The sequence below is a fragment of the Thalassophryne amazonica genome, chromosome 13, assembly GCF_902500255.1.
Source record: "Thalassophryne amazonica chromosome 13, fThaAma1.1, whole genome shotgun sequence".
NCBI classification, from domain to species: Eukaryota; Metazoa; Chordata; class Actinopteri; order Batrachoidiformes; family Batrachoididae; genus Thalassophryne; species Thalassophryne amazonica.
Window position 1 is genome coordinate 23,623,174 of NC_047115.1, and position 72,089 is coordinate 23,695,262.

At 43.1% G+C, this 72,089-nt stretch overlaps 1 protein-coding gene across 1 annotated transcript; it reads right to left on the bottom strand.

Moving 5' to 3' along the window:
• Window positions 1-35,995: 35,995 nt before the first annotated feature.
• Window positions 35,996-37,764, bottom strand: LOC117523990 (glutamate receptor ionotropic, delta-1-like). The gene is made up of 2 exons (XM_034185694.1): window positions 37,468-37,764; window positions 35,996-36,216 (listed from the first exon to the last, which is right to left on the bottom strand). The coding sequence occupies exons 1-2, from the start codon at window positions 37,544-37,546 to the stop codon at window positions 36,011-36,013; spliced, it is 285 nt and encodes a 94-aa protein (XP_034041585.1). The 5' UTR covers window positions 37,547-37,764; the 3' UTR covers window positions 35,996-36,010.
• Window positions 37,765-72,089: the final 34,325 nt, after the last annotated feature.

The following is a 72,089-nucleotide window of genomic DNA, read 5'->3' on the forward strand; positions in this document are numbered from 1 at the left end:
ACATAATGGTTCATATGTAGTCGTGTACAGTTCCCACATGTTGTGAAAGCAAGCAGTGGACTGCGATTTAAGGTGTGAGGTCATTACCACGTGGCAGTGTTTACATGTGCTGTTGCAGAAATTAAATGTTTGCTGGACTTTTGGCTGAGTAATGAAAATAATCAAAACTAGACTTTACAAACAAAAATTCTGAAGTTTCTGGAATAATTCAAGAGTATTTAAATGTGTACGGGCTCAAAGGAAATGTCACATGATGAGGTAAGGTCATGTCCTCGGGGACAGAGTAAAAGTCCAATGTGAAAGCTGGGGCTGCAGCATACCCAGGCACTCTACAAAGCTCTCTTGCCTACTGTGAAAACACAAATAGTTTATCCAGGGCATTCACAAACTCAGGTACTCCTATTCCTCACTCAGTTTATCGAGACCTGCAATCTGAGTATCCACTAACTACGAAGATCAGCTCATCATCCATGAAGTCGAGGTCAGGAAACCTTCCCTCATCAATGAGGCACCTAATCTGCTGGACTCTGTAGCCCTACCCAGCTAATCCATGCAGTCACTGGACAGAACAAGAGCCAGAACCCATTCTTGACAAGTTCCAAAATGTACACTACCTTGAAAGAAGTCTGGGACTCTGTCCACCACCTATGTACAGGCCAGCTATGATATCCAGCAACTTATTGGTGCTCCTGCAATTACTCAGGATGTCCCAGATATCAGATTAGTAAACAGAGTCTTGCATTTGTGAAACAGAGCAGTGCTGATATTTATGTTTGCCTTTAATAAGCACCAGTACTTGCAGGGCTAGGATGCATTAGATGACTGACAATGTTCAAGGTTACCAGAAAGTGTTTTTTAAGCGGGTATAACAGGTTTTTCCTTTTAAACAATGACAATCTATGTGTTACTCCACTATGAAGCGTGGCTGCCGAATCATCATCTAAATTTGCTCTATGCACAGTCTCTTCAATCACTGCTACGGATTCTCTTAAGTCCTTCAGAGTGGTCACAGGTGTCTTTATGACTTCCTTCACTGATCTTCATGCTCAGTCCTTCAGTTTTTGAGGACAGCCTGTTTGAGACACACTTACCCTCCTTTCCTAGTGATTGGTATAACCCTTTAAACTGTACTGCACTTCTAACTAATTTTCATTTATTCTCTATACCTGCTTATTCCAATTAAGGGTCACAGGGATTTGGAGCCTATCCCAGGGGTCAATGGTGAGAGGCAAGGTTACACCCTGGACAGGTCACCAGTCTATCGCAGGGCCACATGTGCATGTCTACATGTGGATGTGGGAGGAAGCCAGAGCACCTGGATGAAACCCACACAAATATGGGGAGAACATGCAAACGCCACACCGAATGGACCATGTGGGAAGCAATCCCACATCCTTTTTGCTGTGAGGAAACAATGCTAACCACGAAGTCACCATGCTCCACTTCATTTTAAAAGCTCATTTTTGACTGTTTAGAATTCCAATATCCTGCAGCCATTCTGCTCGGCGCACACCTGATCCCATCAGAGGTTGAACAGAATATGCTTAATATATGGCTGGGAGACCGCTTCAGATCATCAGGGGCTATACATACCTTCCTCCATATTAGCGGGGCAGAAATGTGAAACAATTGTGCGCTATGATAACACCACCAGATTTTGCACAGACAATGTTTGATCACTCACACATTCATCTTCAACTGCTTAGTCCAATTAGGGGTCGTGGGGGTTGGAGCCTATCCCAGCAGTCATAGAACATGAGGCAGGGATATACAGTAGTGTTCAGAATAATAGTAGTGCTATGTGACTCAAAAGAGTAATCCAGGTTTTGAGTATATTTCTTATTGTTACATGGACAACAAGGTACCAGTAGATACAGTAGATTCTCACAAATCCAACAAGACCAAGCATTCATGATATGCACACTCTTAAGGCTATGAAATTGGGCTATTAGTAAATAAGTAGAAAAGGGGGTGTTCACAATAATAGTAGCATCTGCTGTTGACGCTACAACCTCAAAACTATTATGTTCAAACTGCTTTTTTAGCAATCCCGTGAATCACTAAACTAGTATTTAGTTGTATAACCACAGTTTTTCATGATTTCTTCACATCTGCGAGGCATTAATTTTGTTGGTTTAGAACCAAGATTTTGCTCACTTACTAGTGTGCTTGGGGTCATTGTCTTGTTGAAACACCCATTTCAAGGGCATGTCCTGTTCAGCATAAGGCAACATGACCTCTTCAAGTATTTTGACATATGCAAACTGATCCATGATACGTGGTATGCGTATATAGGCCCAACACCATAGTAGGAGAAACATGCTTATATCATGATGCTTGCACCACCATGCTTCACTGTCTTCACTGTAAACTGTGGCTTGAATTCAGAGTTTGGGGTCATCTCACAAACTGTCTGCGGCCCTTGGACCCAAAAAGAACAATTTTGCTCTCATCAGTCCACAAAATATTCCTCCATTTCTCTTTAGGCCAGTTGATTTGTTCTTTGGCAAATTGTAACCTCTTCTGCACATGTCTTTTTTTTTTTAAACAGAGAGACTTTGCGGGGGATTCTTGCAAATAAATTAACTTCACACAGGCATCTTCTAACTGTCACAGCACTTACAGGTAACTCCAGACTGTCTTTGATCATCCTGGAGCTGATCAATGGGTGAGCCTAATTTTTTGCACCTGCGTATAAGTTTTCCCCTCTCCAATCAACTTTTTAATCAAACTACACTGTTCTTCTGAACAATGTCTTGTCCCAAAGCATGTTCAACAGGTGCTGGCATCATCATTAAATAGGGGACACCTGATTCACACCTGTTTGTTCCACAAAACTGACAAACTCACTGACTGAATGCCACAGTACTATTATTGTGAACACCCCCTTTTCTACTTTTTTTTTTTTTTTACTAATAGCCCAATTTCATAGCCTTAAGAGTGTACATATCATGAATGCTTGGTCTTGTTGGATTTGTGAGAATCTACTGAATCTACTGGTACCTTGTTTCCCATGTAACAATAAGAAATATACTCAAAACCTGGATTAATCTTTTTAGTCACATAGCACTACTATTATTCTGAACACTACTGTATATCGCATACCAGGTATCATGGATCAGTTTGCATATGTCAAAATACTTGAAGAGGTCATGTTACCTTATGCTGAAGAGGACATGCCCTTGAAATGGGTGTTTCAACAAGACAATGACCCCAAGCACACTAGTAAATGAGCAAAATCTTGGTTCCAAACCAACAAAATCAATGCCTCGCAGATGTGAAGAAATCATGAAAAACCTGTGGTTATACAACTAAATACTAGTTTAGTGATTCACAGGATTGCTAAAAAAGCAGTTTGAACATAATAGCTTTGAGTGTGTAGCATCAACAGCAGGTGCTACTATTATTGTGAACACCCCCTTTTCTAAGTTTTTTTACTAATAGGCCAATTTCATAGCCTTAAGAGTGTGCATATTATGACTGCTTGGTCTTGTTGGATTTGTGAGAATAAACTGAATCTACTGGTACCTTGTTTCCCATGTAACAATAAGAAATATACTTAAAACCTGGATTAATCTTTTTAGTCACATAGCACTACTATTATTCTGAACACTACTGTACAATAAAAAAAAAATTACATATTATGCCAAGGTCAATTTTTTCCCATTATTTTTCATTAATGTAATTATCCTGCAAGTCAGTGATAGCAGAGTATTGTCTACGCTGGTGTGTGTGTGTGTGTGTGTGTGTGTGTGTGTGTGTGTGTGTGTGTGTGTGTGTGTGTGTGTGTGTGTGTGTGTGTGTGTGTGTGTGTGTGTGTGTGTGTGTGTGTGTGTGTGTGTGTGTGTAAAAGATAACTTAAAAACAGCTGGATGGATTCTCATCAAACTTGGTTTCAACAATACAGATAGATATCAAAGTGATCAGATTTTGGAGTAGTTCTGTCAAAGGTCAAGGAAACATGACCCAAAAATCGCTCTTGTTGTATCGCTAAACAGCCCAAAAGTCTTGATGGATCAAACTTGGTGGGAATAATACTTTGATATGTGGAGGTGATTTGATTTTGGAGTACTATGGTTGACGGTCAAGGAAAACACAGTCCAAAAATACATTTTTTGGATATTTCAACAAGCCAAATCCCAATGGCTGATCAAAATCACATACTAATGAGCGAAACATTTGTGACTGACTGATATGAATGCGGCAGCACGGTGGCTTAGTGGTTAGCACTGTGGCCTTTCTGTGTGGAGACTGCTTGTTCTCCCCGGCTTCCTCCCACATCCAAAGACATGCAGGTTAGGTGGACTGGAAACTTTAAATTGTCTGTAGGTGTGCATGCCTTTATCTGTCTGTATGTGGCCCTGTGACAGACTGGCGTCCTGTCCAGGGTGTACCCCGCCTCACATCCTATGTCTGCTGTCGGCTCCAGCACCTTGTGACTCTTAATTGGAGCAAGCAGCTGAAAATGAGTGAGTGAGTGAGTGATCTGAATGCCTTCATAATTACGTTACATAAAAGTGATATGATGAAGTCATATATAGTCAAAACACCATTACAGACATAGTATACTTAGTTGTACAATGATAGTGTGTCGAGGGCACACGGTACGTCCAGTCCAGTCTCCTAAAGACGGGATGCTTTTGAAGTATATTAAAGTAAACCAAGCAACATTTGCTTATGTGTTTTAATGTTCTTATTTATACACACAATAGGAGTTAAGCACAATACAAATAAAGCCATCTTATTTACAGAATATTTGCCTCATGTAGTGTCTCCACCAAATGTTGAGTTAACTGAAGATCGTGCACTAAATGACTAAAAAAAACAAAAAACAAAACAAACCTCTTCAAATTAAACAAATGATGTTCAGTTTGTCTTGTCACACTGAACCTCCCGGATTGTTACGCTGAGTGCAAATAAAAATGTCTAACACTTCAAATGTGCCTGGTAATTGTGCAGCATTATTAACAAAACTCTGATGGAAGCTTAATAATAATGAGCCATTTCACATGGCTGTGAAATGGCTCCAGTTACTCTTCGAGGTTTAAAAAGCAGCGGACCACATACAACGGGTGGCATGTGCACCGGTCACCTGATTCTGATTTAATAACGGACCATCTGCACCACCAGCTCATTTTCATTATTTCCACTGAGCTCTAATAAGTTGTGACATGCAGCTAAAATAATAATAATAAAAAAAGTTTAAAAAAAAAAAAATCAAAGGTCTGCCATGGTCCAAATATACACGGGCCAAACTGTCCATGTGTCATGGTCATAGCTCGAGCTGTGACTCTGCTGGAAGCTGATTTCTATGGTTATTCCTGACTGTAATAAAGCTGGCATCTCTGTGGATCAAGTCTCTCCTGAGTGATGACTGTTACTAGATTTGAAGTTAAATAACACTGGAATTAAAAGGGTCAACATGCAAAAGAAAACATTTCTAATCATATCAAAAATGTCATATGAATGTGAGAGGTTTGTCAAGATGGTTAAAGGCTTGTAATTAGCAAAATCTAAAAGGGCACTCAGTGGAGCGCAAACCTCCAACATGACCCTCCATGAAGCTTTGGCAAAATGAGGCATCATGAAGCATTTGGCAGTTTTTCTGAACCCACTAGGTGGCAGTTACTATTCAAAAATGAACTCAAAGCACAATGCACGTCACTTTCCTTTGAAATATTTTTGAAATGAACACTTTCATCTCTTGTGCTCACAAAATGCTTCACGAGATCTCGTTTTGCCAACACTGCCTCCACTTTATATTAATCCCCCAAGCCAACTTTTCATCCTTTTTTTGATCAAATATTTTATTAAATTATATTATCTTTAAGGCAGAAAGAAAAAACATTGTAATAAGTCAAATCTATTACAATAGCCAATGGTAAATACGTATGTATCATCAATTATCAAAATATATACATATATAAAAGAAAACAAAACAACACCCCCCCCCCCCCCCCCAAAAAAAAAAAAATCAAAAATTATCTTGCAATAAACACACACCCCATACCACCCCACCCAGCCCAGGACCGTTGAGTGATCTACTTGTATACTTGCTCTTTCAATTGCTCAATTGCTAACAACCATAAAGCAATCTTAGACTCCATCACACCAATCACACGGGCAGTGGACACCTCTAGGTAGATGACATCAAGGAATGTGATAAACCAATTGGTCAGAGATAGTTTATCTGGGCATTTCCATCTTGAGGCAACCAGTTTTTTAGCCGCTGTAAGCCCAGCCAGAATAAGTTTCTTTTAATGCAGAGAGGCAGACATTTTGGATAAGTAATGTAACAGTAAAACAGGTATAGACAGAGGAACATTCAAACCGAATATATCAGATAACTGGCGGGAGACCTTCTTCCAGAAAGACGCTACAGGCGGACACTCCCACAACATATGAATAAATGTACCAGGCACACCAAGGTACAGCAAGAATCTGGTAAAAGACCCATCATGTGCAAAATTGAAATGAATTTGTTGGTGATCTGGATTATGTAAGGAGAGCTGTATATAACACCAAACCAAATCCCAGTAAAACTCAGGGTGAAGTTCTGGGATATCCCTTCTCCACACAGAGTCCAGTGAAAGATTGGTATAAGAGGACTCAAGTAATCGACAATAGAACTGAGTGACAAAACCCCTTGACGTATTATTATCATAAAAAAAAATTATGAAATGGGTGTCGCTGTAACGGTCTATCCCAAGGTACCCCATAAGCTTTCAATGCTGTCCGGAGTTGAAGATAAAAGAAAAAAGAGGTACCAGGGAGCTCATACCAGCTTGAAAGATCCTGAAAAGGCTGCAGACCAGTAGTGTTAAAAATATCACCTAAGGTATGAATGCCTCTCTTTTCCCACTGAGGAAAAAAGATAAAGCGATAAAGCGAGCAGCAGCCCCGCAGCGGGGGAGCGGAGTTTTCTTTCTCTTTTTATTTTACGTACGTGCGCAAGCGAATCGTCCATGGAGATTATTGTACTTATTACCTACACAGATGTATAATAAAACAAATGGTGACTGGTTTCTAAACACAATTACGACAGAGTTTTTTGGGGAAGAGCGAGCTGCAGCCCCACAGCAAGCACCGGAGTTTCTTCTTTTTTTTTAATTGTTTACATGTGTGCGCGTGAACGGGGCAGGAGGTCCTCAAACTGGGTCCTGCAGAGGTGGAAGGACCGCTGAAAGCAGCCGTCATCCAGACGCAGCTCCTGCAGCAAATAATGATACTCCCCGAATTGGGAACATCTCATGACATTTGTCAGCTTTCCACAACAACTCGCTCCGTGTGATCAAGGTCCATCATGTCAGAGCACAAACAAGTATGAAGTCAAAGGAATTGCCTGTAGACCTCCGAGACAGGATTGTCTTGAGTCACAAATCTGGCGAAGAGTACAGAATCATTTCTGCTGCTTTGAAGGTCCCAAAGAGCACAGTGGCCTCTGTTGTCCATAAATGGAAGATGTTCAGAGCCATCAGGCCTCTTCCTAGAGTTGGCTGCCCGTCTAAACTAAGAGATCAGGGAGAAGGGCCTTAGTCAGAGTGGTGACCAAGAACCCGATGGTCACTCTGTCAGAGCTCCAGCATTCCTCTGTGGAGAGAGGAGAATCTTCCAGGAAGACAACCAATCCTGCAGCAATCCACCAATCAGGCCTGTATGGTAGAATGGCCAAACTGAAGACATTCCTTCATAAAAAGCATGGCAGCCCACCTGGAGTTTGCCAAAAGGCACCTGAAGGACTCTCAGGCCATGAGAAACAAAATTCTTTGGACTGTGAGACAAATATTGAACTCTTTGGTATGAATGCCAGGCACCATGTTTGGAGGATCCAGGCACCATTCCTACAGTGAAGCATGGTGGTGGCAGTATCATGCTGTGGGGATGTTTTCCAGCAGGAGGAACTGGGAGACTAGTCAGCATTGAGAGAAATATGATTACAGCAATGTACAGAGATATCCTGGATGAAGCTCTTGACCTCAGACTGGGGCGATGGTTCATCTTTCAGTAGGACAATGACTCTAAGCACACAGCCAAGATATCAAAGGTGTGGCTTCAGGACAACTCTGTCAATGTCCTTGAATGGCCCAGCCAGAGCCCAGACCTGAATCTGATTGAACATCTCTGCAGAGATCTGAAAATGGCTGTGTACCAACGCTCCTCATCCAACCTGATGGAGCTTTAGAGGTGCTGCAAAGAGGAATGGGCAAAACTGCCCAAAGATAGGTGCACCAAGCTTGTGGCATCATATTCAAGAAGACTTGAGGCTTTAATTTCTGCCAAATGTGCTTCAACAAAGAATTGAGCAAAGGGTGTGAATACTTACTTACATGTAATTCCTTAGCATTTTAGTTTCAATAAATTTGCTAAATTAAAAAAAAAAAAAAAACTTTTTTCAAGTTGTCATTATGGGGTTTTGTGAGTAGAATAATGAGGGAAAAAATGAATTAACTCCATTTTAGAATAAGCCTGCAACATAACAAAATGTGAAAAAAGTGTTGTGAATAAGTTCCAGATGCACTGTAAATGGTGCCAGCCTTTTCTGGGGAAGTAACCTGAAGAAGACCAGTCCCCTGGCTGCTGGACTCAGATTCTCATCCACTTTTGCTAAAGAACGTGAGTTTGAGTAACTTCATCACTAGACATCTGGGGCTATGGAGGCCTTATCTACTCATCTTCACGTTCCTGAACTTAAATTAAACTGCTGAACTTTGTTCTTGATCTCTGGTCATTGATACTATTTGGTGCCCTTTGAAATGCTCCTTGATACAGACTGGCAATAAAATTCAATGTTTTCTTCCATCGCCCATGGTCCACACCTCCACAGGTGGCCTTATCTACTCATCTTCACGTTCCTAACTTATATTAAATTGCTGAACTTTTTTCTTGATCTCTGGTCACTGATACTATTTGGTGCCCTTTGAAATGCTCCTTGATACAGACTGGCAATAAAATTCAATGTTTTCTTCCATCGCCCATGGTCCACACCTCCACAGGTGGTCTTATCTACTCATCTTCACGTTCCTAACTTATATTAAATTGCTGAACTTTTTTCTTGATCTCTGGTCACTGATACTATTTGGTGCCCTTTGAAATGCTCCTTGATACAGACTGGCAAGAAAATTCAATGTTTTCTTCCATCACCCATGGTCCACACCTCCACAAAGTTTCATTCATATCTAATAATTTGTTTTTGCATAATCATGATAAACAAGCAAGCAGATGTGGGTGAAAACATGACCTTATTGGAGATTATTTTAAAACTGAGGAATTCTTTTTTATTCATTTCTATTTTCCTTTATCTTGATTTCTGTAAAGTACAAACACTGAGGAAGAAATGGAAGTTGCGGCCTGAGGATTTGACTCGTCACGTTCTCCCATTCTGACAGAATCCCAAACAGATGACAGGTAAAAGCCATAATTCTTATGCAGGAAATAGTCTCGCTGCAGATTTTGTTCACAGAGCTGAAATTGGTGTTTTTATTCTCTGCAGTTTCTTGAACCTATAAATAGGACAAGATCTGCCAGATGTGTGGTCAGGCAGTGTTTCCGGGCCAGCCTTCAGCTGTCATCTTTAAACGGTAAGAGTGTGGGAAGACTGAACAGTTCAGTGTTTCTGTACATGTCTGAGAGACGTCTGCTGTAAAATATGTTCGACCACTGCAAGGACACACTCTGAAGGACAAATGAGTATGAATATGAGTTGAGATTACAATTGTGAGAGAATGCAAATCCTGCCCAAAATGAAATTGTTCATCCACTGAAGCTTGCTTTTTTTGTGTGTACACTTGTTTACACACAATACATTTAATGGGAATTAAATGTCCACAAAAGTACTGTAGCGCTCTCTCTTTCTCCAACTGATATGGTACCATACACAAGCTACAAATTGCTATGAGTACGGCACCAAATATTATTGTAATTACTCAGTGCCATGGTTCATCCACAACCCTAACCCCAAGTTTTGAACTTGAAATTCATCAATTGTCTACAGCTTTTATGGGATGATGTCCATCTTTATCTCATGATAATCACAGTGGTTCCTTATTGGATGCTATATGATCATGGCGGGTTGTTAGTGGATGCTGTACGAAGTGGCGGAAAACGGTACCGTATCAGTAGCCACAGTGTTTTCTTAAACACTCACTCTAATAAAGCTCCAGACATCATGTAATTTTTGCCATGCCCACTACTGGCAGTACAAACAGAAGGCCCTGTGAGCTATAGCACACAATATAAAGAAAGTAGTGCAAGTGCATCCAGGGCATGTCCTGCTCCAAGTTGTTATTATCAAGATCTATAATCAGAACGAAAAGTAAAGTGCAAGGCGCAAACGTGGTTGTATTTAGTCATGACCTGAGTTGATGTCTTGCTGTAGAAAACCATAAACTACATCAGGCAACACTTGACAAACTTTTGCTGTGCCTGTTCTGAAATTTATGAAAGCTTGCAAAAATATTGTGGAACCAAAAGCTGCTTTTATGATGATAATTCACCTGCTTGGGTTATTGGCTAAGAGAGTGAGTACAGTGCATTCCATATGACAACGTTTGTATAAGCTATAAAAATGTGATCTTCACAAATGGATGCTCAACAGTGATATACTGTAATAGCACTGCAGGTTCTATGGATGAAACTTGGTCATGCTGCTTCTGCCCAGTAGAAAGGGGCAGCCTAATTCCTCCACAGAAGTACTGCAAATCATTGTGTTATGATGAAATCTGACAGTCGCAGTTCGAACAAATACGCATTGTTGGATATTATGTTTCATGGCTAATTTGTCTGTGATATAAATCATAATATAACTTGCTAATACCCTCAAATTTCCTTGTAATGATAATGACAATACTAACAATAATGATAAAAATAATAATATCCTCATATTTCCTCTGGGACGCCATGAGGCATATTGTTCATCTGCTTATTACGCTACGCTGACACAGTTTTACTTTTACACATAACATTTATATAACAAAGCGAGCAGCACACCACACAAAAATGTCAAATGTTAAATGCAACATGTTTCATGCAAACACATATAACTTTACTGATTCCCCATCAAGTGAATGTTAATTTCTGCTGTAAGTCATCTCCAAAGTCTTTTCCAAGCAGTCTCACAGCTGCACCCCACATGTAACTACAGCAGCTCAGGAACACCACATCCAACATCTTCATCTCACTGATTTTTTTTTATGATCAACAGCATTTTAAAGTGGCCAGACGAAGGCATATCTGTGCAATAATCATGCTGTTTAATGAGCATCTTGATGTGCCACACCTGTCAAGTGGATGTTTTGTCTTGGTAAAGGTGAAGTGCTAACTCTCATGAACTTTAACCAGGGGAGGAATGGTACATTGTATTTGTACTGAATCATCACAGTATGGATGTTATGGTTCAGTGCAGGCAGTCATATGGAGAATGTGTGGCATAAAAATATAACTGAGTTGTCCAGAAATAATAGAGTATGTGGGTGCTCAATAAAAATTGTCAGTCACAATGGCTGTCCTGTAAAAGGTGCGCAAAAATGCCTGTATTAAGAAGGACATGGACGTATTAAAGAAAAATACAACACACCATATACAGTGGGGCAAAATAGTATTTAGTCAGTCCGTGATTGTGCAAGTTCTCTGACTTAGAAAGATGAGAGAGGTCTGTAATTTTCATCATAGGTACTGTTGTGTGTTGGGGGGTTTGGCTGGACATTTTCGTCTCGGGGCTTTCCCCGACACAGATCAGAGCCGCCTCTTCTTCGCCCCACTGAGACTCCTCCGATGGGACCTCTGGCTCCTCTAGCGGATGAGCCCATGCAGCTCAGACGAGCTGAAACAGCCATATTGCCCTGGTCACATAAAAGTCAAGATAGATAACGATGACGTATCTCCAGGTGTTTTTAGACAAGCATAATAATAGACAAAAAAAAAAAAAAAAAGGCAGACCTTTGGTTATTTAGTTATTTGGTCTGTTTTTGTTTTCATGTAGGGGTTATAAATTGTTTAGGGAAATAGAGGCGGTTCTGGTGGAGTGAACGACTGGCAGTTCGGAGCTCGGCTGGACTCAGGTAATCGTAAGTTTTCATTATTTGAACTTAGGTAATTTTTGTTTGAGGATTGGGTCGTTTTGTTGTTTTTATTTCCCTGTTTCCCTAACCCCAACCTCACATACTCTAAGACCGTTTGTCTTTTGGGTTGTGGGGTGGTGCAGGTTGGTTACGCTGAGTGTTTCTCAGAAAACCTCTGCACCTGGGGGGGGGTTGTCAGGGGCGTTTTTTTGGGTTTGGTTGGTGCCCGGTTCCACTCCTGCGCCGGTGGGCCTTTGACCGTTCGTCATTGGCGTTGCCGGAGTGTAGTGCAGCGGGAACGTACCTCAGTCAGAGTGGTGGGCCGATCTGTGCCATTCGCCATTTCGGTAGTTCCACCCCTCCTGATAGGCTGGTAGTATGGTCGGTTTAGGGGCACCGGACGTATTTCCGGTTTTCCGCTGCACTTAGGGGATGGGACTGGGTTAGTTTTTCCTGTTTCCTTCCCCGGCTTGGTAGTTTTGTGCCGTTCACCAAAATTGAACTGACGATAGGCTCTGGGAGTAATCTGGGGTCTTTCGGGGTGCTGGGGAGGGTAACAGGGTTTCCGGTTGTTTTATTTGCCCCCGGGGTGGTTTAATGAAGTCCGCTGGGGGTTGGATTTTTGTGTTTTTTGTTTCCTTCCAGCTTCCACCTCCAGGGTTGATGGGACGGTCCTCTGGGGGGGAATTGATTGTGGGGCCGACTAGCCAAGTGTGGCCGGGTTTGGGGTTCCTGGGTTGTGGGGAGGGTGCCTCCTGGGGTTGATGGTACGGTCATCTGGGGGGCGCTGTTGCTCCATGTATACCTGGGGATCTCTGTGGGATTCTGGCTTTGGTTATTACTCCTGGAACTGGCAGTAAAGGTCTTCTGGGGGGTGCTGAGCTCTGCACATCGTCTGGAGGGGTTGTTTGTTATTTTTCTTTGTGAATTTATGTTTGTATTGTGTTGTTGGGGCTATGTTGGGTAAATTCTTGAAAGGGTAGTTGTAAAACAGCTAACTGATCATCTGCAGAGGAATGGTCTATTTGAAGAGTTTCAGTCAGGTTTTAGAATTCATCATAGTACAGAAACAGCATTAGTAAAGGTTACAAATGATCTTCTTATGGCCTCAGACAGTGGACTCATCTCTGTGCTTGTTCTGTTAGACCTCAGTTCTGCTTTTGATACTGTAGACCATAACATTTTATTACAGAGATTAGAGCATGCCATAGGTATTAAAGGCACTGCGCTGCGGTGGTTTGAATCATATTTATCTAATAGATTACCATTTGTTCATGTAAATGGGGAATCTTCTTCACAGACTAAGGTTAATTATGGAGTTCCACAAGGTTCTGTGCTAGGACCAATTTTATTCACTTTATACATGTTTCCCTTATGCAGTATTATTAGACGGCATTGCTTAAATTTTCATTGTTACGCAGATGATACCCAGCTTTATCTATCCATGAAGCCAGAGGACACACACCAATTAGCTAAACTGCAGGACTGTCTTACAGACATAAAGACATGGATGACCTCTAATTTCCGGCTTTTAAACTCAGATAAAACTGAAGTTATTGTACTTGGCCCCACAAATCTTAGAAACATGGTGTCTAACCAGATCCTTACTCTGGATGGCATTACCCTGACCTCTAGTAATACTGTGAGAAATCTTGGAGTCATTTTTGATCAGGATATGTCATTCAATGCGCATATTAAACAAACATGTAGGACTGCTTTTTTGCATTTGCGCAATATCTCTAAAATTAGAAAGGTCTTGTCTCAGAGTGATGCTGAAAAACTAATTCATGCATTTATTTCCTCTAGGCTGGACTATTGTAATTCTTTATTATCAGGTTGTCCTAAAAGTTCCCTGAAAAGCCTTCAGTTAATTCAAAATGCTACAGCTAGAGTGCTAACAGGGACTAGAAGGAGAGAGCATATCTCACCCATATTGGCCTCTCTTCATTGGCTTCCTGTTAATTCTAGAATAGAATTTTAAATTCTTCTTCTTACTTATAAGGTTTTGAATAATCAGGTCCCATCTTATCTTAGGGACCTCATAGTACCATATCACACCAATAGAGCGCTTCGCTCTCAGACTGCAGGCTTACTTGTAGTTCTTAAGGGTTGTAAGAGTAGAATGGGAGGCAGAGCCTTCAGCTTTCAGGCTCCTCTCCTGTGGAACCAGCTCCCAATTCAGATCAGGGAGAGAGACACCCTCTCTACGTTTAAGATTAGGCTTAAAACGTTCCTTTTTGCTAAAGCTTATAGTTAGGGCTGGATCAGGTGACCCTGAACCATCCCTTAGTTATGCTGCTATAGACTTAGACTGCTGGGGGGTTCCCATGATGCACTGAGTGTTTCTTTCTCTTTTTACTCTGTATGCACCACTCTGCATTTAATCATTAGTGATTGATCTCTGCTCCCCTCCACAGCATGTCTTTTTCCTGGTTCTCTCCCTCAGCCCCAACCAGTCCCAGCAGAAGACTGCCCCTCCCTGAGCCTGGTTCTGCTGGAGGTTTCTTCCTGTTAAAAGGGAGTTTTTCCTTCCCACTGTTGCCAAGTGCTTGCTCACAGGGGGTCGTTTTGACCGTTGGGGTTTTTCCGTAATTATTGTATGGCCTTGTCTTACAATATAAGGCGCCTTGGGGCAACTGTTTGTTGTGATTTGGCGCTATATAAATAAAATTGATTTGATTTGATTTATTGGATTTGGGAGATTTTCTTTTCTTCCCGGGGTTGGATGGGATGGTCCCCTGGGGAGGGTTTGGGTGGGTTTTGTGTTTTTCTTGTATGTTAGGTTGTACTTGGGACTCTTTTGGGGTTTTTGTTGATGCCAGCCGGCCTTCCAGCCGCGGTGCCCTGTTCTGCTGTCTGCTGTGGACTTTGGGAGCATTACACCGTCTGCTTCCTGTCGTGGACCCCAGAGGGAGGTGCTGTTCTCGGGCCTGGTCTGTTTGGTTGCCGGGAGGCTTCCCGTTGATGGGGGGTACTGTTGTGTGTTGGGGGGTTTGGCTGGACATTTTGGTGCTGTTTTCTTTTCTTTGCTCTCCAGGTGATATGCAAACTGTTTTTTCTGTGGAGAAGGTGCTGGCGGAAGAGTCCTTCACCCTCATCAGAACTATTGGCTGCACCTGTGGAGGATGTTCACGTGCAGGCCTAACGACTTGCAGCACCTGTGGATGATGCTCACGTGCAAACTTAAAGACTTTCAGCTGAAGCAGATAATGAGATGGCGTTCTGCATTTAAGCCATGAGTGATTTGAGCAGAATTGCCGGGAACTCGACCTTGTGACGTTCGTTTGTGAGACGCTGAGGACCGCGCCAGGGTTTGACACATCGTGCCTGTGAAGGAGGACGGGTGAGGGACACATGCTGTCAGCACACATCAGAGAGTCAGTTTGTCGTATCCATCTGGGGGGTGTTCGGCGGTGAATCTGAGTCCAGAAGTGCCGGGCTTTGATCCATTTGGGCGCTGGAGAGCGCGCCGTCCTTCACCTCGCCAGACAGCTGAACATTTATGTTGCACACGAATTATTGCACAGGAGGGAAATAAATTTGTTTTGTTTTTGGAACCACTTTCTGGTTATTTAGCGCTGGGCCATTGTCAGATGCTGGTTCGCTTCTCTGACCCGCGTCAGCACATAACAGGTACACTTCAACTGTGAGAGACAAAATGAGAAAAAAAAATCCAGAAAATCACATTGTAGGATTTTTAAAGAATTTACTTGTAAATTATGGTGGAAAATAAGTAGTTGGTCAATAACAAAAGTTCAACTCAATACTTTGTAACATAATCTTTGTTGGCAATGACAGAGGTCAAATGTTTCCTCTAAGTCTTCACCAGGTTTGCACACACTGTAGCTGGAATTTTGGCCCATTCTCCATGCAGATCTCCTCTAGAGCAGTGATGTTTTGGGGCTATTGCTGGGCAACACGGACTTTCAACTCCCTCAACAAATTTTCTATGGGGTTGAGGTCTGGAGACTGGCTTGGCCACTCCAGGACCTTGAAATGTTTTTTTTTTTACGGAGCCACTCCTTCGTTGCCTGAGCGGTCTCTTTTGGATCATTGTCATGCTGTAAGACCCAACCACGTTGCATCTTCAATGCTCTCACTGATGGAAGGAGGTTTTGGCTTAAAATCTCATGATACATGGCCACGTTCATTCTTCCCTTAACACGGATCAGTCGTCCTGTCCCCTTTGCAGAAAAACAGCCCCAAAGCATGATGTTTCCACCCCCATGCTTCACAGTAGGTATGGTGTTCTTGGGATGCAACACAGCATTCTTCTTCCTCCAAACACGACAAGTTGAGTTCTTTACCAAAATGTTCTATTTTGGTTTCATCAGACCACATGATATTCTTCAACTCAGCCACATGGGGTGTGCAGCCAGTACATTCTGAGTGCCAGTCCCAAGCCCGGATAAATAAGGAGGGTTGCGTCAGGAAGGGCATCCGGCATAAAACAAGCCAACCCAACTATGCAGACTATGATCGAATTTCCATACCGGATCAGCCGAGGCCCGTGTTAACAATGTCCGCCACCGGTGCTGTTGCCCAACAGGGTGCCGGTGGAAATTGCGCTACTGCTGGGCGAAGACGATGAAGAAGAGGAGGAGAACGTTTCCACAAATAGCGGGAGAAGAAGAAAACTAGAAGGGTGAATGTTGGTACTATGACTGGTAAAGGGAGAGAGCTGGCTGATATGATGGAGAGGAGAAAGGTAGACATATTGTGTGTGCAAGAGACCAAGTGGAAGGGAAGTAAGAGCAGGAGCATTGGCAATGGGTACAAATTGTTGTACCATGGTGAGGTCAGGAAGCGAAATGGTGTTGGAGTCATTTTAAAGGAAGATCATGTTAAAAGTGTGTTGGAGATTAAGCGAGTGTCTGACAGGGTGATGAGTGTGGAGTTGGAAATTGAAGGGGTGATGATGAATATCATCAGTGCATATGCCCCACAGGTAGGTTGTGAGATGAAGGAGAAAGAAGCTTTCTGGAGTGTGTTAGATGAGGTGTTGGAGAGTGTGCCCAAGCATGAAAGAGTGGTGATAGGAGCGGACTTCAATGGGCATGTTGGTGAAGGGAACAGAGGTGATGAGGAAGTAATGGGTAGATATGGTATCAAGGATAGGAATGGAGAAGGACAGATGGTAGTTGATTTTGCAAAAAGGAAGGAAATGGCTGTGGTGAATAACTGCTTTAAGAAAAGGGAGGAGCACAGGGTAACATATAAGAGTGGAGAGGAAGGTGAACACAGGTGGACTACATTCTTTATAGGAGATGCAAGCTAAAAGAAATCAGAGACTGTAAGGTGGTGGCAGGAGAGAGTGTCGTTAGACAGCATAGGATGGTTGTTTGTTGGATGACTTTAGAGGTAAAGAAGAAGAAGAAGAAGAAGAAGAGAGGGAGAGCTCAACAAAGGATCAGACGGTGGAAGCTGAAGGAGGAAGACTGTTGTATGAAATTTAGCAAGCAGGTGAGAGAAGCACTGGTTGGAGGGGAAGCAGTTTTGGACAACTGGAAAAGTACTGCAGATGTGGTGAGGGAGACAGCTAGGACAGTACTGGGTATGACATCTGGACAGTGGAAGGAAGACAAGGAGACTTGGTGGTGGAATAAAGAGGTCCAGGAAAGCATAAGGAGAAAGAGGTTGGCGAAAAAGATTTGGGATAGTCGGAGAGATGAAGAAAGTAGACAGGAGTACAAGGAGATGCGGCGTAATGCGAAAAGAGAAGTGGCAAAAGTGAAGGAAAAGGCATATTGCAAACTATACAAGATGTTGAATAGTAAGGAAGGAGAAAAGGACGTGTACCGATTGGCCAGACAAAGGGACAGAGCTGGAAAGGATGTGCAGCAGGTTAGGGTGGTAAAAGGTGCACATGGTAATGTGCTGACAAGTGAGGAGTGTGTGCTGAGAAGGTGGAGGGCATATTTTGAAATGCTGATGAATGAAGAAAATGAGCGAGAGAAAAGTCTGGATGATGTGGTGAGAGTAAATCAGGAAGTACCAGAGATTAGTAAGGAAGAAGTGAGGGCTGCTATGAAGAGGATGAAGAGTGGAAAGGCAGTTGGTCCAGATGACATTCCAGTGGAGACCTGGAAATGTCTAGGAGAGATGGCAGTAGAGTTTCTAACCAGATTGTTTAATAAAATCTTGGAAAGTGAGAGGATGCATGAGGAGTGGAGACAAAGTGTGCTGGTTCCTATTTTCAAGAACAAGGGTGATGTGCAGAGCTGCAGTAACTACAGAGGCATAAAGTTAATCAGCCACAGCATGAAGTTATGGGAAAGAGTAGCAGAAGCTAGGCTTAGAAAACAGGTGAAGATCTGTGAGCAGCAACATGGTTTCATGCCGAGAAAGAGCACTACAGATGCAATGTTTGCTCTGAGAATACTGTTGGAGAAGTACAGAGAAGGCCAGAAAGAGTTACATTGTGTGTTTGTGGACTTAGGAAAAAGCTTATGATAGGGTCCCAAGAGAAGAGCTGTGGTATTGTATGAGGAAGTCTGGAGTGGCAGAGAAGTATGTTAGGGTAGTGCAGGACATGTACAAGAATAGTGTGACAGCGGTGAGATGCGCAGTCGGAATGACAGACTCATTCAAGGTGGAGGTGGGATTACACCAAGGATCAGCTCTGAGTCCTTTCTTCTTTGCAGTGGTGATGGACAGGTTGACGGATGAGATCAGACAGGAGTCCCCATGGACTATGATGTTTGCAGATGACATTGTGATCTGTAGTGAAAGTAGAGAGCAAGCTGAGTCTAGTCTGGAGAGGTGGAGATATGCTTTGGAGAGAAGGGGAATGAAAGTCAGTAGAAGCAAAACTGAGTACATGTGTGTGAATGGGAGGGAGCCCAGTGGAATAGTGCAGTTACAAGGAGTAGAAGTGGTGAAAGTAGATGAGTTTAAATATTTGGGGTCAACTGTTCAAAGTAATGGAGAGTGTGGTAGAGAGGTGAAGAAGAGAGTGCAGGCAGGGTGGAGTGGATGAAGAAAGGTGGCAGGAGTGATTTGTGACAGAAGAATATCAGCAAGAGTGACAGTAGTGAGACCAGCTATGTTGTACGGCTTCTACACGGTGGCACTAACAAAAACACAGGAGGCAGAGCTGGAGGTGGCAGAGCTGAAGATGTTGAGATTCTATTTGGGAGTGATGAGAATGGACAAATCAGAGGGACAGCTCAGGTGGGACGGTTTGGAGACAAAGTCAGAGAGGTGAGATTGAGATGGTTTGGAGGGACCCAGGGTATATAGGGAGAAGGATGCTGAGGATGCAGCCACCGGGCAGGAGGAGAAGAAGGAGGCCAAAGAGGAGGTTTATGGATGTGCAGAGGGAGGACATGCAGGTGGTTGGTGTGACAGAGGAAGATACAGAGGACAGGGTGAGATGGAAATGACTGATCTGCTGTGGCGACCCCTAACGGGAACAGCCGAAAGACAAAGAAGAAGGACCACATGATATTCTCCCAATCCTCTTCTGAATCATCCATATCTGCCAAACTTCATATGGGCCTGGATACATACTGACTTAAGCAGGGGGACACGCCTGGCACTGCAGGATTTGAGTCCCTTTCTGCGTAGTGTGTAGCCTTTGTTACTTTGGTCCCAGCTCTCTGCAAAACATTCATGAGGTCCCTCCATGTAGTTTTGGGATTTTTGTTCATCATTCTCATGATCATTTTGACCCACGGGATGACATCTTGTGTGGAGCCTCAGATCGAGGGAGATTATCAATGATCTTGTATGTCTTCCATTTTCTTACAATTGCTCCCACAGTTGATTTATTCACACCAATCTGCTTGACTATTGTAGATTCACTCTTCCCAGCCTGGTGCACATCTACAATGTTCTTCCTGGTGTCCTTTGACAGCTCTTTGGTCTTGGCCATGGTTGAGTTTGGAGTCTGACTGTTTGAGGCTGTGAACAGGTGTCTTTTATACAGATAATGAGTTCCAACAGATGCCATTAATGCAGGTAACAGGTGGAGGACAGAAGAGATTCTTAAAGAAGAGGTAGAGGTCTGTGAGAGCCAGAACTCTTGATTGTTTGTGGGTGACCAAATACTTATTTTCCACCATATTTTACAAATAAATTCTTCAAAAATCCTACAATGTGATTTTCTGGATTTTTTTTTTTTCTCATTTTGTCTCTCATAGTTGAAGTGTACCTACGTTGAAAATTACAGACCTCTCTCATATTTCTAAGTAGGAGAACTTGCACAATCAGGGACTGACTAAATACTTTTTTGCCCCACTGTAAAAATACCACATTTTATTGAACCCCTCTGATCTAGTGGGCAGTGCAAGTATGATCCGTCTGTTCCTCTGTTGATGACGCATGTGTCGTCAGACGTACAGTCATGAAATGACACGAATGAGAAGCAGATCGTTCTTATAATATCCACATCTACTGGCGGCGTGTCCTGCCCGACACGCGTGTCTTGTAGATGGCATGTCGCAGGACAGACACCGCATCATATGGAGCAGAGCTCACGTGGGTGACGTGACATTCAGATCGCCCGCTGCATGTTATGATCTGATGGTCCGTTTCATCTGGGGTAGTCTGTCAATGTGTGCACCGTGTGCTCGCTCACTGCAGCCCATTGCAACAACAATATATGTTTTTATGTATGTCCACATGAGGACCGCAAGCAGCCATGTGTGTCACAGTGGACAGTTGTTAGTTCATGTCACGCACACGCCAACATGTCACTGTCACAACATGTCACAATTTGGACAAATTTCACATCTAACTCGAAAATGATCGTCTGCTGACTGTTGTCGTGCTAATAACGCGAATGCCACACATTTTCTAAGTGCCAAGCGAGTGGTGTTAGATGTTCATGTGTGTCAGCTGGAACTTGGCCAATACTTGTCACAAGAGGGATAGGCTCTCACAGCGCATGCTTTGTCTTTCAGCCGCTGGTGTGCGCAAATTGTTGTACCAATATGTGAATGAGGTGTTGGAGGCAGGCACAATTTTACAGGTATTGCATGCAATTTGTTGTGTGTTGGGGGGTGTGGCTGGATATTTTGGTGTTCTTTTCTTTTCTTTGCTCTCCAGGTGGCATGAGAACTGATTTGTCTGTGGAGAAGGTGCTGTCTGAAGAATCCTTCACCCTCATCAACATCATGTGCAGCACCTGTGAATGGTGCTCACATGTAACCTTAAAGACTTTCAGCTGAAGCAGATAATTGGATGGCGTTCTGCATTTAAGTCATGTGTGATTCAAGCAGAACTGCCGGGAACTCGACCTTGTGATGTTCGTTTGTGAGACGCTGAGGACCGCGCCTGGGTTTGACACATCGAGCCCGTGAAGCAAGGAAGGGTGAGGGACACATGCTGTCAGCAGACATCAAAGGTGATTAAGTGTTTGACTAATTGTTGATAGTAACTTGGTATTTTGTTACATAGTATACTTGAATTGTGATGAGGATTGTGCAGCTCGCTTCTCACTGCTGTGGCATGCGGACAAGTGGTCCTCCACCTGTTGTGAGAAGCTGCTCATTTGCATAAAGCTTAAAATACAGACCTGCATGTGTTGCTGATAGTGTGTGTCTTTTGAAGGATATTAGTTTTAACTGCTAACTTACCTCACCTCTTCTATGCTTCGCAGAGAGTCGGTTTGTCGTGTCCACCTGGGGGGTGTTTGACGGTGGTAGTGGGTCCAGGAGCGCCGGGCTTCGATCCTTTTGGGCGCTGGAGAGCGTGCCAGCCTTCATTCCACCAGAAGGACGCTATTTTTGTTTTTACACTTTTTATGCACCAGCGGGTGAAATAAATATATTGTTTTTGGAACCGCTTTTCTGGTTATTGGTAGCACTGGGTTCCGTCTGACGCAGGTCCACTCCTCAACCCGCGTCGACACATAACAGTAGTTCCCGGCCATTCCATAATGGACCCAGCGGCAGAGGCGGTTCCTTTTGTCGAAAAAGTTCAAGAACACTTGGAGAAAATATGGGAGCAATTACAGCATCTCGCAAACCAAATTAAACAAACAGACGCCCGTGTTACGGAACTTGCAGCGCAAGCCGTTCCGCTTCCTGCTGCTCCAGCTGCGATACCAGTGCAGATAACTCCGTCACCCAGAGATTCGGCGTCCGAACTGATTGTTTGTCGTCCGGAGCCTTGTGCGGTGATGCAATGTTCTCTGGTTTCTGTTCAGTCAGGTTGGAGCGCCGCAGCTTTACGAGGAATGTTTGTAGATGGGTTAAATGAGTCATTAAAAGACGAGCCGGCAGTCCGTGACGAGCCAAACGATTTAGATGAGCTAATATCGTTGGTGATTCGTCTAGATGATCGGATGAAGGAGCGTGGACGCGAGAGAGGGCGGCCATCAGAGCGGGTTTTTTCGTCTCGGGGCTTTTCCCGACACAAATCTGGGCCGCCTCTTCTTCGCCCCACTGAGGCTCTTCCGACGGGACCTCTGGCTCCTCTTGCTGACGAGCCCATGCAGCTCGGACGAACGGAGATCACTGTATTGCCCCGACATACAAGCGTCAAGAAAAATAATGGTGACGTATCTCCAGGTGTTCTGGGACAGGCAAAATCACACACAAAAAAAAATAAATAAAAAATAATAATAATAATCTAGTACGGGTTAATGTTTTGCTTTCCTTAAATAGGGGTTATAATTTGTTTGGGGAGTAAGAGGCGTGTCAGGTGGAGTGAATGTTAGGCGGTTAGAAGCCCGTCAGGGCTCACTTAATTGTTCATTTTTGTGTTTTTAGGTATTTTCTGTTTGGGTTGTTGGGTCGTTTTATTTTGTTGTTTTTTATTTCCCTACATCCCTAACCCCAACCTCACTTGCCCCAAGACCGTTTGTCTTGTGGGTTGTGGGGTGGTGCAGGTTGGTCACGCTGAGCGTTCTCAGAAGACCTCTGCACCTGGGGGGGGGGGGGGGGGGGGTGTTAGGGGCGTTTTTCTTGGTTTGGTTAGGGCCCGGTTCCACTCCAGCCTCGGTGAGCCTTTGTACCGTTCGTCATTGGTGTTGCCGGGGTGTGGTGCAGCGGAGACATACCTCAGTCAGAGGGGTGGGCCGATCTGTTGCCGTTCGCCATTTCGGTAGTTCCACCCCTCCCGAGAGGCTGGGGTATGGTCAAGTTGGGGCACCGGACGTATTTCCGGTTCTCCGCTGCGCTTTGGGGTTGGGGCTGGGTTAGTTTTTCCTGTTCCCTTCCCCGGCTTACTGTTTTGAGCCGTTCGCCAAAACTGAGCCGCCGAGGGGCTCTGGGAGGGACCTGGGGTCTTTCGGGGTGCCGGGGAAGGTAACAGGGTTTGCGGTCGTTTTATATCCCCCCGGGGTTGTTTTTGGTAGTCCTCCGGGGGTTGACTTTTGATTTTGTTCTGTTTCCTTCCGGGTTCCACCTCCACGGTTGATGGGACGGTCCTCTGGGGGGGAATTGGCTTGGGGCCAACTAGCCAAGTGTGGCCGGGTCTGGGGTTCCGGGGTTGTGGGGAGGGTACCTCCTGGGGTTGATGGTACGGTCCTCTGGGGGGCGCCGTTTGCTCCATGTATACCTGGGGACCTTTGTGGGATTCTGGTTCTGGCTGTTCCTCCTGGAACTGGCGGTAAAGGCCTTCTGGGGGGGGGTTGGGCTCTGCAAGTCGTTCTGGGGGGGTTGTTTGTTATTTTTCTTTATGCATTTATGTTTGTATTGTGTTTGTGGGGCTGTGTTGGGTTTTTGCGTTTGGGAGTTTTTCTTTTCTTCCCGGGGTTTGATGGGACGGTCCCCTGGGGAGGTTTTGGGTGGGTTTTGTGTTTTTTCCTGTGTGTTGGATTGTACTGGGGAATGTTTTGGGGCTTTTGTTGATGCCAGACGGCCTTCCAGCTGCGGTGCCCTGTCCTGCTGTCTGTGGTGGACCTTAGGAGCGTGGTGCTGTCTGCTTCCTGAAGAGGACCCCGGAGGGAGGTGCTGTTCACGGGCCTGGTCTGTTCGGTCGCCGGGAGGCTTCCCGTTAAAGGGGGGGTACTGTTGTGTGTTGGGGGGTGTGGCTGGATATTTTGGTGTTCTTTTGTTTTCTTTGCTCTCCAGGTGGCATGAGAACTGATTTGTCTGTGGAGAAGGTGCTGGCTGAAGAATCCTTCACCCTCATCAACATCATGTGCAGCACCTGTGAATGGTGCTCACATGTAACCTTAAAGACTTTCAGCTGAAGCAGATAATTGGATGGCGTTCTGCATTTAAGTCATGTGTGATTCAAGCAGAACTGCCGGGAACTCGACCTTGTGATGTTCGTTTGTGAGACGCTGAGGACCGCGCCTGGGTTTGACACATCGAGCCCGTGAAGCAAGGAAGGGTGAGGGACACATGCTGTCAGCAGACATCAAAGGTGATTAAGTGTTTGACTAATTGTTGATAGTAACTTGGTATTTTGTTACACAGTATACTTGAATTGTGATGAGGATTGTGCAGCTCGCTTCTCACTGCTGTGGCATGCGGACAAGTGGTCCTCCACCTGTTGTGAGAAGCTGCTCATTTGCATAAAGCTTAAAATACAGACCTGCATGTGTTGCTGATAGTGTGTGTCTTTTGAAGGATATTAGTTGTAACTGCTAACTTACCTCACCTCTTCTATGCTTCGCAGAGAGTCAGTTTGTCGTGTCCACCTGGGGGGTGTTTGGCGGTGGTAGTGGGTCCAGGAGCGCCGGGCTTCGATCCTTTTGGACGCTGGAGAGCGTGCCAGCCTTCACTCCACCAGAAGGACGCTATTTTTGTTTTTACACTTTTTATGCACCAGCGGGTGAAATAAATATATTGTTTTTGGAACCGCTTTTCTGGTTATTGGTAGCGCTGGGTTCCGTCTGACGCAGGTCCGCTCCTCAACCCGCGTCGACACATAACACAATTCCTGCTTCATGCGCACTTTATGGACAATTCGACCACATTCATACAATGTGTGAAGGGGCCCATAGTGTTAACTGAACTGTGAGTTATGTGTACATTTCCAGCCCTAATTTTAATGCATTTCTGAACAAAATTTGAGAGAAATATCCCTTTTTCTGTTCAGAAATGGAATACTGCATATTTTACTTCAATTCATGAAAAAATTTAAATAAAAGTGCTGCAATTTTTGTTTTTGTTGAGTATATTCACGGTGGATGCATCAGGAAGGGGATCCTAAACTGGAACAAATTTCATTTTGTTTAAATGTATATATTGTCTCACCTCTGTTAAATTCTACATTTGTGTATTTTGCCCACCATTTCTGCACTCATGGATTTTCTTATCCTCATCTCTCACCCTTGCTTCTTTTTACTGTCAGTCAAAATCTGCTCCTCCATCATGTTATCCTCATTCCCCTCACTCGTGCACTTCCCTCTGTGTCTGCCCATCATCTCCTCCCCTCACTGTCCATCCTCTCCTCCTCTCCCTCTTCGCCATCTGATGGCAAGGTCCTGACTGCCACTCACAGTGGGAAGGCAGTGAACAAAAGAGCAAAGCAAAAGGTCAACTTATCCAAGTTGTCACTCAACACTCACAGCCCAGCACTGTGTTGTGTGCAAGAATGCTGGGCCACCCATCGATCCTTATATCATCAACTGCATGTTATTCCCCACTACCTCCGGAAACTGGCTGCCCCTCCAACAAAGGATGGGCAAAGGACTACTTTGTGTCCTTAAGTAAAATTTATTTGTAATGCACATTTAACACAGCTCACACTGTCCAAAATGCTGTGCATAGTCCATTAAGTAAAAAAAAAAAAAAAAAAATCATTAAAAGTACACTAACAAATCAACAATTTAAACTCAAATAACATTGAGAGACAACAATTAATTACAGACATCAGGTAGGACAATTAAAATGTGGGGAATGCCAGAGTAAAAAGATGTGTTTTGAGCCTGGATTTAAAAAACTTTGATTGAGGGGGCATTTCTAATGTCAGGTGGCAGTTTGTTCCACAGCTGAGGACCAGCATCTCCAAAAGCTCTGTCACCTTTTTGTTTAAGCCGGGTTAAGCTTAAAAAAAAAAAGTCAGAGCCTTCTGTTATCGTGCACCTGCCTTGTGGAGTGATCTCCCTGCAGACATAAAACAGTCACATTCCAAAGAGACATTTAAATCCAGACTAAAGATGCATCTATTCTCCCTCTCATATGGCTAGGATACTGGTGTAGTAGGGAAATATGTTTCATCTCCTTTTAATTCATATGATTAGCAACAGAATAGGTCTCTGCCTCACTCAATCTAAATTCTGGGTTTGTTAGAGAAGCACAGTGTTAGCAGCCAGTGACCACCTTAGCAATCTGTTTTCTTCCCTGTTGATTTACTACTGGTGAATTAATGCCTCAGGTGTAGTTATTTCCAGCTGACTGATTCTGCTCTTTTTCTCTCTGTCTGAGGCACTGACAACACCAATGACTGATCCTGGCCCTGCACCCCAGGGCCTTGGGATGCCACACCTGTTGCGCCACTGACCAGATGTCCTGCCCTTTAGCCTACCAGTGCTGGCCTGTGTATTAGAGACCCAGGGTGGACACTGCTGTATTTTCAATTAAGCACTCTACTTTCTTCTGTTTGTAAAAAAAACTTTTGTACAATCTGTAAAAACCTTGTAACTGTTAGAATGGCCTAAGCAGTGGGTCACCCCTTTGGGTCTGGTCTGCTTGAGGTTTCTTCCTCATTATCACCAGAGGGAGTTTTTCCTTACCACTGTCACCTGTGTGGTTGCTCAGGGGAATTAGTAAGGTTAGACCTTACTCATGTGAAGCATCTTGAGGCAGCTTTGTTGTGATTTGGTGATGTACAAATAAAATAAATTAAAAAGCCACATTGAGAGGTTGCTGGCGTTGTGTGTTTGCCGCTTGTCTGGTTTTCTCTTGTGCAACTTGGTTTTTAGTGGCTTGAGTGTAATTTTTTTTCTTTGGGTATGTACTCAGCATGGTTCTTGGTGTTTTTAGTGCCTTTTTTGCACTGCATGATGCCATGTGTCACTCCCCCGGCTAGCGCAATGCTAAGCTACTCCACGGCTGAGCTACGGAGCCTGAACAACAATAATGTCCCTCGGGATATCCTCGCTTTCAGAGAGCTTGGTTTGCTCCGCCGACCTCGCTGCATCCACAGAGGCTCCCGGAGAAAGTTTGTATTCCATGGGACTGGGTTGTCTGTGCCGGTTTTCTGGTCAGCTGAGTGCAATGGCGCTCAGCGTTCACATCATCAGAGCGCTGCAGCTTCTGGGACTTGAAGTCCTGATGTGACGACAGCAGTTTCTGACACTCCCCAGGGCGCTGGATGGAAAACGTGGAGTGGATTTTAAGCTACTTAGGTCAACCACACAGAAGTCTTCAGTTTGGGTCTCATTAACATCAGATCACTGCCTTCAAAATCCCTGTTGATCTAATTATGGATCATCACTTAGACATGATTGGGTAATGTGAAACTTGGCTCAAACCCACAGCTGTTCATCCTTCGAATGAGGCCTCCCCACCAAAATATACATTTAGGGTGTTTCTTTTATTTACAAATCGAGGTTTACCTTTTTGGCTGTTGGGGGACATAAACATAATTCGTTTGAGCATCTGAGTCTCCGCTCTGCCCATGATGCTATGTACTGTCAGGGTCAGAAGTATGGAAATCAGTCATGTTATTTTGTCATTGTTTATAGGCCTCCCGGCCCATATTCTGAATTCTTAGATGAATTTGGTGCATTCATCTCTAGCCTGTCAGCTAATGCAGACAACAATTTGATTATTGGTGACTTTAACATTCATATAAATAAGCCCTCTGATCCCCTCTGCAAATCATTTATGGAACTTGTGGATGCAATTGTAATAGATTACAATTTGTGTTGTGTGTTGGGGGGGGCGTGGCTGGATGTTTTGGTGTTCTTTTCTTTTCTTTGCTCTCCAGGTGGCATGAGGGCTGATTTGTCTGTGAAGAAGGTGCTGGCTGAAGAGTCTTCACCCTCATCAACATCATGGAAAGCACCTGTGATCGGTGCTCACGTGCAACCTGGACGACTTGCAGCTGAAGCAGATAATTGGATGGCGTTCTGCATTTAAGTCATGTGTGATTCAAGCAGAACTGCCGGGAAATCGACCTTGTGACGTTCGTTTGTGAGACGCTGAGGACCGCGCCTGGGTTTGACACATCGAGCCCGTGAAGCAGGGAGGGGTGAGGACACATGCTGTCAGCACACACGAAAGGTAATTAAGTGTTTAGGTACTTGTTGATAGTAACTTGGTGTTTTGTTACACAGTATACTGGAATTGTAAAGAGAATTGCGCAGTTTGCTTCTCACTGCTGTGGCGTGAAGGATAAGTGATCCTCCACTTGTTGTGAGAAGCTGCTCATTTGCATAAAGTAAAAAAAAGGACACTGACCTGAGTGTGTTGCTGGCAGCGTGTGTTTATTGGAAGATATAGTTGTATCTGTTGACTTACCTCACCGTCTCTTTGCTTCACAGAGAATCAGTTTGTCGTGTCCACCTGGGGGGTGTTTGGCGGTGGTAGGAAGTCCAGGAGCGCCGGCTTTAATCCTTGCGGGCGCTGGAGAGCGAGCCGCGGATCACTCCACCAGAGGGACGTTGTTTTTTATGTTTTTACACTTTTAAACACAGGTGTATAATAAATAGTTTTTGTTTGGAACCGCTTTCTGGTTATTTTTAGCGCTGGGTCCTGTCTGACGCAGGTTCGCTCCTCAATCCGCGTCGACACATAACAATTTGTTCATGTAAATGGGGAATCTTCTTCACAGACTAAGGTTAATTATGGAGTTCCACAAGGTTCTGTGCTAGGACCAATTTTATTCACTTTATACATGCTTCCCTTAGGCAGTATTGTTAGACAGCATTGCTTAAATTTTCATTGTTACGCAGATGATACCCAGCTTTATCTATCCATGAAGCCAGAGGACACACACCAATTAGCTAAACTGCAGGATTGTCTTACAGACATAAAGATATGGATGACCTCTAATTTCCTGCTTTTAAACTCAGATAAAACTGAAGTTATTGTACTTGGCCCCACAAATCTTAGAAACATGGTGTCTAACCAGATCCTTACTCTGGATGGCATTACCCTGACCTCTAGTAATACTGTGAGAAATCTTGGAGTCATTTTTGATCAGAAAATGTCATTCAAAGCGCATATTAAACAAATATGTAGGACTGCTTTTTTGCATTTACGCAATATCTCTAAAATTAGAAAGGTCTTGTCTCAGAGTGATGCTGAAAAACTAATTCATGCATTTATTTCCTCTAAGCTGGACTATTGTAATTCATTATTATCAGGTTGTCCTAAAAGCTCCCTGAAAAGCCTTCAGTTAATTCAAAATGCTGCAGCTAGAGTACTGGCGGGGACTAGAAGGAGAGAGCATATCTCACCCATATTGGCCTCTCTTCATTGGCTTCCTGTTAATTCTAGAATAGAATTTAAAATTCTTCTTCTTACTTATAAGGTTTTGAATAATCAGGTCCCATCTTATCTTAGGGACCTCATAGTACCATATCACCCCAATAGAGCGCTTCACTCTCAGACTGCAGGCTTACTTGTAGTTCCTAGGGTTTGTAAGAGTAGAATGGGAGGCAGAGCCTTCAGCTTTCAGGCTCCTCTCCTGTGGAACCAGCTCCCAATTCAGATCAGGGAGACAGACACCCTCTCTACTTTTAAGATTAGGCTTAAAACTTTCCTTTTTGCTAAAGCTTATAGTTAGGGCTGGATCAGGTGACCCTGAACCATCCCTTAGTTATGCTGCTATAGACTTAGACTGCTGGGGGGTTCCCATGATGCACTGAGTGTTTCTTTCTCTTTTTGCTCTCTATGCACCACTCTGCATTTAATCATTAGTGATTGATCTCTGCTCCCCTCCACAGCATGTCTTTTTCCTGGTTCTCTCCCTCAGCCCCAACCAGTCCCAGCAGAAGACTGCCCCTCCCTGAGCCTGGTTCTGCTGGAGGTTTCTTCCTGTTAAAAGGGAGTTTTTCCTTCCCACTGTCGCCAAGTGCTTGCTCACAGGGGGTCGTTTTGACCGTTGGGGTTTTTACGTAATTATTGTATGGCCTTGCCTTACAATATAAAGCGCCTTGGGGCAACTGTTTGTTGTGATTTGGCGCTATATATAAATAAAATTGATTGATTGATTGATTGATTGATTAGGATACCAGCAGTGCATTCAGGTTTCGATGCACATTAATGGAAATACCCTGGATTTGGTTCTCGCACATGGCCTTGATGTCACGCATATTGACATTTTGCCTCTTGCCTCGGTGGTCTCTGACCACTCATTTATTAGGTTTACATTTACAATGCCACATTTAGTGGAGCAAAAGCCTTGTCTACTACTGCAGCTACACATAAAAACCTCAACTATGACTGAACTCGAAGCTAGACTGCCTAAAATTTTGGCTTCAGGTTTGGAGAATGTTTAATCAGTGGATCGTCTTGCGGATGTCTTGAATTCAGCGCTCAAGGCTACACTTGATAAGGTTGCACCTCCTTTTTAAGGCCATGCTTTCCCAAGCCACAGTTGCCTTGGTTCAATGGTTACTTGCGTGACCTTAGGCAGAAGGCTAGAGGTTTGGAATGGAAATGGCGTAGTTCCAAATTAGAGGTGTTCCACCTTGCGTGGCGTGATGCTATCTTAGAATATAAGCATGCACTACTGGCTACAAAGCGGGCCTATTATTCTGATTTGATCAATAAAAGCAAGAATAACTCAAAGTTTTTGTTTGACATGGAAGCATTTCTCATTCATGGACAGCCATCCTGTTACTCATGCTCCCTTGTCAGCACAATACTTCTTGAACTATTTCAAGAAGTCAATTGAAGATATTAGGTTGAGCATATCTCAGCATGCCTTGGTCCAACCACCACATCCTACTATGGAGGTGGATGCTACCACTGAGGTGTTACCTAGATTTACAGATTTTGATGGTATCTCACTAGGTGCACTGATGAAGCTTGTGACATCTACAAAAAGCACAACCTGCTTATTTAATCCCATACCAACTAAACTGTTTAAGGATCTATGGCCCATTCTTGGGCCGACTGTTCTGGAAATGATTAATCTATCATTATCCTCTGGATCTGTTCCTAAATGTTTTAAATCTGCAGTGATTAAACCATTACTTAAGAAATCTAATCTTGACCCTAGTGTATTGAAAAATTGTAGGCCAATATCAAATCTATCATTCTCTTCCAAAATTTTGGAAAAAGTGGTTTCACGGCAGCTCGTGGACCACCTCACTGAGAATGATGTTTTTGAGCCGTTGCAGACTGCTTTTAGAAAATATCACTCCACAGAGACAGCACTCACTAAAGTAGTGAATGACCTTCTGCGAGCAATGGATTCAGACACCACTATGGTTTTGGTGCTATTAGATCTTAGTGCTACATTTGATACCATGGCTCATCATATTTTGCTCAATAGGTTGAAGAATCTTTTTGGGATTACTGGAAGTGCCCTTGCATGGTTGACGTCATACCTGTCCAGTCATTCTCAATGTGTTTTGTATAATAACACTACCTCTAACCTTAGTGATATGAGATATGGGGTTCCACAGGGTTCCGGTTTCGGCCCCCTGCTTTTCTCCCTTTATGTAGCACCCCTTGGGCATTTACTGTGGTGTTTTGGGATTGCTTTTCACTGTTATGCTGATGATACTCAGTTGTACATGCCGATAACTGTAAGAAATCTCATTCCCATAAAATCTCTGGAGGACTGTCTTGTATGAGTGAGAAGCTGGATGTCTAGTAACTTCCTACTTTTAAACTCTGATAAGACTGAAATGATGGTTCTTGGTCCAGTGAGACATCGGCATCAATTTGACCAGCTGGCGCTCAGCCTGGGCTTGTGTGTCATACATCATACGGACAAAGTGAGGAATCTTTGGGCAATTTTTGATCCCATGCTGTCCTTTGACCTCCATATTCGGGATATTACCAGGACTGCTTTTTTCCATCTGCAAAATATAGCGAGGATCCGCCCCATCCTGTCTATGGCTGATGCTGAGATCCTGATTCATGCTTTGTGTCTTCTAGATTGGATTATTGTAATGTCCTATTTTCAGGGTTACCACAGTCCAGCATCAGGGGTCTTCAGCTGGTTCAGAACCCTGCTGCCAGACTTCTGACACAAAGGAGAAGGTTAGAACATATTACACCCATTCTGACATCTTTGCACTGGCTTCCTGTCTCTGTAAGAGCAGATTTTAAGGTCTTGTTATTAACCTAAAGTTGTTCATGGACTGGCACCTTCTTATCTGGCCAATTTGGTGAAACCCTACATGCCGGCCCGGATTTTGTGATCGCAGGATGAGAGACTATTGTGTGTTCCCAGGGTGAAGAAAACGTCAGTGGATCAAAGAGCTTTTTCTTATCGTGTACATGCTCTGTGGAACAGTCTCCCTGCGACTGTGAGACAGTCAGAGTCCATGGACAGTTTTAAGTCAAGACTTAAAATGTATTTTATTCTCTATCTTATGAATAGCTTTTATTTTTTATTTGTTTTATTTTTTTTACTTGTGTATATAAATTAAAAAATGAAAAACCCATATCACCCACTGACGCGAACCCGCACCTTCCAAAAGCTCTGATTACCAGTCAGCAACTTTACCACTGAGCTGTGGGAATCTGCCTCATATCAGGAAGGACATGGAAGTATTACAAAAAAAAAAAAAATTAAATCACACACCATATTAAAACACCGCATTTATAAAGTGAACAATACAAATATGACTTGTCTGTTCCTCTGGTGATGACCCATGGTCACAGACATACAGTCATGAAATGACATGAATGAGACGCAGTGTGTTCTGATGTCCACATCTACTGGTACGGTATGTCCAGTTGGCCGTGCGCGTGTTCTGCCTGACATGCGTGTCTTGTGGATGGCATGCCGCAGCACAGACACAGCGTCATGTGGAACAGAGCTCATGTGGGTGATGAGACGGTCAGATCGCTGCGTGTTCTGATCTGATGGTCCATTTCAACCTGGCAGGCTGTGTCCACTCCATGCGCACTCGCTGCAGCTTGTCGCCACGGCAATACGAGGTCTGTCCATAAAGTATTGTACCTTTTTATTTTTTTTTAAACTATATGGATTTGATTCATATGTTTTCACGTCAGACAAGCTTGAACCCTTGTGCGCATGCGTGAGTTTTTCCACGCCTGTCGGTGACGTCATTCGCCTGTGAGCACGCCTTGTGGAAAGAGTGGTCCCGCCCCGTCGTCGGCTTTTCATTGTCTGGAAATGGCGGAATGAAAAGGACTTTTTTCCATCAGAATTTTTTCAGAAGCTGGAAACCATTCAAAAAATGTATCTGGCTTTCGGTGAAAACTGTACGGGCTTCACAGAGAATAAGGTCTGGTAGTACAGCTTTAAGGACCCCTTTAAGGACGCTCAGCGCGCCGCGCTCTGAACTGTGACGACACGGCACAAGCCACCACACCATTTCTGAGCTGATGGCTCTGTGGATACGAGACCATCGTGTGCTCTTTCTCTGGTTATCACAAGAGCTGGACATCAGCCATTTTCCGGCAGATTTCACTTTTAACAAGAGATTTTGTCATGGAAAGCCGAGCGGAGGCTTCGCACGTCACGACCGATTCGCTTTGGAAGCGAGACAAAGGAACACCTCCGTTCCGGCGTGTCAGAGGACAAGTTGGGACATGTCTATCTCAGCTTTCAATGCTTACCAGTCCAGTAAGTATCAGTGAAATTGTGGCGAGCTGGATGTGTCCAAACTTGTCCTCTGTGTAGGACAGTGAAGAGCTCTTTCATTATAAACCCTAATTATGGTAATTTATAAACTAGGTTACTATGATAACCAGGAAAGCAATGGTAAAATTAATGCTGTTAAACAGACTTTTAGATGGTTACCGTGGTATGAAAAGAAAACACTAAAAAGAATGACTATATCGAAACACGCATACTGTCACACTATATAGCAGGCAAAAAGCAGTACCTCACAATTTGTAGAGTATCCGGATAGTCAGCAGGTAGTAGTCAAATGGTACCTGGATGATATGCTATATCATGTGCCTCCATCACAAGGCAGATAGAGCCAGGTAACTGAAAAAGCAAAGCATCTTGGGAAAATTCAAAGAAGCTAGTGGACATACAATAAATGACAGCATCATCTAAGGGGGCATGCAATTGCACAAATATACATCAGGAACTGGTTTAAATGGTCTGCCACTGCAACATATAAATTCATACGTCATACTTGGGTTTGCACATATGCCAACCTACTACTTGCTCACTTGCTTTTAGTTTGTACTACACTTGTAGTACGGTTGGGTTGTAGGTTCCTCACTGACATTAGTACATACTGATTCAGATAGAATGATACATTTCCTCATAGAAGGGCATGCATAAAATATTATGGAACCAAGGAGGCAGGTTAGCACCACCATTCCACAAAGCCAAGGTGGAGTTCACTGCAAACCCAATACAATTCACAGTTCCTCCTACCCCCCAAATTAACCCCACCATTCATGAATTCATTTATTCATCAATTTTCTGTTTCTTATCCGGGTCCAGGTCACGGTGGCATCAAGGGACCTGGACCCATAAATGCACCAACAAATTAATATAATCCATCCAAAATTCTTTACGTTTCTCTATTGTAAATTCTCTGGCTGATCTGCTCCTCTTGTACCCCCAGCACCCATGTGATATTGTTTAGCTACTTCAAAATGGACATTCAATACAAATTGTGGCATACCCACCATAAATAATTATGCACTCCTCCCTCCAAGATAAAAACCTCTGGAGCTGCCGCTAAACTTTTATGAACTAATTATGATGCTGCACAAATGCAAATTGTTTCCTGCTGAATTTAATTAGTTGGTTCGTGAACACTGGCTGATAATTCAGCCAAGTCACATATGTGTGTAATAATTTTTTTTATCTTATCTCTACAGCTAGCTGCAATCTCTCCTGTGGTGCACAGGTTTATTTAAAGATGGGTGAAAGTCGCAAAAACCGGCCCTCTGGGTCCCGTGTATGTGCGGGGAGGTGAGTGTTGGAGCAGAGGTGTGTGTGTGTGTGTGTGGGGGGGGGGGGGGGGGGTCACGTATAAGCATACACAATGATCATTATAGTAAGATGAAGGTCTCATTGCACTGTATGTGAACCTCATCTACAGTCACACTTTGCAAAGCAATGTGCAGTGAAATATTAAATATACAGGACATTGTTAAGGAGCATGGCTAAAATACAAGGGATAATTATAGCAAACGGCAAGACATACCATCTTTCTGTGCCTGTCAGGACCACTATGAATAGCAATGACTCATCAAGGCATTTGTATTGCTGGGGACAAAAGTACAGCCTGGTACCTAAATGCAGGGGACATAAACAGCTTTTGAAGGTCCCCAGAAACCCATTAATGTCTTAATGATTCATTTTAGCAGAATTTTAATCACTTTCGCGAGCAGCAGTGTGCATAGCAAACTTTCAATGTCTGAAAGAAATAACCTTGATTTAAAAAAAATATATACATATTTCTGTGGTGTTTTTATAGCTGTACACTCTGAAGACTTATGCAGTTCAAATGAGGCAGAAAAATACTACCAGGAAAAAGCTGGTTGCTGGTCATTTCATGAAAGAGATGCTCATCCTTCAAACATGCAAAAAAAAAATCCGTGTTTATGCATAAGTTGTGCATTGTTCCTGAACTGCAACCCAATTGCTTTTATTGCACAGCAATTGACCCCCCCCCCCCCCCAACTCAATGCTTCCACCTAGCTTTTCAAACACAGATGACACCTTGGTTTGGCACAGGTGTCACTGCAGTCTATGTGCGCAAACTGCACATGAATCATCATCACTGTCTGCTCCTGTGACAGAGAAGCCATGTGAAAGGAGCAGCAGAAGCTCACAGGTGAAAGATGTGCAATATAAGGGCAGTGGAGACTTTAACTGGCCGAGTTGCCAGATCGGATCCACAGTGACTCGGCACAGAGAACAGGCTTCATGACGCGCGGCTGGAAATTGAGGGGGAGTGGGGGCAGTCACACGCGTCATAAAGTATACAGAAAGAAACACCAATCTGTTGTGACGTGGACTTTACCTTCCTGGACGGCCTGGAAAGGGTTATTGGGCTCGATCAACTTTACGGAGTGAGTGATTTTCTCGCTCTGCAGAATGTCGTCGTTCAGACTCAGGTCTGAGATAGCAAGTTGGAAAATCTCATCGTCTCTCACAGCGTTTTCCTCGAATATGGCGCCTGTTGAACAAAAGGTGAGCGTCAACTAAACTGAGACAGCATAAATGCTTGGTAATGTGTTCATGTTATCGCGTTAATACTGTTAATTTGTTGGGGGAAGGCGCGCAAAACTTGAGCTTATGCGTAATGGCGCGAAGCCAGTTCAGCACCACGGAGAGCGACACGGGCAAACTACCAGAGCACAAAGCTCCATTATATGAAGCATAAAGCACTTAGAAAATAAACAGCTGTCACATCTAGTAGATCAATAGAACCCCATCCAACAAGCATTACAGATCTAGCACATTCAATCTCTTCCTCCTCTCTCTCTCTCTCTCTCCCCAACTCTCTCAAGCACATCAGCTGCTTTTGGGAGCCATACATCACCAAAAAGGTTGCAGGAAACCATAATTGGGGGGGAACCCGACGCTATATGCGCATCAGCCAATTTTATCTGCACGGAGCCTCTCTGGTGTGTTAAATCCATGATTGAGCACCTGCTGCTTGTCAGACTGTTGCAGTAAACTCTGCAGTAGCAGCAGCAGCACCGAGATCAACCTTCTCACAGTGACATTGGCATTTTTATCCGTGATTACCAACGCCGGGCATTACGCACGGATTTCGTGACTACGCGCACCAAAGACAGCGCACAGCACACAGCGAGCCGATTGTTATAAAGCTGCAGTCTAAATTTTCACATTAAGGTCCACTTAAGAAGAGATATAAGCAGATTTTTTAAAGCGGGGGTTCTGGAACAAAGAGGCTCTATGCGTGTTGCACCTCCATAACGACACTCCGCTGACATTCCCTCTGTCTTATTGACATTGCAGTCACGTTTCAGCGAAAGTTGAGGCTTTTCGGTCAAAGACTAAAGGCAGTTTGGTCCCCAAATAAAGCTCGCGATATTTGGCAATTGCGCATTAATTTCATTAACGCATAACCCAAACAGGCCTATAAGATACTATAAAGCGTTTTTGGGCTACGGAGTTGCAATTTATAGGCCAACAGTGTCAAGAAGTGGAAGAAATTAAAGCTGTCTGGCTAGAATTATGAATATTAATCAGTGGTGCAGAATGGCCACTTGCAAAACGCAAACTTTTCAACTCGCTTGAGAGTCAAAGTGTTGCTTTAACACAAGATGCAAGCTGAATAGACTATTTATCCCGCCCTCTCGCCAAAAACCCGGTGATCAGCGCAGTATGAGCTGAGCTTTATCCGGCGCATGCTTTGCCTTTCCACCTTGTCGAACCCAAACCGCATTAGGACCCTTACCGATATGAATGATGGAGTCCGCTTTGGCCGAATTGCATTGCAATATCCACAGGGAAAGGCAGATCAGCAGCAACTCCATCTCGGGATTTCAGCCAGGCGGCTCATCCAAGCACCGCTCGGCTGTCCTGCTGTCCAAATAAGCTTCAGACCCGCAACAACCTCTTCAGAAATACACTGGGGGCTTCTTTTTTTTCTTCTTAACCAGGGTATAGAAAGGTGTACTGAAAAAGACGAGGCTGGAACGACGGGGTCCGGCTTGGTAAGGACGGGGATCCCGCTGAGAGACGCCGATGCTGCCTCTCTCTCTGCGCTCCGGCGTCTAAAGCATGGCAAGCAGCAAAACTGCGGAGGAGGGACACCCCATGCTCACAAACACGCTCCGAAAAAGAAGAAAAAACACACACACAGACACTCGCTTCAGTCTTGTCTCCACCACGTGACTGCAGATACTTAACGACTGGGGCTGTTGTCCCGACAAGCGGAGTAGAAATGATTTGGACCTGCCGGAGAAAGACGCTGATAGTCGGCTGCAACAGGCACAAGAAAAGAAAGAAGAAAAAAAAAAAGTCCAATCCACTTTGCACCAAATTTAAACGAATTTAAACGAGTCGACAGTTTACTTTTTATGGAGGAAGAAATAAAAGTGGGCGAGAGCCGAGCAGCAATCTTCAGCGCGCTGCTCAGCGCCGACGGAGCGCAGCTGGCACAGAAATGGATTTACGCACAGCGCGCCTCGGCCACAGATGATGGATGAGGGACACAGATGACAGCAGGAGCGAAAAAAGGATGACCCGGAGTGCGGCGGGACGGAGGTTTTTTTTTTTTTTTTTTTTTTTTTTTGAGGAGTAAACACAGAATAGTTCGATGTTCATTTCATTGTTGTATTGCGTGAAAGGTTCCGCTGAGCCACTTTGCCAATCACGCTGCGTGCTTTGTTCACGCCGATTTGGAGCTTTACTTTGTTTTGTTTTTTTATGTGCGGCTGGATGAACTCTGAAGAAACACTCGTGGAGAGAGACGGGAATTATTTGATGGGCGTAATCTTACAATTAAAGGATATTTCTCGTGAGTGCGTCAAAACGGAAATATCTCTTAATTGTTTGGTTAAGTCTGTCGGAAGCGCAGAGCGCAAACTTTCAGCACCACCGGCAGCGGACAGCGCCCACAAAAAAAAAAAAAAAAAAAAAGGCACCTGTAGAAGCAAACAAATGTCCACCACACACCTTTATAGTTATTTACGATAGATCTCTTTATTCCATTCTGTTTCGAAGGGACAACTTCCAATTTCATCTGCAATCATTATTCTTCTGGAATTAATTAACCCTTTACTTCTCTCTCTTGTTCCAGACTGATGGTTTTTTCCATCTTGTAGAAATAAAATGAAAATCACAAAAAGCATTCCATGTCATCATGTAACACGTGGCACGTCAATCTGTTTATTCTTGCATTTGAGGAAAAAACATTTGCGCTTCCAAGGTTGTTGTACAAAGCACACACTGCCCCTAGCGGTCAGTTCCGGATACTTCAGCTCCTGCTACGGATTTTTTAAATTAATTATTTATTTTGAGGGGGCGTAGGGAAATATTTCTGCTTTTACTTTGTCATTCATTTAAAAAATGGCAATTTGTACCTAATTTAACAATTGAATTTAAAAATCCAAAATTTAAGAAACTACAACAGCATTCCAAAAATATAAAATTGTTTATTTCATTAATCTAAAATTTTTGCACATCAGAGGCTACTGACCACCAACACAGAAAAAATATATATCACTACAATATATTATTACAATTTCATACGTGTGAATTTGTAATAAGAGATTAAAAAAGAAAATTAAGCTGTAGATTTTGATTTCAAAAATATAACAAAAACTATGACAAATAAGCACAAGAATACAGCTTTTAATTTATTGATATGTGGAACAATATGATGCTTCAGAATTTATTTTCTTTTTAAACCAGTGATGAGGCCAGCATTTCAGAGAAAACAAATTGCAAAAACTACAATTTAAAAGTAGAATATTAAATATTAAGGCTTAATGTTCATGGTTGAATTCCATACTAAACACATTTCGATATTTACCAAAGTTCTTCTAAGAACCCTCCAATGGGGTTAAAGAGTTTAGAAAAAAGCCTCTGACAGGTGTTGCATGACATCAACTGGGGAAATACCAACTTCTCGCTCCACTTACACCATGATCAACATTCATGTCACAGACCGATAGCTGATTTAAATCATTCTTTTCCCCATGAATAGGACACAATCTCCAAAAACGAACTGATAATGCATTCATATGATGGTGGTAAAAGACAGTCAACTGGATGTTCCATTGAAGAAAAAGAAGTAGAAATAAAAGTAAATGAAGTAAAAAGTCCTGTATAGGTCCTGATTATCCTCTGAATCCATGGTCTGAAAAGGATGAGTGTCTATGATTCCCATACGATGGGATACCAGCCCATCACAGGTTACTTCTCCAGCCAAGGTGGGGACTGATTTACAGCATTTAGAGCCCTGTTGGGAAGGGGATTAATTTTGTATGGCGAGGTGGAGTATTGTTATTTTACCACAGCATGTCTAATAGTTATGGCTGAATCACACATTAAAAAAATGACAGATAGCCCTGACACACTCTCATCCTCAATCCTCAATAATAATAATAATAACAATAATAATCAATCAATCAATCAATCAATTTTTTTTTATATATAGCGCCAAATCACAACAAACAGTTGCCCCAAGGCGCTTTATATTGTAAGGCAAGGCCATACAATAATGATGTAAAACCCCAACGGTCAAAACGACCCCCTGTGAGCAAGCACTTGGCTACAGTGGGAAGGAAAAACTCCCTTTTAACAGGAAGAAACCTCCAGCAGAACCAGGCTCAGGGAGGGGCAGTCTTCTGCTGGGACTGGTTGGGGCTGAGGGAGAGAACCAGGAAAAAGACATGCTGTGGAGGGGAGCAGAGATCGATCACTAATGATTAAATGCAGAGTGGTGCATACAGAGCAAAAAGAGAAAGAAACAGTGCATCATGGGAACCCCCCAGCAGTCTACGTCTATAGCAGCATAACTAAGGGATGGTTCAGGGTCACCTGATCCAGCCCTAACTATAAGCTTTAGCAAAAAGGAAAGTTTTAAGCCTAATCTTAAAAGTAGAGAGGGTGTCTGTCTCCCTGATCCGAATTGGGAGCTGGTTCCACAGGAGAGGAGCCTGAAAGCTGAAGGCTCTGCCTCCCATTCTACTCTTACAAACCCTAGGAACTACAAGTAAGCCTGCAGTCTGAGAGCGAAGCGCTCTATTGGGGTGATATGGTACTACGAGGTCCCTAAGATAAGATGGGACCTGATTATTCAAAACCTTATAAGTAAGAAGAAGAATTTTAAATTCTATTCTAGAATTAACAGGAAGCCAATGAAGAGAGGCCAATATGGGTGAGATCAAGCATCTGTTCAATTATGTTGGCTTCACTTTTTTCAGGGTGGGGATCTGTTTGACACATGTGCAAAGGAGTGCACTTCGTGCAGTGGTGCAGTGTGCTAAAGCAGGTGGCTCAAGGACCTCTCATACAAGCAAAAAACATTTGCCCTGTCCCACAATCTTTGCATTTATTATTTTTTTTGCAGATTGACACAGAAATCCTACATAAATAGAAGACAAGTGTAAATGTCAAATCTCTGCTGCTAGTGTTGCTGTACGCTCTTTAAGCATCTCCATACTTGACATAAATAGCAGAAAACCTCTTTTCCACAGGACATTACTGATGTTGCTATGTGCAATGGAATAACATAAGCTGAGGTAAGTTCTATGTATCACTTTAAAGAAGGTAAAAGATGTTGAAATGTTGACTGACATGAGAACATACAGTCTGTAAAAATGACTGCAATTCAGACTGGGCAAATATCATTGAAGAATTCTGGTAATTTGAATTTTATCTCATGTCACAATGTTAACTGTGTGTCAGATTCAATAGCATCAGTTGGACAATACCCTTTCATACATACAGTGAGGTAAACGTTTCTGGTGCTTGTTCCTACTTCTCATAAGAAGTCTGTTATTTTCTATCTCCATAAGATAAATGAATTCAAGAAAGGTTTATTCTATTTGTGATTATCAAGTGAGGAATACTCAAAGCAGATTTTGCAGCTGTGACTTCTGAATCACAGGCCTGATGTTAGACTTTCATCAGGCCTGTTAGACAGACATGGTGAACATACCATGTATCTTACAATATTTACAGTATATAGCTGCACCAAAATGGATGAAATTCTATCCACTCCCCGCCCCTCAAAATTCTACACACAATACCCAATAATAGCAATGTGAGAAAAAACTGTTTTTTTTTTTTATAAATTTGCAAAATTCTAAAAAAAAACAAAGAAAACACATACGTATTCACAACTTTACCATGCTGCTCAAAACTGAGCTCAGGTGCATCCTGTTTCCACTGGTCATGCTTGAGATTTTTCTACAGCTTAATTGGAGTAAATTCAGTTGATTGGACCTGATTTGGAAAGTCACACACCTGTCTACATATAACATCCCACAGTTGACAGTGCATGTCAGAGCACAAACCAAGCATGAAGTCAAAGGAATTGTCCGCCAATACAGTATTGCCTCAAGGCACAAATCTGGGAAAGGGTACAGAAACACTTCTGGTACTTTGAAGGTCCCAATGAGCACAGTGGCCTCCATCATCCGTAAATGGAAGAAGTTCAGATCCACCAGGAGTCTTCCTAGAGCTGGCTGCCCATCTAAACTGAGAGGTTGAGGGGAGAAGGGCTTTAGACAGAGACGTGACCAAGAACCTGATGGTCACTCTGTTAGAGCTCCAGCATTCCTCTGTGGAGAGAGGAGAACCTTTTAGAAAGACAACTATCTCTGCAGTAAGCCATCAATAAGGCCTGTGTGATTAAGTGGCCAGATGGAAGCTACTCCTTAGTAAAAGGCACATGGCAGCCCACCTGGAGTTTGCCAAAAGCCACTTGAAGGACTCCCAGACCATAAGAAACAAAACTCTCTGGTCTGTTGAGAAAAAGATTGAGCTCTTTGGTGTGAATGTCAGGCGTCATGTTTGGAAGAATCCAGGCACCATCCCTACAGTGAAGCATGGTGATGGCAGCATCATGCTGTGGGATGTTTTTCAGCGATAGGAACTGGGAGACTAGTCAGGATTGAGGGAAAGATGAATGCAGCAATGTACAGAGACATCCTGGATGAAAACCTGCTCCAGAGAACTCTTGACCTCAGACTGGGGCGACGGTTCATCTTTCAGCAGGACAATTACCCTAAGCACACAGCCAAGATATCAAAGGAGTCACTTCAGGGCAACTGTGTGAATGTCCTTGAGTGGTCCAGTCAGAGCCCAGACCTGAATCCCATTGAACATCTCTGGAGAGATCTGAAAAAGGCTGTGCACCGACGCTCCCTATCCAACCTGACGGAGCTTGAGAGGTGCTGCAAAGAGGAATGGGCAAAACTGCCCAAAGATTGGTGCACCAAGCTTGTGGCATCATATTCAAGAAGACTTGAGGCTGTAATTGCTGTCAAAGGTGCATCAACAAAGTATTGAGCAAAGGGTGTGAATACTTATGTACATGTGATTTCTTAGTTTTTTTATTTTTAATAAATTTTCAAAAATTAAAAAACTTTTCATGTCATTATGGGGTGATGTGAGTAGAATTTTTAGGGAAAAATGAATTTACTCCATTTTGGATAAGACCGTAACATAACAAAATGTGGAAAAAGTGAAGCGCCGTGAATACTTTCTGGATGCACGTAATCCATGCATTATTTAGCAGAATTAAGAGGCCTGTGAGAAGAACAAATTGGATTTTTGCTCTTGAAAAAGAGCCTGGGGATTCAGGGCACCTTAATATTTTACCGTGTACTAGTATTAATGGTAGTGGAGCTAACAAGATCAATCCTATTCATGTTGCTGAAGACACCTTTAGACCTGCAGGGTCTATAGAAGTGCCTAGTTTGCAAATCTGTCCACACAGTTGTAGCAGCAGTTCCCTAAATATTCAGTGGACGTGATCTCGTCAGCCCCCCAAGCTTAATTTGTCTACACATTAAGATCAGACTGTTTCACAGGAGTCTGCATGTGATCAGGTTTAAAGACTGCGACTGTGCAACTATGCACAGAAAAGGAAACCAACAAGACCCTGAAAGATGCCAGGGATTGTACTGTTGTCACCAGTGCTCACAAGAAAAGGTGGTCCATTTCGGGGGACAGACTGAATAGCATGTGGGGAATCAGCTAGGGCCCTGCAATAGACTGGCGCCCTGTCCAGAATGTACCCAGCCTGTGGTCCAATGACCCTGGACCTGCTTACAAAGGAATTAAAGAACAGCATTCCTTTATCCCACTGTGGTCGCATCACCACAAGTGCTGGCATGATCCTGACAGATGACTCTAGTGTATTGACATGAATGGCCAACTTTGTGAGAGCAGTTGTATGAAACTGATGCACTTGCCAGGCTGCTGGACATCTCTGGTACCGGGGTTCAACTGGCTGATCTGTCAGTTGGTTGTGAAATAGCAGTGGCAGGGTAAAGATGCAGGGTGGTGTTGTGGATGAGCATCTTCAGTTGGATGGAAATCGGTGTATCCCCATCTGCCTCAAGAATCTCAGGCCTTCTTGGTGTTGTAAGCAATCTTTGTTTCCACTTGGGAGATTGGTATCATACAAACAGACCGTAAAGGAAGGCCTTTCTGACCCTCTCTGGAAAACAAAGGGTGATTTCTAGAACTGCAACAATTACATGCATTTACACAATTCCACATCCTAGGAATCACACTTGCAAGGTTCATTCTCAGTAGGATTCAGAGCCAGTTGCTGCTCAGAGTAAAGTGTTGCATTATTTCATGCATAAGATGTCAACCATCAACAACCATCAGCCTAGATCTGCAAGTATTCATTAAAGGCAATCATGAATATGGTGTTGTAGACAATACTGTGATCTTTGCAGAATCTACAGATGCTTTGATTGAAGAACTTGAGAAGTTAACTGAGTAATCAGTGTCTAGGTTTGTGATGGTTCTGAATTAAGATCCAGGCATTCCATGACTTCCAGCACTCAGTCATCAGAAGCTGATCATTATGAGGAAGAGACCAGAGGATTCCTCATCAGACCAGCTATTTACTGATGTACCTTAAGCCCCTTTCACACCGGGCAAACATTCAGTGCGTCATGATGACGCCGACTTATGCAGCCTAACGCCACAGCTGAGGGACACAAAGGGCCACGCCAATTTATGATTCCTGCTGTGCTCCATTGTTTCCGAGCTATAAATCACAGAGCCTGGCTGCAGCTCCTCAGTGCTCTCACCTCCTCATGAGCTCTCACGATTGTGTTAAAGTCCATCAACTCCTGCTCACAGACTGATCACCAGGTAGAGGACATGTCCACATTCAGTGTCCTCACGGAGGACATCTCCATGTCTCCTCACGGAGGACATTTCCATGTCCACTCACAGAGGGATCAGGCGTATGATTGCCCACTGCAGCACCGCAATCACAGGAAGAAACTCGAAGAGAAATCAGAGAGCACACCTGCAACGCTGCACAAGAAGAAAGATGAACTAGAAGAGAAATCAGAGGGCACACCTGCTCGTCTGACTGCAGCTCCTCAGCATTCTCTCATGATTGTGTTAAGTAAAGTCCATCAACTCCTGCTGACAGACCCATCGCCAGGTAGAGGTATATCCACATCTACTCACGGATGAATCACGCGTGTGCACGATCACCGGCTGCAGCTCCGTGGTCACAGGAAAAAACAAGAAGAGAAATCAGAGCACACACTTGCAGCGCTGCACAAGAAGAAAGATAAACTAGAAAAGAAATCAGAGCGCACACTTGCACCACTGCACAAGAAGAAAGATAAACTAGAAGAGAAATCAGAGCGCACACTTGCTCATTACAGTCAGGCTGCAGCTCCTTAGCACTCTCACCTCCTCAAGCTTCTTCCCCCCTGCTGTGCATAACTGACGTAGACTTTCCTGCGTTATTAGATATGCAACTGTATGCAGGCCTGGTGTGAAAGGGGCTTTAATCCCCAAATTGCTCACGATTTGCAGTTCAGTGCCTTGCATGACATAACTTGTCATCGGTGTGTGACTGCAAGGCATAGCTGTAAAGCACTGATCGTGTGCATCAAATGGAAACTCCAAAGACAAATGCAGTCTATTTACCATTCTGGTATGGCTGCCTGACCAGCTGCTACGAGGTCTGTTAGAAAAGTATCGGACCTTTTTATTTTTTGCAAAAACCTGATGGATTTGAATCACGTGTGCTTGCATGAGCAAACCTTGAACCTTCGTGCGCATGCGTGAACTTTTTCACGCCTGTCGATTTCATAATTTTCTGGTAAGCAGCCTTTGTGTGAGGACATGTGCAGCGCACTCGGCGGATTTTCATTTCAAGCAAAAAGATGGAACAACTGGAGCAGCACCGCGTCAAATTTTGCCAGAAACTGGGCGACAGCCAGGTGGAAACTATTCGGATGATTCAGACGGTTTTCTGTGACTTTTCAGTTGTGTGACTGTTGGGTATTTTCTCCTCCAAACATTTTTAAACCTTTAACAAGACAAACAGAGTCAAGAAACACCAGTGAGACAGAAAGTCAAATATTACGCGCGGAGTGCGGCCAGGCTGTACACCAAGGCTACACTAAAGTCTGGCCTGCTTTTCCGCTCTTTTTATTAAGAGACGCCCTCATCACATAAACAAGAAACTTGTCCTAAGGGTGGGGGTAATGACGCAAGACAAGTTTCTTCCCATAACATAAACGCATACGTCAAGTGCAGCTGTAAGGAAGAACACTTCAGGTCAGCACATCTCGTTCGTCTGTTGCAGGTATCAGCTGTTCTGCATCTGCCTGAAGTGTCCTGTCTTCCACACTCCTTCACACTAAACACCACATCACAATAGTCAAAACGTTCTCTTGCTCCCAGTCGTTAGAGGCTGCGAAAACAAAGTTATGTTATAACAATAAGTACATCCAGTCCTTCATTCCCAGTTCAGATTGACCCCAGAGTGCTAAAACAAAATTGAATTCTCAGGATTGCATTAAGACAGGTGCAAAACAGCACATCTCCGTTCTCATGAGAAAGAAGACAAAGCTACAAATGTTTAACAGTGATAACATATATATATATATATATATAAAATCCTTAACATTTCCCACCTGTTTATCACCTGTTAAACGTATAGCAGGCATCACCCAGCTTAGTTAGTTAGTTTATTAACTTAGTTTATTCTGTCCACGTTTTTATTAATTGAACACCACCAACAGATGGAAGATTTGAATCCAGCTGCTATTTGATCAACCAGTTTATACTCGTCAGGCACTCCCCTGGGGACTCCTATTGCGTCAATATATGTTGGATTTCCTACTCCTTTCCAATCTCTTTTTACTCTATGTCTGGCTATGCCTTTCTGCCAATCCTCAGGAATAAGAGGCTGCATATGTCGTAACGTCTTCAGGGGTCATGGGTAACAATAATGATATTAATGCACAATAACCTGACACATTTCGTGGCAGTCTATCAAAGATTCTGTTATCACCACACCACCACCATACATCACTCCTACCGACTGGTATAAATGAACCGTTTTTCTGTATTATTCGACTACACCACTTGTCTTATTACTTTTTCAGCTAAAGCTTCATAGGCTAAGAGTGTGTTAACTCATCACGTCAACAGTTCAAGCTTGAACTGGAGTTGTGAGCTTTTCAATATCATCATAATTCTCAGTACAGTCATTACAGTTTTCTCCACTAAGGTCTGACTGTTTCAATGCTTGATATTTTGGCATAGTTTGTTGGAAGGCCAGATTACGCTGTACAAATGTATTTGACACCATTTTCAATAGTAACTGCCAACATGGTCCTGAAGTCAACCAGGACCAGGGATTCCACCGGTTCACGGCTAGGGTGTCTTTATGCATTGCATCACGAAGTTCATTCAGCTCCTCCAATGCGTCCTGCATATCCACTGAATGAATGGAGTCTGGGATGAAAGTACAGCATGTTGTGTTCAGCAGAACACAAACTCCTCCCTGTGAACCAGTAAGCAAGTCTAAAACCATGCGATTTTGCATCACCATGGTACGTAAAGCATCTATTTCAGTGTTTTGAGCTGCTACTATTTTTTTTTTGTTACATTCATGAACAGACCCAATCAATAATTCAGAGTTTCAATCATTAATGAATTTTTTCCCACTCCTATCCAGGGGAACAATGAATGTGCTATTTTATCTCCTACAGACCACAATTTTTTGGTCCTTTAGTACATCCGAGCCCCACATGTGATTATGTGGTAACACATCTGGGTATATCAATCTCCTCCGTCTGGTGCTGCCATTCTTCTCTGTGGAGGTCTTACCACATATGTATGGTCAGTCACCTGGGTAGGTGCACACACACCACCCCAATTTGGTGGGAGACTCATGTACAGTCTGGAACCATAAAGCCAATAGATGTCATCATACACCGGAGTACCATTTACAGGTGGTAGCAAAACTTACTAACATAAGCACATGATTCATCCGTTCCCCATGGACAGGAGCCTGTATAATTACATCCCCGTCCAATGTGATGAAGATAAGTACCATCCACATATTATGTTTTGGTTAGGCTTAAATTATTTGATAAAACATACGTTTGGGTACACAGACGTTTCTTAATTTTACCTACATTTTTATTCCCTGTCCCGTAAAAGCAAATTGGGAATGGCCGTTGTGATGACAATTCAACGTGATGATATTTTTTCGTTTCCCTTCAGTCTAGTCAATGGAGCAGCACTTGGGCACGCTTGTACGTCCTCTGTTGAAATCCCTATCATATAAGTGGTTGCACTGAGGCAAGTGGTGTTACATCTTATCAGATTTGCTGAGAACTGCTGCCCCCGAAATACAGTTTGATTATGCATCCGTATGATAAGACATTCTGTCACCCTAGCAGGGTACGGTTTAGCCGTCAGAGCTGGGTGTGTTGAGGATATAGGTATTTGCGAACAAACATAATAATTAGTAACGTAATTCCATAGCCAATAAATGAACATATCTGTACCACATATTAGTATGGTATATATGAGGGTGTCCATCTGTCTCGTTCACATTATGAATAAACCTCTTCTGATGTTGCTTGCGTTGTTCTCTGGCTCGGTCCACAGTGAGCTGCAATTCTTGGGTCAACCACCAGGCCAGGAATCCGAGGAGCACGAAACACACTAAGATCACAACACAACCGGCTGCCCTACCAACAGTCCGGCAGCGGCGGCGCTGAGCATGCCGCTCCGGGGTCTGCTGTAGTTCAGTCATGATTGCTAGGATACAGTGTTGTTAACCACCTCACCTAATAGTGCAAGGATCTCCCTGCTTCACTGGCATTGAGACAATCTATTGCTAATTAAATAGACTCCCTTTGTAGCCAGACTTCCCCTTACACTGTGGAGGCCGCCAACACACGCTGTATCTTACAGTGATGTATCCACGTTGATCTCTCCGCTATCTTTACTGCAGTTGGTGTTGTTAACAGCACTCGGTATAGACCTTCCCAACGAGGACTGGACCAGTTCTTCCTCTTAATCACTCTGATGAACACCCAGTCTCCTGGCTAGACTACTGGAAGGCCGTCCTGTGGAAGATCAAAATTATTCGGCAGTAAATGTGTTTAAGTTATCTCTTTCTGTGTTAATGTCTTTTTCATAAAATTTGCTAATGTTTGTTCCTCATCTGCTGTTTTAGTATCCATGTCAAAATTGGTAGACGATATGGTCGTCCATAAAGTATCTCAAATGGTGTTAACCCTGATGGTGTTGGTGTTATTCTCATATACAATTTTACTAGGTCCAACATTCAATCCAGGTTCGTTTTGTCTCTTCTATACATTTCCTTAATCTTATTTTTATTGTGCCCTTTGTCCTTTCCACTAATCCGGCACTGTGTGGATGATAAGCGCAATGAGTTTTGAGATTGACCTGTAGCGCTTCTCCTACGTATTGCACTATTGTATTAACAAAATGCGCTCCATTATCTGAATAGACTGTTTCTGGTATTCCAAATCATGGAATGATGTCTTTGCACAATGCCTTAGCCACTGTAAGTGCATCTGCATGTTTTGTAGGGAACAATTCTACCCATTTTGAGAAGGCATCAATTATGACTAAACAAAATTCCTTCCCTTCATGTTTACTCAGCTGTATATAATCCATATGAATCACTTGAAAGGGATATTGTGGTGTTGGAAATTTACCTCTTTGGGGTCTCAAATTGCCTTGTGAGTTGTGTTTTGCACATGTCATGCATGCTCTACAATGCTGTTTTGCATATGCATCGAACCCATAAAGACAAAAAATAGATTGCAATTGCGATATCATACCCCCTGATGAGACATGCGTCACGCCATGGCTCATAATAGCTGCCCATTTAAACATATTTTTTTTTTGGCAATATGGGTTTCTTTTGTGGTCATATCCGGAGGGGTGTCATATAGGAGAAAAATAGAAAGAGCTGTTGCCGCCTTTGCGGTTTTGTCAGCAACGTCATTTCCTTTTGAAACACTGTCAGAGCCTTTGGTGTGAGCCGCACATTTGCATATAGCAATTTGGTTAGGCAATTTCACAGCGTACTGAAAGCGTACTGGCTGTCTGTATAAATTGATACAGCCGTACCTTTAAACAGATAGCAAGCTGCAGTTAAAGCAACTAATTCAGCTGCTTGTGCTGAAAATGAGGACGGCAATGAAGCAGAATCCAATACTTCTGAATTTGTGACAACAGCATATCCAGATTGTGTTTGTCCATAAGCGTTTTTAGTGGAAGAACCATCCACATACACAATTGTACTGTTTGGGATGGGTGTGTCCTGGAGGTCTGGACGTGCTTTCGTACAGACCGTAGCTACATCAAGACAATTGTGCGGCTCACCATCCTCAGGTAAGGGTATCAATGTGGATGGATTCAATGTTGTACATCGCTCTACCGTAAGATGTGGTTGTGATAATAGCAAGGACATACACGAAAGATGTCTTGCTGGGGACAAAAGGCTCATGTTTGTCTGCAACAGAAGTGCAGAGACTGCATGTGGAACTTTCAGTTTGCAGTTTTCTCGTGTGTCAGAGGCAATCAAATGTCATCAACATACACTAATAGTTGGCTATCTGCCGGTGGAACGAAATTAGCTAAACATGCTGACATGACTTGAGAATAAATAGTTGGGCTCTCTGCGTAACCCTGCGGTAATCTGGTGAATGTATATCGTTGTCCTTTAAAGGTAAAAGCAAACCAGAATTGACTATCTGGGTGTACTGGTACGGAAAAAAAAAAAAAAATGCATTACTGATATCTATTACAGAAAAACAACTAGAATTTAATCTCAATGAGCTTAACAGTGTGTGCGGATCTGGTACACATGGAGCTCTTTTTACTACAGCAGCATTTACTGCCTGCAGATCTTGAATCATTCTCCATCCCACTGAGGGCGGAGCCTTTTTTTACAGGAAATATGGGTGTGTTACATGGTGAATCTGGACATGGCACTATTACTCCTGCTGTTAATAAATTCTCTATTACTGGCCTGATTCCTTCAATTGCATCAGGTTTCAATGGATACTGTCTTACACATGGTCTGTATTCTGTTTTTGGTGTTATAACTACAGGTTGTGCATTTTTTTATCAGTCCTACGTCTGAAGGACCTGTTGTCCACAATCCTGACGGTACTGAAGAGAGAAGAGCATCCTCTTCAGGACTCAACTGAAACACTCAGGATTGTGAAGTGGACGCATTAATGTGTGTTCCAGCTGTCAGCACCAATGAGACATTAACTAGCACTTTATACAACTTGGTTGATGGACTGAACTCCGTTCGTGGGCCAACTCTACTCCAATCAGAGGCTGACAAAGCTGTTATGACTGTCAGTCCCAATTCTTGCCATTCTGTCAAATATGGCTTACAAAGTGACATATGTAATGGCATACCTGTGAATCTCAATTTTAAAACATCTTCAGTGGCGCCTGTTACTGTTATGACGGCTATTGAGTTGCCATCATGAATCAAATCGGTCATTGTCAGTTTCACAGGTGAAACATTTTTCAATTTAGTTTCATAGTCACCATCCGGACCTGGAGGATCTTTATGCCACATTGTGACATGCAGGTCAGGTGGTGACATCTGTTGTTCAGGATTTTTTAGTAGGGCTGTCGCTTGCAAGACGACATCTTTACCCCATCCTGCAGCATCTTCTTCTGAGATGTCAAATGTATAGTAATAGTGGAATGTGGGGTCAGCGCTTTCTTCTCTTACCATGTTAACGCCTCCTGTGCGTTCAACAACTAATTTCCCTTGTTCCACAATTATGGACAAGCCCAATGCAGTCAATCCGTCTCGTCCTAGGAGGTTAACTGGACATTGTGGCATGCTTAACACTGACATAGTACACGTCAGGCCAAATGGATCTGTCAACGTTATGGGTTTGGTGATAGGGACGTCTGATGTTTGTCCATTTGCAGAGCGAACCCTAAAGAGTTCGTTGCTTAATTGATGGACAGGTATGTTGTCATTACATGTGGTTCTACATGCTCCTGTATCACAAAGGAATGTCACTGGTCGTCCATTTACCAACAAAGTCACTTCTGGTTTTGGTACCGGATTTCCCAGCAAGGCACACAGATCCATATCGCAATCAGACTGCCTATATGATGTGGAATCATGGATTATGGATTCTAGTCATTGTGGATACTGTGGCTGAGGAGGATTATTCCGTTGTGGAATTCCTCCTGCTGCTCCCTCAGTAGGTGGATTCGGACAATTTCTATACATATGTCCCTCTCTTCCACAGTTCCAACAAATCAGGGGACCACGTGGTGGCCCTCCCTGTCTGGGCTGCTGTTGTGGTTGCCATGGTCCTTGACGTTGTGGCTGTCCACCTTGTCTATTTTGCCATGGCTTTTTGGGGCGTTTGCACTGCTTCTGCTGTCTTAAGTTACCCTGCTGGTAATATATTTCGTCATCTCCATGTGCTACATACACTCCTTTGTCGCTGTTTCTTGTCTTTTTCTGCTTTAAGACTTCTTCTGCATGACAGCAGTGTGTATGTGTGTCTTCCAATGTGCCTGTAGGCAATCCAATCCAATGTTTCTGTATCCAAGCTTTTATATCCTTATTGGAATGTTGGATCAGAGCGTTTTTCAATTGTTGTTCATACACAGGTGTTTCTGGCAATATGCCACTATGGACCCTAAACACATTCTCAAATCTGCACCTAAACTCTGTCCATGGCTCTCCTTCTTTCTGAGTTGTCCTGGTAATTTCAGTATAATTTATCTTTGGTCCTAACACTCCTTTTGCACGTGTAATCATAGCTTCCACTCTTGTTTTCAAGACTAGATCATGTGTCAGTGGTACGCCTTGTTGATCTGCAGGATTCCAGTCTCCACGTACCTGACTCCATTTAGGGCCACATGCTTTCATCCACACCTGTTGGACTTCAGGTCCATTAAGGTGGTAAGATGTTCTAATGTTTTCTATATCCTGCATAAATCCCTCAATATCGACATGTGGCGATGGTATCATGTCGACTGCTGCTTTGATATCATCAGCATTCCATGTCCGATAAACGAGCATGGTTGGTAGCTGTCCTGCTGTTCCTGCACGAGGATTTGGTACTTCTATCATAGGATAGGCACCTCCCTGATCACTATGTTCCACCATGGGAGGGGCTGTAGGCACTTTTGCTTGACTGCGTGTTTGTGGTTTTTCTGGTTTTTCTCTTTTTACCTTAGGTTTTACTGCCAAATCATACTGTGGTGGCAATACATCGTCATCCTCTGGTAGAGGAGATAAAGGTCTCTTTGCCACCGACGGTCCAGCCGGCGGTGGTTGTTGAGGCTGTTCTGGTTCTCTGTGCTGAATTATCACATCTTCTTCTGCCTTACCTACAGCTTTCTTTTTTCTTGCTTTCTCTAATCGTCGCTTCTCTGCTCCCTTCTGTCTGTTCTCTGCTTCTTCCTCCCAAAATGCCACTAAATCTGCCCCTACTTTCTGCATCTTTTTCTCATCACCTTTATGTTGCTGTTCTAACTCCTTCTTCAGCTTCTGTATACTGATCAGGTTCAGTCGTCCGTCAAAGTCATGTTTATTAATCCAGGTCTCCAATTTTTTGTTGTTTTTGGATTTTTTGCTTCCATAAATTTCCAGTCGTCAGTTGATAAATTTTCCTTATTTATAGACGTCTTACCCCCCATTTTTATTATCCCTTGTTATAATTTGGACTTCAGACGGGGGCACACCTAGGGTGTTCTAAATCTGAAGTTTTCACACTTTCTTTGGACGTGACAATTAATTTGCCGTCGTGTGGTTGATTCCTTTCACCTCCCCGTAGGAAGCGGAATCACTTGCCTCTGCTTCCACACACACGGTTGTCACTAACGTTGTCCAAAGTATTACACTTTCACACAGTTATTTACACTTGCGCAAAACACTATTTACACATAGAAACACTCCTAATAACCGTACGCGCATTCTTATGTCAGGGGAGCTCGCCCTCCTGTGAAATTTAACTAATGTCCTGCATTAGGGGACTCCGCCGTCCCTGCCAAATTTAACTACTTTTTACAGTGCACGTATTTCTACCCGGGATTTCCTTTACGTATTAAAACAGAGGAGTCCGTATCCTCCTTCCGGAATTTAACTACTTGCGTCCCTCGCAACCGTAGAGGAGTCCGCCCTCCTTACAGAGTTTAACTGTGTTTCATTAACAGACGATTCTGTATCATCGCTTACGGAGTTTAACTGTTTTATGTGATCACTTTTATCCCCTACCGGTACGCGTATTAAAACAGAGGAGTCCGCACCCTCCTTACAGAGTTTAACTGCTTTGCATTAACAGACGATTCTGTATCATCGCTTACGGAGTTTAACTGTTTTATGTGATCACTTTTATCCCCTACCGGTACGCGTATATAAACAGAGGAGTCCGCACCCTCCTTACAGAGTTTAACTGCTTTGCATTAACAGACGATTCTGGTGGCCCGGGGCTCCCCCTGGAACACCATATCGATACCGAACTTAGTGCGGACACCTGATCAGCATAGTCCGCGGCAGCTCAGAGCTCCTGAGCTCAAACGGCCCGCCAGCCTCACGAGCCCCCAGTCAATGTTGGGTATTTTCTCCTCCAAACATTTTTAAACCTTTAACAAGACAAACAGAGTCAAGAAACACCAGTGAGACAGAAAGTCAAATATTACGCGCGGAGTGCGGCCAGGCTGTACACCAAGGCTACACTAAAGTCTGGCCTGCTTTTCCGCTCTTTTTATTAAGAGACGCCCTCATCACATAAACAAGAAACTTGTCCTAAGGGTGGGGGTAATGACGCAAGACAAGTTTCTTCCCATAACATAAACGCATACGTCAAGTGCAGCTGTAAGGAAGAACACTTCAGGTCAGCACATCTCGTTCGTCTGTTGCAGGTATCAGCTGTTCTGCATCTGCCTGAAGTGTCCCGTCTTCCACACTCCTTCACACTAAACACCACATCACAATAGTCAAAACGTTCTCTTGCTCCCAGTCGTTAGAGGCTGCGAAAACAAAGTTATGTTATAACAATAAGTACATCCAGTCCTTCATTCCCAGTTCAGATTGACCCCAGAGTGCTAAAACAAAATTGAATTCTCAGGATTGCATTAAGACAGGTGCAAAACAGCACATCTCCGTTCTCATGAGAAAGAAGACAAAGCTACAAATGTTTAACAGTGATAACATATATATATATATATATATATAAAATCCTTAACAGTGACTATCCAAGATATTGTGGAAGAGGTGAGCATGTCACAGCATGTCCTGTGAGACTTCAACACGAAGGCGCTTTTGCTCCGCCGTCAGAAGCAGCATGAATTTCACAGCCACTCTTTTCATGGCCAAATCTTCTGTCACAGTGGAAATCTTCTACAGGGGAATGTACCAAAAAAGTGCTGATGTCCACCTCTTCCGCAATTTCTCAGACAGTCACACGACGGTCCCGCATCACCACAGCGTTCACTTTGGAAATGATCTGGTCATTTCAGCATGTTGATGGCCAACTGGAGCGTGACTCGCTCTCCACCATTGTGCGGACGTCTTTAAACCGGTTGTACTGCTCCTTAATCTGTGTGATGCCCACAGGATCGTCACCGAAAGCCGTCTGAATCATCCGAATGGTTTCCATCTGGCTGTCACCCAGTTTCTGGCAAAATTTGATGTGGCACTGCTCCAGTTGTTCCGTCTTTTTCCTTGAAATGAAAATCCGCCAAGCGCACAACACACGTCCCACACAAAGGCTGCTTACCAGGAAATGACGCAATCGACAGGCGTGAAAAAGTTCACGCATGCGCACGAAGGTTCAAGGTTTGCTCATGCAAGCACACGTGATTCAAATAAAAAGGTCGGATACTTTTCTAACAGACCTCGTATACACCAGTGTTACTACAGGGAGGTCCATAAATATTTGGACTCCTGTCTACACCACCCAGTTGCAATTAAAATAAAACAATCGAGATGTGCTTGTAATGTGGACATTCAAATTTAATTCAGTGTGTTTCATAAAAATATCAACTATTTAGGAATTGCAGCCATTTGTATACACAGTCTTTCTACTTTTAGGGCTGTCTGCCAGTGCCCATTTTTAGCCCCAATTTCCATCCAAATACCAAACTGAAGAAATCATGCCCCCCGTCCTTTTTAACAGTAGGTAACTTTCATATTATCAGTTATTTTATGTACTCTTACATACAAGTGTCACCAAATGCTGCAGATACACCCAAATACTGCCAAATACCCACAAAGTATACAATGTTTTATAAACAGAATTTTCCAAAAACCTAAACTGTTTCTGTTAACATCTCCAAACTGTCTTCTGCTGAAGAATGTAGCAGCATGCTTTTTATGGGTTTCATAATGTGTAGGAGGATCAGAAGGAGGCTTCTTTTGGGGAGGTGATGGTCCAGTGATTAAGCGTTGGGCTTAAGCCCAGAGGATCCTCGGTTCAAACCCCAGCCAAACCAGACAAGCATTAAGGGCCACTGGGCAATAAGATCAACTTTATTTATCCCAAAGGAAATGATTTTGCCAGAGTACAGAAAATTAAACAATGTTTTGATTTTTGTTTTTTTACAATAAGCAAATTTATGTGAATGACTGGAAGGGAAGACATTTGCACAAGATGTTCAACAATATTGCACATAACTCTGAATAATGCCACAAGTAGGAAAGACCTCCTGTAGCGTTCTGTGGTGCAGCTCGGTGGTCTCAGTCTTTAGCTGAAGGTACCCTGAGAGGACGTCAGTGTGGCATGCAGGGGGTGGGAGGTGTTGTCCAGCATGCTGAGTAGTTTCCTCAGCATCCTGCTTTCTGACACCTCCACCACAGACTCCAGCTCAAACCCCAGGACACAGAGTCAGCTCTCCTGATGAGCTTGTTGAGTCTGTTCATGTCAGCTGCCACCAGCCTGCTGCCCCAACACACTACAGCGTAGAAGATGATGCTGGAGACCGCTGAGTGATAAAGCATCTGCAACATATTTCTGCAAACATTGAAAGATTTTAGCCTCTTGAGGAAGTACAGTCAGCTCTGACCCTTCTTATACACAGCATCTGTATTTACCATCCAGTCCATTTTTTTGTCTATGTGGACATCCATGTACTTGTAGTAGTCCACAATGCCCACCTCTGTTCCACTGATGGTAACAGAGTTCGGACTGGTCTTCCATCTTCTGAAGACCACCACCAGCATCTTCGTCTGAGATACGTTGAGCTGGAGGTGGTTGAATTCACACCACTCCACAAACCTGTCCACCACACTCCTGTATTCAGCCTCCTGGGGGAGTACAGGGGAGTAGGGCAGGTTAGTGGGAGGAGAGGAGGGGTAATAACTGGGGTGAGAGGTGAGTGCACATGGGAGGGGGAGCAATGAGAGGAGCTGGGGGAAGAGTGGGAAGAGTCCATGTTGTCAAACCTGTTGAAGAACAGGTTTAGTTCATTGGCCTCTTGTATGTCTCCTTCCATCATCTGGTCCACTATCTTGCCATGACCAGTGATGGTTCTCATCCACTCCACACCTCCCTCCTGTAACTGTCCTCCCCTCTGCGAGCTTCTTCCTCAGTTCAAGCTGCACGCTCTTCAGCTCCTCTGTCTCTACTCCTGAAAGCAGCCTTCTTCCTGTTCAGTGTCGCCTTGATGTCCTTGGTTATCCATAGTTTGTTATTGGGGTAGTGGTGCACCGTTTTTGTTGGGATGATACTGTCTGTACAGAAGTTGATATAATCTGTTATGCAGTCTGTTATGCTTTCAGTATCTTTCCCCTGCACATCACAGAGCACATCCCGGGTTGATCGCCTCAAAACATCTACGAAGACTGTCTTCTGCCTCCTGTGACCACCGCTGAACCACTCTGGTGATCACAGGTTGCCGCCGAACAGCACGGATGTAAAGTGGCTCTAAATAGACCAGGTTATGGTCCACTTTGCTGAGCGGGGGGAGGGCTGTGGCACAGTATGCTTCCTTGACATTAGCATACAGCAGGTCTGTTGTCTTATTGTCTCTTGTATTATAGTCAATGAACTGCCTGAAAGTGGGAAGAGATGTTGAAAGGGTAACGGTTAAAATCCCGAGATGACAATGAAAGCACTTGGGTGCACCGTCTGTAGCCTCGTCGCCGCGGAGGTGATGACGTCACTGGACCGTAACGCGTCTGCCGCCAATGGTGTGTAAATAATAAGGACAATGGCATGGGAGTCTCACTGCTAACAGCTCAATGTCTGGTTACACGCCGTAACGTGTCCCGGATTGCATCACTTGTTGTTCACGTATACAGCGACTTGCCCACCTTTCTTTTTAGCATGGTCAGCCCAACTCCAGTCCCCTCGCACCAACTGAAAGCTGGGTAAACTCACTAGAGTCTGTTGTATGTTGTCATGCAGTCACGTCTCTGTGAAGCACAAGACTGAGCCCTCACGAAACACACTGTTACTCCTCACAAGTGATGTTTATTCATCCATTTTGTTCGCCAACATTCTTACATTCCCCACCACAATGGAAGGAGATATCTCCTCTTTCTTTGCCACAATATCCTCCTGGCTATACAGCTCTGGTATTCCCGTCGCAGATCTTTAGGGATATCATGTCTTTCCCCGTTTGGGCTACTGTGTCGGAGCTCCATCATATGATCCCTTGTGTATACAAAGGAGCCATGGCCGGGACCCAGCTCGGGAAAAGTACTCCAAATGCCAGGGAAACAATAAATAATGAGTGAAGCAGCATGTATTCACTGGACAATAAATTCTTAAAAACTATTAACTAAAAGAGAGGAAGAAAATGCGTGTGAATGTGTGAATGTGAGTCATCATTGTAAAGCACTTTGAGCTTCTGATTCAGATGGAAAAGTGCTACATAAATGCTGTCCATTTACTATCCATTCCACTCAGAGAATGGTAGATCCCAGTTATACGCTTGAACACCACCCTAAACAAAATCAGTTTTGTTTTGGGTTGTTTTGTTTTTTTTCCCCAAGTCTCTGGATCTAATAAACATGAATTTGAATGTTACGATTGAAAATATTGGGATGCAATCTGTACTTCCCTCACAATGCATAATCTTGAGCAAAGCTAGACAGTCAGTTAACATCCAAAATCCTCCAATAAATACACAGGGCTTGACTTTTCTTGCCTTGTTCCTTGTTCTTTTGAGCTCTTTGCTTATTTTCCTTTCTGTAAAACTTAAACAGTACAGAAAAACAGCATAAATTAGTCAACAATCTTTAACCAATATAAAGCAACTATGCACTATACATAATAAAACCACACCTGTCAGCTGCAAGTCACTGAGCTAACTAAGCTACAGCTAACAGCGCTACCGCTAACAGAGGTACTACTAACAGAGCAAGTATCACTACAGAAACGTTTCTAGAAATACATGTATTTAATGACTTACAGACGAAGTCTCTGAGGCAGAAGTGTAGCAGAAAACATCAAGCAACACCATGAATTTCTGCTTGCCTCGTGTGTGTGTGTGTCTGTCTGCATTTTACAGCACAACAACCTGACCTGATGGAGGAAACAAAGATGTTCTCTGAGAACAGAGCACTGAGAGCGCTCACTGTGTCACTATTTCCAAGAACCAGCAAGAGAGCAGAGCACTCACTGTACCTGAAAACAAGGCACTGAGTTATAAACTTTTTAAACACTGTTTTAAATAATTTAAATTCTTAAGTTACCATTCAACTCAAACCATGTTTTGTCTGTGTAAATGAGTCAAAACACTACTTAAATGAGGGTACTCCTAAACTGTAAACTGCAAATTGTGAATTTTATTCCATATTAGACACTCTATCTTGATTTTAGATTACGTAGATGTGCAATTCCCCAAAACAAGCTTTTATGACATTCCAGTAAAAATTAAGACTTTGCCTGCCATATTTACATGTCCCATGGCCTCTTGTACTCGCTTGTTCATGTTCACCTACTTTTACTCAACAGCACCCTGATCTCAACAGTTAAATCCAATTAGATTACATTAGATTAGATTAGACAGAACTTTATTAATCCCTTGGGAAGACTCCCTCAAGGTAGTTGAGGTTCCAGCAGTACTGGACAGTAGCACAAGGGGTAAGAGCACACAGAGTATCAAAATTAGAAGAAACAATTTGCAAAAAAGCAAATACAAATATAAATACCAGAACATCTGGTTTACTGGCTACAACTGCTCCTCTCCATCCTGTCCTCAGTCTTCCTGCTTGTTGGAGTTGGTAAGGTTAGACCTTACTTGTGTGAAGCGCCATGAGGAAACTTTGTTGTGATTTGGTGCAATATAAATTAAAATAAACTGAAATTGAAATTCCTGTTACTCTTCCTCCCCCGAGTGAGGAGTTATACAATCTGATGGCCTGAGAGACAAAGGAGTTTTTCAGCCTGTTGGTCCTGCCCTTGGGGAGGAGCCGTCTTTGGCTCTTCATGTTTTCTGGATCACGATTTAACCTGATATTCCAATTTTTTTTCAACACCTTTAACACTTTCCAGATTGCTCACAATGTTGTACAACACTACTTTTGCATCAGATTACTGTTTGAGTATCTGGTGTCTATATTTTTGTTTCCAGCAAAAACCTAGGTAACAATTGGGTATCAAAAATCGGCAATGGGAGAGCGCCCTAGGCCCTAAAACCAGTGCTTATTCCCAGATCCAATATATCGGATGAGACTGTAGTACTCCTCCTAAATGGGATATCAGTCCATCACAGGTTACTTCCCCAGCAAAGGAAAGTACCATTTACAGCTGGATGGACTGAGACAATGCAGATGAGCATGCAGACAGATAGTGTGAGCAGGAATTGAACCTAGGTCTACACAGCAAAATCACCAGTGTAAAGTTAACACTGACATTGTAAAATTAACACTGTCAGTTTTTCAATTTCAATTTATTTTCATTTACATAGCGCCAAATAACAACAGATAATTTATTTTAACATTATTCATGATTTGTGTGTTATCCCAGCACTGTGAGAATGCCGTGTTGCCTGAACTGTGCTACAAAAATAAACCTGTACTTGAAGTGATACAGCCAAAGGTAGGTCGCGCTTGCTTTCAGCGATGAAGGTGGAATTTCATCGTCCCACAAACCTGAGTCATTAACGTTTATGGCTAAAGGAGTGAAGCCAAAAAGAAAGATGGATTTTCTTCCCCTCCGCTTTGGAAGAATGCCCAAAAACATCTGATTCATATAGATAGGACTCAAAATAAGTAAAAGGGTGAAAGGAAAGAGAGTAATTGATAGTGGCTGGTTCTCCACTGTAACACTGATTTACGGTTTCGTGTGTGTCCTGAAAACAGACACTTTCTTTTTCAGCAGACAGCACCGCTTCTTTTTGTTTGTTCTTCATTTTGCATCAGCACATTACATCATTTCACACAAAGACATGCCTGCTGTCTATGATTTACTGACACCAAGACTCATTTATATTTCATGCTTTATATATTTAATTAATCAGCCTTTTTCCATTTATTTTGTACTGTGGTCTCCTACTTTGTCACATTCCTAAGTTAGATCAAGACAAAATAGGAGCTTGTCCATGATTTATTTGCCAAGTTTTCAAAGAAATCACTTTTTTGTATGATCTGAGGCATGCTGATGAAGATGTTGATTAGTTAAGAAAAATTATTCAGTCATCAGAATTAGTGCAGTCATTAGGATTAGAAGTAAAATATCAACTAAAACTGAAATGTTTTGGAATACCTTGCTCATTTTGACATTTAATAGAAGAGGAAGAAGAAAAAGAAGATCATGATCAAGTAAGATCCTGTGGCTCATTGGTTGTTATCCCTGGATTCAGTACCCTGAAGCTGATGAATGTCTACAATTCCCCCCGGTTGGGAAGCCAGTCCATCACAGGTTTGCTCCCCAGCTAATGCTGAGTGGACTGGGGAGGTGCTGGTCTAGATGATGGTCAAGAAGTTACAGAGGTGGGCTTGTGATCAGAGGATCCTTGTTCCCCATCAGATCTGAAAATCACAAAGGCTGCCTGAGACAAGGTCCTTCATCCCCAAGTTGCTCCCAGGTGTGCAATGTGAGTGGGTTGTGTGGCAGCACACTAGCATCAGTGTGTGAATATGTGTGAGCCTGGGTGGGGGTGGCGTATATAAACTCCAAAATAATTTCCACTTGGGACTCAGTCCCACTGCCTGAATCACTTTTACCCGATTCTCCTTTGGACTTGTTTCTTTTTTTTTTTTTTGGGAGGGGGGGTTAAAAACATTCCCACAGCATGATGCTGCCACCACCATGCTTCACTGTAGGGATGGTGCCTGTTTTCATCAAACAGGACACCTGGCATTCATGCCAAAGAGAGTTGTGCCTTGAGACAATCCTGTCTCGGAGGTCTACAAACAATTGCTTTGACTTGATGCTTTTGTGTTCTGTCATGCACTGTCAACTGTGGAATCTTACATGTAGACAGGTGTGCTTTCCCAAACCATGTCCAATCAACTGAATTTATCCCAAATAGATTCCAGTTAAGCTGCAGAAACATCTCAAGGATGATCAGTGGAAACAGGATGCAACTGAGCTCAACTGTGAGCTTCATGGCAAAGGATGTGAATACTTATGTGCATGTGATTACTTAGTTTTTTTTTATTTTTAATACATTTGCAAAAATCTAAAAAAAATCATATTGTTATTATGGGGTATTGTGTGTAAAATTTTGAGGGGAAAAAAGTGCATTGCTATGAATAATTTTTGGATGCACTATATGTCTCGAGTAGCTTCAGGACGAGCATCCAGCATGAAAATCATGCAAATTCTAGTATTTCCTCCATATTATCTGACATTGATGGATTTTCAACTTTTCTAACATTTAACCTTCTTGCAAAATGATGAGAAACCACATCCAGCAGGGCTCCACATGTTGATTTTGTCAATTCCCATATTTGAAGCAAACTTTCATCTCCCTTCAAATGGAGATGTCAAATGTCCCTTCCAAGATGGCGCCACGTGAAGGCGCCCTGGTATTCTGGTGCTCCCTGTTTTGTCTGTTTTTGTGCGTAAATCGTGTGTCATCGTGTTCCTACACCCGCGAGGAGCTTCTAAACATCAGATCATCAACACCCACGGACATTACGCCAATTCTTTTAGTGCCTGCAGCTGAACTGGTTCACTTTTTGGCCAAAAGAGTGAGACGCTGGCGGAGAGGAAAAGGAGCTGGAGCTCTCGTGCGCCTCAGACAAAGGGGCAAGCTGGAGCTCTCGTGCGCCTCAGACAAAGGGGCACGCGCATGCCCCTACCTGGGATATTTCTCTCCAACGTCCACTCACTCGGCAACAAGATGGATGAGCTGGCACTGCTGATGAAGAAGAATAGAGATTTCTCCTCAACTTGTGTACTGTGCTTCACAGAGACGTGGTTAAATGCACAGACACCGGACTGCGCGCTCCAACTAGTGGGATTCCAACTCCTCTGCGCCGACAGATACCGAACACTCTCCGGTGGAAAAACAAGAGGTGGAGGACTCTGCTTCTATATCAACAATGCCTGTTGCTCCGATGTGACTGTGATCTCCCAACACTGCTCTCCCTCTCTGGAATATCTCCTCATAAACTGCAGACCGTTCTACTCTCCACGTGAGTTTAACTCCTTCATACTTTGCTCCGTGTATATTCAACCGAGTGCGGACGTGCACGAGGCCGAGCATGCATTCGCGGATCAGATTATGAGCGTGGAGAGAGACTTTCCAGACTCCCTTGTTATAATTCTCGGCGATTTTAACAAAGGGAATCTCAGTCAGGAATTACCAAAATACAAACAGTTTGTTAAATGCCCGACCAGAGAAGGGAGCATGTTAGATCATTGTTACACGACAGTGAGTGGTGCCTACCGCGCAGTGGCCTGTGCAGCTTTGGGATTCTCAGAGCACGTGATGGTCCACTTGATCCCCGCATACAGACAGAGACTAAAACTCTCTAAACCTGTTGTGAGGACATCTAAAGTGTGGAGCAATGAAGCTGTAGAGGAGCTACGCGCGTGCTTGGGCGCTACGATTTGGGATATGTTTGAGGCTTCAACAGACAGTCTAGATGACTACACAGATACTGTGACGTCATATATTCATATCTGTGAAGACAGCATCATCCCACAGCGCACCAGGGTGAGATATAACAATGACAAGCCCTGGTTCACATCTAAACTCCGGCAGCTCCGTCAGTAGAAAGAGGTGGCTTTCAGAGAAGGAGACAGAGACAGCTATAGAGGTGCAAAGTACAGATTTAGCAAGGAGGTGGCAAAGGCTAAATCCATGTACAGTTCACGTCTGCAGCAAAGGTTCTCTGCCAACGACTCAGCCTCTGTGTGGAGGGGGTTGAAAGAGATTACCAACTACAAGCCCACAGCACCTCGTTCTATTGATGACCTGAAGCTGGCCAACGACCTGAACGTCTTCTATTCAAGTTTTGAAGACATGGACTCACACCCCCCCACCCCCCACACAACTGGATATTCAAACACTCTGGACCTCCCCCCTCTCACCGCTGCCCTCCCCCCACTGCCCTCTCGGTCCAAGAGGAGGACGTGAGAAGACGTTTCAAAAGGCCCAGACTGTGTCTCTCCTGCCACCCTGAGACACTGCGCTGATGAGCTGGCCCCAGTCTTCACGGGGATCTTCAACACCTCCCTGGAGTCATGCCATGTTCCAGTCTGTTTCAAGTCCTCCATCATAGTTCCAGTCCCCAAGAAACCACGCATCACTGGACTTAATGACTACAGGCCTGTGGCTCTCACGTCTGTAGTCATGAAGACCTTCGAATGCCTGGTTTTATCCCACCTGAAGTCCATCACCGACCCCCTCCTGGACCCCCTGAAGTTTGCCTACAGAGCCAACAGGTCTGTAGATGACGCCATAAACCAGGCCCTGCACTCCATCCTGCAGCACCTGGACTCCTCAGGAACCTATGCTAGGATCCTGTTTGTGGACTTCAGCTCTGCATTCAACACCATCCTTCTGGCTTTGCTCCAGGACAAGCTTTCTCTGCTCCATGTGCCCGACTCCACCTGCAGGTGGATCACAGACTTCCTGACGGACCGGAGTCAGCGTGTGAGGCTGTGAAAGAATGTCTCAAACACTCAGGCTCTCAGCACAGGATCTCCACAGGGCTGTGTCCTTTCCCCTCTGCTTTTCTCCCTGTACACTAACTGCTGCACCTCCAGCCACGACTCCGTAAAGCTCATCAAGTTTGCAGACGACACCACCCTCATCGGACTCATTTCGGATGGGGATGAGTCTGCTTACAGGAGGGAGGTGGACCGGCTGGTGACCTGGTGCAGCAGCAACAACTTGGAGCTCAACGCCCAGAAAACAGTGGAGATGATCGTGGACTTCAGGAAAGCCACAGCCCCCCCGCCTTCCCTCGCCCTCACCAACAGCCCCATCACCACTGTGGACTGTCACCGCTTCCTCAGTACCACCATCACCCAGGTCCTCAAGTGGGAGTCAACCATCAGCTCCCTCATCAAGAAGGCCCAGCAGAGGATGTACTTCCTGTGGTAGCTGAAGAAGCCAAGCTGCCTGTCCAGCTGATGGTGCAGTTCTACATGGCCATCATCGAGTCCATCCTCTGCTCCTCCATCACGGTGTGGTTCGCCGGGGCCACAGCCAGGGACAGACACACTGCAGCGCATTGTGGCCTCTGCTGAGAAGGTGATCAGCTGTAGCCTTCCATCTCTCCACGACCTGCACGTCTCCAGGACTCTGGGCCGAGCAGGTCGGATCACAGCTGACCCTTCTCACCCTGCACACGGTCTATTCGAACCACTCCCCTCGGGCAGGAGGCTACGGTCCATCCGGACCAGAACCTCCCGGACCAGAACAGTTTCTTCCCCTCTGCCGTTAGACTCATGAACTCCTCATAACTCAGTCACCTTAAGCTTAACTCTGTCACTTTATCATTTTATCATGGGTCACTTTAGACAAATGTACTTTGGTTTTTAATTACACTCCTCCCACTGCACTGTTTTTCTGTTGCACACAGCCTTTCATATTTCATATTTATCTTATATTTTATCTTATTTTAGCACATATTTTATATTTTATCTTAGCATTTTATATGGCTTTCTGCTTAATGTTGCACCATTATATCAAAGCAAATTCCTAGTCTGTGAATCCTGTTCATTGGCAATGGCAATAAACTTCTCCTGATTCTGATTCTGATTCTTGTATTACTGCATCCAGAACAGTTTGTCATGTGAGTGGCTATTTGTTGTCCATAGGGAGGCAGTATGGTGCCATGAAAACAATCAACAGACTATATCTGTCAGTTTAGCTTGTGAGCTGAGAAGCAGCTGTCAAGAACAACTTAAATAAGGGATGACGAAAACTCATTCTGTCAGACAGACAAAAGTTGACTGGTTCATTCATAGAAAAAAAAAGTGGCCTCTTGCTGGCAAATGACCTTTTAATATTGTCCGTGGACTGTGGTATCACCATGCTGCTGTCACTTTGTCATCCTGGTCCTGGATGTAGGTATACAAGATCCCTGCACTCATTTGGAAGAGGGTTAAATATCAAACAAGCTGAAAATCCATCCACGTCAGGCAGAAATGTGCAGCGAATACCAAAACTTGTCTGCAGCAGTAGAGGTGTATAAGACTCCCTTCCAAATACACTGCCTAAGGTAACATTACAGATTAATCATGTTATGGGAGAATAAGCACAACCTCCATCACAGACTCTGAATTTCAATGACTGAATTGTTGACTACCTGCATCATTATGTATGTCGACATGGAGCTACACAGAACTGTACTAGCTCATAAATATATGAATGATATCAGATATGAAAAATATAGTGGAACATAGGAGCTCTGAAAGAGTCTGTGTCGACCTGACGTTAAAAACCCTGATAGTTGCCGTGTGAAGGTTTTTATAACTTTACCAAAGATGCAGCTGTGGGTTCATGTCTTGAGAGTTTAAGGGAGTTAATTGTTTGTTTGTTTTTTTTCTTTTTATGTGCAACAGTAGGCAGGTTTAGACAGGTAGACTGGAGGGTCAGTGGTGGTATCGCCTGGGGGGGGGGGGGGGGGGTGGTCTGACTCACCAGCCTATGTGAGTCACATCTGTGTGAGGAGAGACAAAGGTTTGGTTTTGTTGTGGAGACACGGTAGAATGTGACCACGTTAAGGATGCAGCAGCAACAAAAGACTGTATGTGTTTAACACCTTGACAAAAGCTGAACTGTGTGTCAAGCGCAAGCTGGCCACCGGATCGTAGCAGTTGTGAGGAGTGTATCTGGACAAGGAGAGCTGGTCGTGGGGAAAACAGAAGGAACAGGCGGTAAGTCAGCCACACACACCTCCCAACCACCAGATAGGTAAGACCCACTCATGCAGTAAAGAGCAGGTTACAGGCTGTCCTTTAATTTATCCTGGTTTTGGTCATCCATGTGGCAATCCCATCCACAGGTAAGGTAAACTTTTGTTCTTGGTTAGTGTGTCAATTCTTTGAGACAGTGAAATTTTTCATTGCCAGATTCAGTGCAGTTTATTCAAACCTCAGCACTGTGAACAAACATTTAAAAGGTAAGAGCAAATCTGTTAATATCAAAATCCCAAAACAATTCATGAGATTATTGCAGTTTTTGAGTTACTGAGTTTAGTTTTTGTCAAACGTATCCAAAGCAAGTTGCTTGTGATGAGGAAAAACACACACACAAAGTCCTAGAGATCTGTTATCAACCTACAACCCCTCCACGTTAGATCTTTGTATACATCACATGCACATATACAATAGTGTTCAGAATAATAGTAGTGCTATGTGACTAAAAAGATTAATCCGGGTTTTGAGTATATCCCTTATTGTTACATGGGAAACAAGGTACCAGTAGATTCAGTAGATTCTCACAAATCCAACAAGACCAAGCATTCATGATATGCACACTCTTAAGGCTATGAAATTGGGCTATTAGTAAAAAAAAAGTAGAAAAGGGTGTGTTCACAATAATAGTAGTGTGGCATTCAGTCAGTGAGTTCATTAGTTTTGTGAACAAACAGGTGTGAATCAGGTGTCCCCTATGTAAGGATGAAGCCAGCACCTGTTGAACATGCTTTTCTCTTTGAAAGCCTGAGGAAAATGGGATGTTCAAGACATTGTTCAGAAGAACAGCATAGTTTGATTAAAAAGTTGATTGGAGAGGGGAAAACTTATACGCAGGTGCAAAAAATTAGAGGCTGTTCATCTACAATGATCTCCAATGCATTAAAATGGAAGGTTAAAAAAACTCCAGCTTTTGTTGGCTTCTGGTTTATTCTTCTCTACAAGAGTCAAGACAGAAGTCAGACTACCAGAGCAAGAATTTTAGCTGAGGAAGCTTCTGTGATTTGAAGCGAAACGTCCTCACGTCAAGCAACCCAGTCCAGTCGAAGATTCAAGCTTCTCTACTATGGAAACCACCTGGACAACTGAGAGCCTACACAGAAGCTTTAAAATGGACAAAAAACCAGAGACGCGTGGAAGAAAACGGAAAACAACCATCAAAATGGATAGAAGAATAACCAGAATGGCAAATGCTCACCCATTGATCAGCTCCAGGATGATTAAAGACAGTCTGGAGTTACCTGTAAGTGCTGTGACAGTTAGAAGATGCCTGTGTGAAGCTAATTTATTTGCAAGAATCACCCACAAAGTCCCTCTATTAAATAAAAGACATGCAGAAGAGGTTACAATTTGCCAAAGAACACATCAACTGGCCTAAAGAGAAATGGAGGAATATTTTGTGGACTGATGAGAGTAAAATTGTTCTTTTTGGGTCCAAGGGCCGCAGACAGTTTGTGAGACGACCCCCAATCTCCGAATTCAAGCCACAGTTCACAGTGAAGACAGTGAAGCATGGTGGTGCAAGCATCATCAACAAAAAATCCAAGCTCGACCATGGATGACGAAAGGGTTACGAAATGCATGTAATAAGAAAAATACACTGTATAGAGAATTCATAAAACTAAAGACTAAAGAGGCAGAAAATAGATATAAGAAATACAAAATAGATTAACTAATATTATACGGGTATGTAGGAAGGAATATTATAGTAACATATTATATAATAACAAAAACAATATTAAAGGAATATGGGATATATTAAATAGCATTATCAAAAATGGTAATAAAAAACAGAGTTACCCTCAGTATTTCATTGATAATAATGTCAAGAAGGAAAATAAGGATGAGGTAGTCAACGGTTTTAATAATTTTTTTGTAAATATTGGACCAAGCTTGGCAGAAAAAATTCCCGATTCCCAACCTGAGGATTGGGATAATAATCTCATAGAAAGAAATCCCTGTTCAATGTTCCTCACAGCAGTGGATGGAAATGAAATTATAGACATTGTGAATAATTGTAAATATAAACATCTACCGATTTAAATGAAATTGATATGGTGGTGGTAAAACAGGTCATTGAATGGATTGTAGAACCATTAACATACATCTGTAACTTATCATTTCAAACCGGTAAATTTCCCAATCAAATGAAAATAGCTAAGGTTGTGCCGCTGTATAAGACTGGGGATAGACACCACTTCACAAATTATAGACCTGTTTCTTTGCTTCCACAATTTTCCAAATTATTAGAAAAGTTATTCAATAATAGATTAGACAAATTCATAAATAAACATAAATTACTTACTGATAGTCAATATGGATTCAGAGCACATAGTTCAACATCACTTGCATTAATAGAATCAGTTGAGGAGATTACAAACGCCATAGACCACAAATTACATTCAGTTGGAATATTTATAGATCTTAAAAAGGCTTTTGATACAATTAATCATGACATATTAATCAATAAACTTGAACAGTATGGGATTAGGGGGTTGGTGTTGCACTGGGTGAGAAGCTACTTAAGTAACAGAAAACAGTTTGTGAAGTTGGGGGAATATACATCATCATGCTTGGACAATGCTTGTGGCGTCCCACAGGGGTCAGTATTGGGTCCAAAACTGTTTCTAATTTATATAAATGATATTGTCAATGTTTCCAAAATATTAAAATTAGTATTATTTGCAGATGACACAAGCATTTTTGTTCAGGGGGGGATTTGCAGGAGTTACTGAGGAGGATCAGTATAGAAATGGGAAAATTGAAAATATGGTTTGACAGAAATAAATTATCATTAAACTTAAGTAAAACAAAATACATGTTATTTGGCTATTGTAATACAGATATACAGGTTCAGTTACAAGTCGAGGGGGTAGATATTGAAAGGGTACATGAAAATAAGTTTCTGGGGGTGATAATAGATGATAAGATAAACTGGAAGACTCATATAAAACATATACAAAGTAAACTGTCAAGAAGCATTTCAGTTCTAAACAAAGTGAAACATATTCTGGACCACAACTCACTCCGCATTCTTTACTGCTCACTGGTTTTACCATATTTACAGTACTGTGCAGAGGTATGGGGTAATACTTATAAAGGTACAACACAATCACTGTCAGTAATGCAGAAAAGAGCTATAAGAATTATTCATAATACTGGCTATAGAGATCATACAAATCCACTATTTTTACAATCCAAATTCTTAAAATTCACAGACTTGGTTCATTTTCAAACAGTACAAATTGTGTATAAAGCAATAAACAATTTACTTCCAGCAAATATTAAAAATATGTTTTTTAACAGATCAGGGGATTACAGTCTGAGGGGGAAATTTAATTTAAAGCATCAGTGGGCACGAACAACATTAAAAGGTTTCTGTATTCTGTCTGTGGGGTGAGGATGTGGAACAGATTGGGAGTGGGGCTCAAGCAATGTCCAAGCATGAAACCAGTTCAAACAGCGGTACAAAAATATGGTTTTTTCTGGGTATAGGAGGAGGAAGGGTAATGAGGGTTAGGGTGTTTTTGTTGTTTGCTTCGGCTTGTAAATATATAGTATTTTGTATGTAAGTAGGTATGTGTAGGTGTATATTTATGTTTGTGTATATATATGTGTATATATGTATATGTGTATATATGTGTATGTTGATGTGTATATGTATGTGTGTGTATATATATGTATATATATATATATTGATATCGGTTTAGGTGTGTAGGAATTTATGTGTATATGTGGCAAAGGGTATTACTGGTTGTGGGGAAGAAGGGGTAGGGATAAATAAGCTGATGCTTCACCCTACCCCTTTTCGGACATGTTGGGTACACAGTAGGAACTTTTTTGTTGTTGTCTTTACTGATCTATCTTGTAATTGTTGTTGTATCAAATGTTCGAAATAAACAGTTTTCATTCATTCATTCATTCATCATGATATGGGCATGTTTCTCCTACTATGGTGTTGGGCCTATATATCACATACCAGGTATCATGGATCAGTTTGGATATGTCAAAATACTTGAAGAGGTCATGTTGCCTTATGCTGAAGAGGACATGCCCTTGAAATGGGTGTTTCAGCAAGACAATGACCCCAAGCACACTAGTAAACAAGCAAAATCTTGGTTCCAAACCAACAAAATTAATGCCTCATAGATGTAAAGAAATCATGAAAAACTGTGGTTATACAACTAAATACTAGTTTAGTGATTCACAGGATTGCTAAAAAAGCAGTTTGAACATAATAGTTTTGAGTTTGTAGCGTCAACAGCACATGCTACTATTATTGTGAACACCCCCTTTTCTACTTTTTTTTTTTACTAATAGCCCAATTTCATAGCCTTAAGAGTGTGCATATCATGAATGCTTGGTGTTGTTGGATTTGTGAGAATCTACTGAATCTACTGGTACCTTGTTTTCCATGTAACAATAAGAAATATACTCAAAACTTGGATTAATCTTATTAGTCACATAGTACTACTATTATTCTGAACACAACTGTATCTATATATGCAGTTGACAAATACGATGTATTGGAAAAACAACTAAATTTTAATTAGTTGAACATGGTGGACCACAATGATCTCGCATCAGTTTAACACAAATGTTGAATTATCTCTCCTTGAAAACATTGGAGTCTAATTATGTTCTTTCCTGCACATCTTCGCCAGATGCGCTACCATTATGTGAAGTTTTATTGAACTCAATGAAGCGCTTTAGGATGAGCTGCATTTCCGAAGTCAAC

Bases quoted from the DNA above. Each gene is read 5' to 3' on its own strand.
- LOC117523990 (XM_034185694.1), bottom strand. From the start codon at position 37,546: ATGGAGTTGCTGCTGATCTGCCTTTCCCTGTGGATATTGCAATGCAAT. The intron at 36,217-37,467 runs GTAAGGGTCCTA...TTTGTTCAACAG, and splicing joins GGACTCCATCATTCATATCG to GCGCCATATTCGAGGAAAAC.